This window comes from Phascolarctos cinereus, unplaced genomic scaffold, assembly GCF_003287225.1.
Source record: "Phascolarctos cinereus isolate Bilbo 61053 unplaced genomic scaffold, phaCin_HiC Scaffold_4;HRSCAF=312, whole genome shotgun sequence".
Taxonomy (NCBI): domain Eukaryota; kingdom Metazoa; phylum Chordata; class Mammalia; order Diprotodontia; family Phascolarctidae; genus Phascolarctos; species Phascolarctos cinereus.
The window spans coordinates 566,148,283-566,220,371 of NW_027555847.1; the positions used below are offsets into that span (position 1 = coordinate 566,148,283).

General features: G+C 36.0%; 1 long non-coding RNA gene across 1 annotated transcript; it reads right to left on the reverse strand.

The window, feature by feature from the left end:
• Nucleotides 1–8,775: 8,775 nt before the first annotated feature.
• Nucleotides 8,776–25,456, reverse strand: LOC110192015 (uncharacterized). The gene is made up of 4 exons (XR_002320054.2): nt 25,173–25,456; nt 13,845–13,960; nt 13,457–13,530; nt 8,776–12,946 (listed from the first exon to the last, which is right to left on the reverse strand). It is a non-coding gene; the product is annotated as an uncharacterized LOC110192015 (long non-coding RNA).
• Between the last annotated feature and the right edge of the window lie 46,633 nt (nt 25,457–72,089).

Sequence of the window (72,089 nt, forward strand, 5' to 3'; positions counted from 1 at the left end):
CAACCTAGATTCTTCTAGGATATTTCTAATGTATTATTAAAATAGTCATTTAGATTTACATAGTGCTTCTATCATTTTCTGATAAAATTGCTTTTTTCACCAAAAATTATCTAAGGTAGATGCAACAAGAAGAGTAATCTCCACATTATAGATGAGGAAATTGAAGGTCAGAGTAATAAAATGACCTAACTTGTGAAATACCACCACTGAATTATGAAGCCGACTGGTTGAAAGCTTCTTTAACTACATCACTAAAATAGAGTTCTAGTCTGTGAGGGTGTTTAGAAAGAGGGTATGGGTGTGTGTGTTTAGTATTAATAAAGAATCAACATAAGAAGCAAAAAGTATTTTTTTAGCTTGTAGGGGAATAAAAATCCTATTTACCAAAGAGATAAACATAAAATAATTCAATTAAATATAAATAAACAAATACTTAATAAATGCCTATTATAGGAGAAGTACTTCCAAGGCACTAGGGTCCAAAGATATAGATAGATAGGTAGACAGACAGACAGACAGATAGATAGATAGATAGATAGATAGATAGATAGATAGATAGATAGATAGACTGATTGATGGCGCAAACTTTGCTGATAACTTAAAATTTGTTGAATAGGAGGAAAAATATAAAAATAATTATATAGCCAGGAAGAATGAGGCAAATGCAAAGTTATGAAAAGTTTGAGGAGAGAAAGATCACATTCATCCATTGCAGACATGGAAAGCCACGTGAAGAAATCATACCTAAGTTGTGCCTTTAAGCAAGGTAAGGATTTCATGAACAGATGTGTGGGGTGTCTATTCCAGGCATGGAGGATTGTATGAGAAAAGGCTCAGAGACAGAAGTGATCTGGATGGGAACAGTAATCAAAGAATAGTTCAGTTCAGCTGGTGTATAAATGATAAGAAGAGAAGTAGTATAAGTTCAGATTAAACAATTAGAGTGGAGCTAGAGTAGGTGAATTATGAATCTGTTTTATTCAGTAGGCAATATGGCACCACTGATGGGTTTTGAGTAGAAGGATGACTTGATCATATTGGTAGTTTAATATTCTTTGCTCCAGCCAAACAGGATCTGTCTGCTTCTTTTCTGTTGAATTCCTTGAGTATGTCCTTTTTTTTGTTTTTGTTTTTGTTTTTGTTTTATTTTTAGGCAATTAGGGTTAAGTGATTTGCCCAGGGTCACACAGCTAGTAAGTGTCAAGTGTTTTGTCTGAGGCTGGATTTGAACTCAGGTCCCGCTGACTTCAGGGCCGGTGTTCTATCCACTGTGCCACCTAGCTGCCCAGAGTATGTCCTTTAAATGACAATTCAAATTTTACCTCTTCCAGGTGATGTCCCAATTAGTAGTAACCTTTTCTTCCCTTTACACTTCACATAGACATTTCTGCCTTATTTTATTGCTCATGTATTATTTTGTGTTATTTATTAATGATGTATTCTTACCAACAATGGGGAACCAATTTCTAAAGTATATATGACCAAAAACCTAGGAAAACATGACAATGCCATAATGTTTTATATAGGGGTCACATCACACTGTCTGACCAAGGCATGTATGGGGATGTATCAGAAAATCTCTTGAGACTTCTCAAAAATGAAAATATCCCTCACTTCTCATGATTCACATGGAGACGAATTTTGCCACCTGAAGAAATAAAGGTATCTTTAGGGTTGATGAAGTTCTTAGCAGGCAGGGCAAAATTTAATTTTGATTGCCACTATTTATTGAAGAAATAGGCTTAACAAGAGAAATGAAGATATGAGAAATAAACGTATGGTTGAGAAATTGTTGCCTTAGAAAAGGATTTGGATTTTTAGATAAGGGATTAAATTCCAGCAATGATAAGCTTTTGGCCACAGACAGAATGTAGCTAATAAGAGACTAGAAAAATGTAGTTTCCACGATATTTGTAGATTTTATCAAGAGGACTTTAAATTGGAAATTGAGGAAGAAGGAGAAAATGGTCTGTGTACATCTCTTGAAGACCAGATAGCAAAGTGAGTGGCCAGTATGACGTAGAAGAACATCAGTGAGGATGCCCAGGAGACAGTTTTGTGAAAAAGGGTAATACTCATAGATTCAGGTTTCTATTTATAATAAATAAATGAATGAATAAATGAGACGTGTGAGTCAAGCTTCAACACTCAATAGAATAGTGAGGTGACTCTGAATAAGACACTATTATTCTGAGCTTGTTTCTTCATTTGTAAAATTGAAATCACCTTTTTGCCAGTATGTAATTTATGTTACGTTTGTTGATAAAAGAATTATGTACAAAACATTATACTAAATGCTAGTGATACAAATAGAAAAAGCAAAATAGTTCCTGGTCTCAAGGAGCTAGCAGTCTACTGGAGGAAAGGAACACATATAGGAGGTTTCAGCGATAAGTCAGATGGCTTTTCATTAATTCTAGCAGCTTCTTGACTTATCCTTCATACCCATCACTAAAAACCATATCTGTTAAACCTTTTTATGGTATAAAGGACTTTGGTTATAAGAACTTTATTTTCCAGGTCTTCTACTGAGGGAGCAAAGGCTATATAGCAGCTACAGGGACAACTGCCAGGTGCATCCCAAACCCTGGACAGTTACTGAAGGGAGAATGGCTAGATGCAGCTAGGTGTTGCTACTGCTCCCAAAACTCTTGAGCTTACCTAATTACAGATGGCAGTAAGTCAGCAGTTAGTGTTAGTGGTTACTGGGAAGGTGGGTCCCTTTTCCACAAGAGTTGCTTCCCTGAATGGGTACTGTAGTGAAGGTTGTGTGAGTGGACAGATGGGAGTATATATGAGAGATGATATAACCCTAGAAATGATAAGATAGAGGAACATATTGGACATGTAGAGTGTATGTGAATGAGAAGTCACAGATGACACTGAGGTTGCAAGTTGAGTGACTAGGAGGTACTCTTGACTGTAATAAATAAATTCAGAAAAGGAGAAAGTTTGAGGGAAAATATAATGAGTTCTGTCTTAGATATGTTAGTTTGACATATGTCTAGGACATTCAGTTCAAGATGTCCAAAAGTCAGTTGGTAATATGAGACTACAGCTCAAAGAGAGGTTAGGAATGTGTGGAGCAAAAAAGAGTGAGGACTAGTCTAAGAAGCAGGAAGAAAAGTAAAACAGAACAATGTCATAAAGACCTAGAAAGAAGAGAATACCAGAAGAAAGGAGTGATTATGTCACAGACCACAAGTTGGTCAAGAAGGATGAGCGCTGAGAAAGGGTCACTAGACTTGGCAATTCAGAGATCATTGGTAATGTAGGGGAAGACAATTTCAATGGAATGATGAGGTCAGAAGCCAGATTTTAGAGGGTTAAAAATCAAATGCAAAGAGGAGAATTGGAAGTACTGATTGCTGGTGGTTTTCTCAAGGAATTTAGCCACAAAAGGAAAGAAAAATATTGGATGATCCCTAGTGAAGATGTTTGGATTAAATGAGGTTGTATTTTAGTTTTGTTTTGTTTTTAAGAAAGGGAGAGACATGACTACATTCATAGATAAAAGGGAAGTACCTAGTAGCTAGAGAGAGAATGAATATTAGTGCACAGTTGGGAGGATAATGGGAGCAATCTTCTGGGGAAGACGGGATAGGAGGGGATGGTATCAATGATACATGTAGAGGATTTTGCCTTGGCAAGAAGTAAGGCTAACTTTTCATGTGATATAGTGGTGAATCAGGAGACAGTGGAGGATTACAGCTCAGTGATATCATATGAGAAGGAAGGGAGAAGAGGAAGCTCAGTCATTTCCGTCATGTTCAATTCTTTGTGACTCCACTTGAGGTTTTCTTGGGAAAGATACTGGAGTGCTTTGGCATTTCCTTCTCCACTTATTTTATAGATAAGGAAACTGAGGTAAACAGGTTAAGTGACTTTCCTAGGGTCACACAGCTAGTTAGTGTCTGAGGCCAGATTTGAACTCAGGAGGATGAGTTTTTCTGACTTAAATCCTGGCACTCTATCCACTGTGCTACCTAGCTGCCCAGCTAGTCACTTAGCAAAGTATAAACAGATTGCCTAGCTTGGCAGGGGGAGCATCTGAAGTTATTTATCATAAATTTACAGCACAGTTTCATGATTTCCTCCATCTCCATTCAGCAGTCTTTGAATAATAGAAGCCAAGGTGGGAGTAATTTGAAGTTCAGGTGTGGCAAGTTATGATCAGTGAAAGGACAAGGAAGCCAGACATTTGAAAATCAGAGACAGTATAGATTTGAAGCAAACAGTTGAAATACAGAAGGGAGAAGAAGGTAGCTAGTTCTTAGGTGATGGTTTTAGAAAGAAAAGCAATAGCTAGCTTTTATATACCTCTTAAGAGTTTGCAAAAAACTTCACATATGGTAACTGACTTGATCCTTCTAACAACCCTATAAGAAAGGTGGTATTATTATCGCCATTTTACAGGAGAGGAAATTTAGGCATAGGAGGTTAAGTGACATAGTCAAATTCATTCAGCTAGAAGATGTTTGTAGCAGGATTTACACTTGGGTCATCTTGACTATAAGCCTCAGACTCTATTTACTGTGCTATCTAGCTATGTTAGGGAAGCTAGCTGCCTACTATAACTGAGGAGTAGAAGAACTGGAGGTCACTGTAAGGGCAAAGAATTGATTTAGGAGTCAGAAAGCAAGATGGAATGAAAAAAGATATTAATTTATCTTGTCCTTTGAAAATAAAACATATACCTAAAAGGAGACATTCTTCTAAGAAATACGTGAACTGATCTTGGTATGTGATCTCATCATTAAAATCATTTGGGTGATGATCAATTAAGGGAGAAAGAAGAGATATTGAGGTGGGAGCATATTAAGGATTACCCAATCAGAAGCAGTAATTAGATAATGAATTCCAGTTGTGGATGACAAAGCTAGCCTGAAGACATTTGTTAAGGGCTAGGATACTAGTGGAAATGAGGTGACTTGGGTTAACTGTCAGATTCCTATACTAACAGTGATATTGTGTACCAAGATGCTATGGAGAAGACCTGGAGAAGTTTGATCTAACTTTGCCTCCGGTGGATTAAGCTGGAACAAAACTGTTAACTCTTTGGGAATGGAGTACATAAAGACAACTTTAAGACTCTGAGACCCCAGGGAATTTCTTTGCAGACTACTTTTACCTCCTTGTGGACTGCTTTTCTCTGAGGGTTGCTAAAAATATTTTGATTAAACAAATAGCAAATCTTAACCCTGGATCCATTGTATATGATGTAGAACCATGACCAGTACAACATAATATAATAGTGATGGGAATTTTCATTATACAGGTATCTACTGAATATTTTTCTTTGCTAAAACTAGAGCAACTTGATTTACCTTAATAATACACCTTAGTCTCAAGATTCAATAGGGAGACATGATGTTTAAGATCTAGCCCTTACTACTAAGGAAGAACTAGTTGCTAACATCCAAATGACTAGAAACCTGAAAAAATGCAACAGTGTCATTTATTGATCTGTGATGCATAAAGAAGAGAATGTAAGTGAAAACACATAGTTGTCTTCACTGAATATGTAGACAGGCCCAAATGGAACACATACTAGGTAACTAAAAAAAATCGGTATTTTTTTCCTGCCAAGCTATGTATTCAGAAAATCATGGATAATGAGAGAGATGCAGTAGAATTAAAAATTGAAAGAGGCAGTGCTAATTTTCAAAAAAAAAATAATAAGAAAATGAATTGTTTAAACTATAGTTTGGTGAGCAAAAATAAAAAATAGCAATCACTAAAAGTCATCACGGATTCAAAAAGAGAGACTCATTCCAGACTAACCTCATTTCTTTTTTTGATAGGTAATTAGCCTGGAAAATTGAGGAATTGAAATGCACATAAATATTTGGGTTTCAGCAAAGAATCTGAGAAACTTTCTCTGTATCTCTCTGGACTATTTGTAGATTTGAAATGTGAATCATATTGCAGTAAGTTAGACTTGTAAGGATGAGATGAACAGATGCAACTAGAGGTAATTAAGAGAATGTTGTAAACTGACAGGGAAGTTAATTAAATGTCACAGAGCTCTGACCTTGGCACTATTTGGTTCAATATTTTATCACTGTTGTGGATATAGGTAGATGGCATAGTTTTCATAGGTGACAGGAAGCTGGGAAAGAGAGGTAAAATAATGAATGACAACCAAGATCTACCCCCCCCCAAAGTTCTCAACATATTAATAGGATGTAATTAATAGAAATAAATATGAAGTTCTAAATTTGCATTAAAAATTTAACTACACAAGTACAAGATAGTAAAATCTGGCTAGAACATAATTCTGTGCTTAATAGATGATTGTTGCTTACATGCTTCAAAAAGACATTTTAGATTTAGGATGTTATGGGTTCATTAAGAGTCAATTGTGTGACAAAGCAACCAAAAGAAGTTATCTATATAATAGTCCTTTTTGGAGTATAGCATGCAGAACAAGGGAGGTGATAGCTCTGTTGTCCTCTGTCCTTGTCAGAGTACCTCTGGAGTATTATATTCAATTATGGATGCCATATTTGAGGGAGGACACTGACAAGCTGAAAATTTTCTAGGGGAGAGCATCCAGCATGGCAAGTAAACTTCAAACTATACAACACAAGAACAGATTGATTGAATCAGGCATGTTTAGCCTGGGAAAAAGAAGACTTAGGGGAGGTATGATAACTGTCTTCAAAGATTTGAGGGATTGTCATGTGAAAGAAAGATTAGATTTATCCTGCTTGGCCCAAAGGGCAAAACTATGAAAAGTGAAATAAACTAGGGGCAATGGGTAGAAGATGTAAGGAGGCAGATTACAGCTTGATATCAAGAAACATTGGCTAACAATTAAAAGTGTACAAAAGTTGAATGGATTGCCTTGGTAAATAATAAGGTCCCTTCACAGAAAGTCTTCAAGTAAAGAATGTAGAAGGAGAGCACTTGATCAATTCAAGATATTAGGATGAGGTTTAAGTTTGGATATGAATGAACTAGCCAATTTGATTGATGAGTCATTATTATGTCATTGGCGATCTTTGAAAGATTATGGAGAAGTGAAGAGGCACTGAAGTATGAGATGATGAAGAAGAAGAACAAGAAGAAGAACATGAACAAGAAGAAGAAGAAGAAGAAAGGGGAGGAGGAGGAGGAAGAAGAGTAGTGGAGAAGGAGAAAAAGGGGAAGAAAAAGGAGAAGGAGGAAGGGGATAGGGCGAAGGAGAAGAAGGGGAGAAGAAAAAAGGAGAAAAAAAAAGGAGGAGGAGGATATAAATAGATTATTAGACATGAATGGCTCAAAGTTAAAAGGGAGAGTTACCAAAGCAGAAGAGAGGTCCAGGAAAAACAAACAAAAACAAAACCTTCATAGTTTAGAACATTGTGAAGAATCTAATAAGATGAAATTTAAAATAATAAATGTAAAATTTTACACTGGGTTCCAAAATAAATTTCAAATATATTGAATGGAGGAGATATTTTAAGTAGATATTGAATATTTTAGAGAACCAGAGCCCAAAGCTAATACAAGTTCTTTGTTATATTGTAGCCAAAAAAGCAAATACGATTTTAATCTGCTTTTAAAGGAAGGCCAGCATCCAGAATGTGGCAGCCCTACTCTACTGGTAAGAACCACATATGGAATATTTTGTTTCATTTGGGGCATCACAATTTAGGAAACACATGGATAATGTGGAGAAGATCCAGATTCAAGTAACCAGAATGATGAAGGATCTTGAGTCCAGTGTGTGTGAGAACTTGGAATGCTTGGCCTAAAGAAGAGAAAGTGTACAGCTGATGTGACATGCCAGCCATCTTCAATTATTTGGAAGGCTGTCACCTAAAAGATGGATTGGATTTGTTCTTCTTGGTCATAGAGGGAAGAACTAGGAGCAATGGATAGGAATTTAGGAAGTCAAAATTCAGCTTAATGTAAGGAAAAGCATCCTAGTCATTAGAGGAATCCTAAAATAGAATGGGCTACAGTTGTAGGTAATCATTAGAGGCCATTAAACAAAAGCAGGCTGACGACTTGTTGAATATGTTTTAAAGGAGATTTCTTGTTTAATTATGGTTAGACTAAATGACCTTGAGGATCCTTACAACTTTGAGAGTTTAGATTCTGGAAATAGTTTTGCATGTAGTTGTTGTTAGGTTTTTTTTTTTAAGATGTCAATGTACATTTTTTTAATTGAACAAGGCTATAAAGTTCTCAGAACTGTAAGCTAGTCAAATGATGGTGACTGGTGTTGTAAATGGTAAAGAGATGATTTATACTCAGATACTGAGTGGAAGAACTGACCTCTGAGGTCTTCCCCAACTCAATATTCCATTTCTTATAAAATTTATCAAGGAACTTTGTGAGAGAAAGGAAAGGTAAGAAGAATCAGAAATAATGTTATAAGAAGGAGATAAATAAGGATGGGGTAGGAGGATGGGGTGAGTTAAAAGCAATTTCTCAGAATTACTGAGAAATATTTCCTAACAAAGGAATTACAATTTGGAAAAGGGATTAGAATTTATTTTCCCCCATCGGCTAAGAGAGCACAACTGTAAGCAATATGTAGAACTTACAGGTAACAGAATTCAGCCTGACATAAAAGAAAATGAAATTGGAGGTGTCCCAAACAGAATATGCTACCTTAGAAGGTAGAGGTATCCAAGTAGGACCTGAATGACCACTTATCAAGGATGAGAAAAGGGCTGTCGTGCATGCTTCAGGTTAGAGATAGGTCTCTGAGATTGCTTCTTGCTGCAAGATTCTATAATACTGTAATAGGTTTGAGAACTCAAATGAATGATCCAAGACCATCAGAAAATGATTGTTTACTATGCTCAGAAGGTACATAAACACAGTATCCTTCAAAAATTGGGCCAATTAATATTGTCTTCCACCCCTAAAGGAGCAGGTCCACCTGAAGCCAGGATTTGGAGCTTATATATTATTCAATTCAATTTTCCCTTCTTCCCTTACACTATTTTATAGATGATGAACCTAAGGCCCCAACCCTTAAATTACTTGTCCCAACCCTCACAAGTAAGTTTGTGTCAGAGTTGAAATCAGAACCTACTACATCACACAATCTCCTCATGTAAACATATGAACAATGCTTCAGATGCCTTCCCATATTTTAACGATTAGAAATTGAAATTTTCTGTTCTTGAGCATATGACCAAAGTAATATTGGTAGGTCTTTTTAGAATGCTATTAACCCAGAAAGCCATATCAACCAGCAAGATCCTGATCCTCTGCCTTTATGGCAATTCCAGATTTAGGACAATGCATAGCAATGAGTTTCTTAGAATTATGATCTCCCTTCTAGTAAAGACTGTGCTGAAAACATCAAAGGTTTAGATTAGCCCTTCTCTGTTCAATGTACTTGAGGACAAGCATATTCTCTTTCCACAACCTCTTTAAAAAGGGAGATTAAAAAGTGGTGTCACTAGCTACAGATTTAAAATCCTGCCAAAGGTAAAAGCTGTCACAATCAGAAGTAGTTATACTATGAAGGAGCAAAACCAAGCCTAGATTCTTTCCTGCCTGCCCTATTTTGCATGACTTCTCAAGGATTCTGAATAGAAGCCATTACTGCATGAGCCATGGGGAATATTCTCTCAGCTCCAGGAAGCAGTCTTCCCATGAGTAGTCAAACTTATCAGTTCAGAATTGCAACCCAACCCCCTCTAGTCGCCCTCTTATATTTCTGGGGTCTGGGGCAGAGAGAACGATGGGGATCAGTCTGAGACCTGAAGATGAACAGGCTTCAGACCTCCACCAAATGGGTTTAAATGTGTGGTTCCCAGGCAGGAGCTGGCACTCCGTCAAGAGGGCAGAAGAGTACAGGGACGGCTGCTGAGTGGCGAGCAGCTTTTCCCCAGGCACAAAGCAAGGATGTACAGGATGATTGGCAGATTGCGTGGCTCTGAGTAAATGAGCAGCACACATATGTTCTCCAACTTCGGGCTGGGGAGTGGTGGGGAGGGGAAAGATTCGAGTGCCAGGGGGATGGGAGCAACCCGACTTCAGACAAAGCACTTGCAAAGCAGCACCTGTGGTTTGCGGAGGCTTTCAAGAACAGGAACCTGGCTGCAAGACAAAGGTCTGGCTGAAGGTTCTTTTCATTAATGCTTCCAAGTCAAAAAGCCATTTTTATTGGGCTAGTTTCATGCAAAGTGGGGCCGGATCTGAATTCTCCACTCTCACACTGCCATCTACTGGACAATGGGCCTTTTCCCTGTCCAGGGCTCTCCAATCGGGAAAAACGCAAGAGGCAGATTGCTTTAACAGACAGGATAGGACAGGACATTCAGAATGTCTCACAGGATTCAGACATGGAGTGCTGGGCTCATCCAGCCTTGTATTTGGCAGTGATGGAGACGGGCAGCTTTTAAGTTAGCTAGGGACATTTCTAAATAAGCTTCATGCAAAGTCATATGAAATTCATGAGGACCAGATCACAACATTTAAGTGGTAAAATAAAAATAAGTAAATGAACAATTTTATGGCTGTTGCTTTAAAAACAATAATAAAGAGTCAACAATGTGTCTGGGACACATAAAAAAGTTAACTATTAAAAGAGTTCGATAACAACCTAAGCTAGCATGCAAAAGAGGCCTCAAAGGCTAGCCATAGTTAGACCTTAGGTTAAGTGTTAGACTCCCTGGGAACCAGTGAACTCATTTTGGGCCATAGCATTGTTCCTCCACCATAACCATAACCAGGCCTGGCAGGAAGCAGTGGTCTCAGCAAATAAATGGTGCTGAATAGAACGTGTCCAAATCTCTGTCAAACAAAGGCTCAGGGTGTATTTATACTCAGGCCACAGCTGATGCATTGTTGGAACTCCTCATCCATTTTCTTTTATTCTTTACAACTAAGTCTTGGTTAGATCATTTACACATGGGTGCACTCTTTCACATTTTGACATTGTGGTTTTTGACCATGAACCAGCTTCATGGTTCCCTCCTTTACATGGAAAATGCCCAGGCCACACTACTGCTACCACCCACAAAAACCTCTTTGTTTACTGAAGCCCATGCCACTCATTTGGCAATTAACCATGGCCTGCTTTGGAGGTCTCTCTTGCATTGCTATCTTAGGTTATTATTGAAATCTTCTAATAGTTAACTTTTTATATGTCCCAGACACATTGTTGGCTCCTTGAGGACAGGGTCTCTGCCATTTATATTCCTTTGTCTCCACCACAATATCTGGCACAGTAGGATATTCTATTTTGTAGATTCCACAAGGAAGTCCAGATCTTCAGATAGAAACAGATGTATATTTGGATCTCCCTCTTCTCTGAAGCTACTTTTTTTTTCAGATGGTCAGGAATGAGGCCAGGGTCTGAACTTAGGATTTCACTTGTATAGGGAACTGTTAGGTACTTGCTTAGAAATTCAGAGTCTGACTGAGTATACCTGAAGTATTGAGAGGTTAAGTGGCTTATTCAGAGTCACACATCCAGTATGTGTAAAAGGCAGATCTTGGACCCAGGTCTTATTGATTCTGAGGCCTGTTGCCAGTCTATTGCACAATGCTGCCTCTATGGAGCACTGCCAGCATTAATTCATAATTTGAAAATTTTTATGTATTGTTTCCCATTTGAATGTAAGTTGCCTGAGGTCAGGGAATGTGTTTTGCCTTTCTTTGTATTCCTAGTACATAGCATATTTGTTGTCAGTCATTTCAGTCATGTTAACTCTTCATGATCCCATTTTGGGGGTTTTCTTGGCAGATACTGAAGTGGTTTGCCATTTCCTTTTCCAGCTCATTTTACACATGAGAAAACTCAGGCAAACAGGTTAAGTGACTTGCCCAGATTCACACAGCTATTAAGTGCCTTGGGCCATATTTGAACTGAAGTCTTCCTGACTGCAGCCCAGTACTCTATCTACTTCACCACCCAACTTCAATACATTCTCAGTGAAATAGTTAACTAGTATAACCTTTCTGGAAAGCAATCTGGACTTGTACAAATGAAGTAGCTGAAATATCCTTATCCTCTGAGATTCTAATAGTGGTCATTGACAAAACAATGTCTCCATATATATCAAAATATTTATAGCAGCATTTTTTGTAGTAGCCAAGAACTGGAAATAAAGTAGACACCACTGATTGGGGAAAGGCTAACAATATATGAATATGAAAGAATATTTTTATACTGAAGAAGGAACATGAGGAATACAGAGAAGCCATCCTCTTGCCTTTGACATGTCTGGGACATGTGATACCTCTTAACCCATCCGTACAGTAGACAAGTCTCTAAGTTTAAAAAAGTTGTCAATCTTCATTGGAAGGAATTTCCATGATTAAAGTTGCTGAAACTGATGAAATCTGGACCCAAAATAATAATGATTTACATTGCATTCTATCCCACTTTCCCTAGTAAAATGTAAATTACTTGAGACCAAAGATTGCTTTTTTTCCCCCTCCATATCCTCAGTGCCTAGTTCAGTGCATCTCAGAAAAATCAATGAATGTTTAAGGATTTAAAATAAATAATAACATGTTAAAGTCCATAGTGACACAAAAATACACATTGTTGCAAACAATCACATAAGAATAAATTCCTTTCATGAATTGTTTTCCCCATTAAACCACTGAGTGATATGTTCATTCATTCCACTAGTACAAAGAGTATTTGACTCATGGTTTCATGTTACACAGTGTTAAAGGGATCATTCTTCTAAACACTTGGGTTATAACCATGTCTTCTTCTAAACATCATTCTTCTAAATATGTGGGTTATAACCATGTCTTCAGGAAGGGGTCTTTGCTCATGTTATTCATAACTCTTCAGTTCCAACAAGCCAAGCAGGGCCATGTCACACCTCTGCTGACAGTTCTTTTCACAGCTCTGAAGGTTTTTTGTTTTGTTTGTTTGTTTTCCAAATGAATTCAGCAGGTCTGTTTGACCTATTCAAGCTTGACACATCTATGGCAGAAGTCACTGAAGAAGTCAAACCCTGGAACAGACCTAAATGTGACCAATGAATCAGATGAACTCAAGGGTGATCAAAATTTAGACAGAGATCACACAATTCAATTACAGTTAGCCCTTCCATATCCCAGCTTTCCCCATTATGGTTTGGATATATCACGGGTCAGCATAAAAAATTAAATGGCAATCTTTAGGGAGTTTTGTGGAAGCTGCAGATGTCATGCAAAGCCCAGCAGATGACAGAAAAAGTTTAGAAACTGAGAAATGCATAAAATATATGTATAGCATTATATAATATCAACATATTTTATTTTTAATACCATAATAATTCAGACTTCTTCTCTGGTATGAACACAGGGATGGAAAATTTTGTGGATTTTCTAAATTGTGGGGGTGCTGCACTCCTAAACCCAATGTAGAAGGGATAACTGTAAGTCCAACAATACCCAATGCATGCTAAGCCCTGTGATAGTGAAATGCAAGATGCAAAATTTAGAGAACAGGCCCAACCTTATTGAAATTACAGTCTAACAGGGGGACACTTACCTAGACAACTGTAAGATGAGAGGCAATGTGGGATGTAGTGGATCCTTGAAGTCAAGAAGAGACGGATTCAAGTCCTACACAAATGCATTAACTTTTTAGTGTGCTAGATAGTTCTCTAAGACTATAAATTTGAAAAGAACCTGCCTACCTGCATTGGTCAATGGAGGTTCCACTCTATACCCATGAAATCACAGATCAGACCAAACAACACCAAATACTACAATACATTATTAATTATTAAGTGTATTAGGGAGGTGAAAAATTGTAGTATGTGAAACCCAAGCCAAAAAGTAGAAGGAAGGGGAAGGGAGTAGTTAGGGAAGGCTTCAAGTGATATTAACTTTTTACATTTAAACATTTTTACATTTAAAACATGTAAGAAACTTACCTATTGTAGAAACATCTGATCTTATGGTACAAGCTGCGTCAGTCTCACCTCATGTGACTAGCCTAGGATGAGTAGAACCTTTCCTTACCAAGAGCCTCCAGCCCAAATAGTTTAGTCTAATAAAAAAGAAAGAAGTTGAACCAGAAGGATGGGATCAAAGTCTTTCCTCCCAGTACCCATTATCCAAACACTCTTCTTTCCCAAGGTCACTCTCCTATCCATTAATTTTCCAGGTGCTGAAAGCAATTCATTGGAAGGAAATCTTTTTTTTTTATTTCTCCCATTATATCCTATATCTGGTTGTTTACCTTCTGTAGGGGAGAGAGGGAGGAAGTGAGGGAGGGAAGGATAAGATTTGGAACTCAAAATGTTAAAAAAAAATGATAAAAAAGTTTTAGCATATAATTTTGTTAGAGTGTGTGTGGAAATAACTATATTAAAAATAAATAAACTACATTTCCCCTTTTACTTAATAAAACAACAAATAAAAACTAGACTAAAATTAAATATTGAAGAAAAGAGATAGCCTGTCAAAAATGATTAGGCATAAGAAAAATGGTGACCATACAATGCGTTATAATCTGATTTGATAAAGTAACATTTATCTTCTTAAGATCCACCGTACTGTGAATTCCTTCAAAAGCACTATTTGTATTTGTAGCAATATATAACTCCTGGTGAAAGTATTATCTAGAAATAATGTTGTGAACATTCTAATTCTATTTTTTAACTATGAGCTTAATGGTATGACTAATAAGATCATATAAAACATATTAAACCCCATTGCTTTCAAGAAACATCAGTTGAAAAAGACAAATTCTAAGGTAATAATATGATAATTCATCATACATTGCACTTTACTTAAAAATTTGCTGAACTAATACTGAGAGACAGTGTAATTTAGTGGGTAGGGAGGCGGTTAAGGAGTAATAAAGCCCCATTTCTGACACATACTAGCTATGTGTCCCTAGGAAGTCATTTGACCTCTCAGTTCCTGGTGTTGCTTTAAGAATATAACTCAGAGAGAAGATGCTCATCTGCTTTATATATTAAAAAAAAAAATTCCTCTCCAGGAAGAGGAACACTGATAAAATCGCAGAATTGGTCCAAAAAAGCTAGTATTACAACCAAAGACCTGTGATTCTGTCCATAAAGAAAAAAGAGTACTATCTACAAATTATTTAATAAATCTTAGGGAGTTGCCTGGGGACTAGAGAGCAGAAGTGATTTGTCCTTTCCTTCTCCCAGCCACCTCACCTGTGATCAAACTGCTGTTAAGTGTCAGAGGCAGGCTGTAAACCCAGGAATCCCTGGCACCAAGTCCAGTATTCCATCTCATATACCATGCTTCCCAAATTGAGAGTGACATTAAAATACTTCAAATGATTTGTGATTCCCTAGGCAACTCAATGTCCTATTGCCCTTTGACCAAAAATGATGAATAATCTAATCTTGATTAATTCAAAGTCAGTTTTTATAAACCTTGGTGCTTATAATTAACAAAGATAATTTCTCAGGCTAAATCCAAGCAATAGAATTTTGGATGATGTGCATGAAAGTCCTTTGAGAAGAAGAAAAATTTATAACATATTATAAGGTGTTATTTACTTTGATGATTATTTCTTCTCTAACAAATATCTTACACTTAATACCAAAAAAACTAGTAAGACAAGGCTTCTCTGTAGGTAGCACTATGGCAACTTATGATAGGTTCCAGTTTTCAATGATTAACATCATGTTTAGAGATGAGCAAAGTCAAAAGGACTAAATAAGTGCAACATGAGCAAATTGAAATGGTTATGGAATCCCTACCACCTTTATACTTTTCATTTTTTACATTTATATTTTCTTTTTGGTATTTACAGATTCCAAACATGTTAGAAAACATGGTCACTACATATAACAGTAATAATACTAAGGTGTTTAGAGAACATTTTTAAGTCTTAGGTTTTTAAGTTATTCAACAATCAAATCCATACCTTCCCATCTACTTTTGATTAATTTCAGCATCTTAAAACTGTTTCAAAGGATGAGTCTTCAGAGAAAGGATAAAACAGAATACCTATGTAGGTACTGAATAACATAGACAATGTACAGGTAGGAAAACAAAAGGTAGTGATTTGTTAAATATGCAGAGTAACCTCAAAAGGCTAAGAATGTTCTGTCAAATTCTGACTGCTGCTAGATTATGTAGACCAGGTGTCTCTGTTCCCTGAAGAAAAAAAAAAGTATATATATATATATATATATGTAAAACTTCTTTTTTTTTTACTAGAAACATATAAAGAAAAAGAGTTCTTTTTTTTTTATAAGACATATGCCTCTAAATCTGAATGACTGCACAGCACAAATACATACCTATCAACTAAGAACAAATTTTAAAATGTATTTCTTTAGAATTATATTAGTACCAGCCAATATAATACTTTCATACTACATTATAATGTGGCCTTTAAACACAAGTATTTAGGTTTAAAAAAAAACAAAGAAAAATAATGAATTAAGGTTCTATAATGCCTTAATTGAGGATATAATAGGAAATTCACACAAAAATAAAAAGTATAATGTTATCTTGAACTCTTAAATCCAGTGGTTTTCTTCTTCTTGGACCTACAGATCTATGAAATAATTTTATTTTTTAAAGATGATTTTGATAATTGTATTTCCATATAGTTGGTTTCCTTGATAATGTTACACATTTAATTTTATACGTCTTAGAAATATTCTCAAAAGGATCCATAGGTTCACCAAACTGCCAAAGAGGACCACAACACAAGAGTTTAACAATCCTTGCCTTAGACCGCACTGTCCAATTTACATATTAATGGTATATATGATATAGCACACAAAAAGTGTATTTCATGATTTTTTAAAAAATCACTCAATTTATCATAGTAGAGAGAGAGCTAGCCCTGAAGCAAAAAAGATCAAGGTTCAATCAGGAAAACCTAGATTCAAGTTCCACTTCTGACTTACTCTGGCTGTGTACCCCTAAGCAAGTCCCAACTTCTCAGTGCCCCCAGGTAACTGACAATCTAAGATTCCTAGTTGCCTAATAGCTGCAGATCTGCATTAGAAGAAGATGTTTCCTTAGTTACTACACGGTGAAATCACAGGTCTAGACAAAAACATATTGTCATTCAAAATTATTTATCACTTTCACTATTGCTCTCTTCTCCTTAATTGTTTTACCAGATGTCATTCAGAACAGTTGTCAGTAATAAGAACAAGATTACACGAAGATCTCAAATTTAATACAAACCACAGTTTGAACAAAACTGAGGGCCTATATTTGGAGCAATAAGACATATAGAATGAAAGAGGCTTGTTGATTTTGACTTCCTGCATGGAGAAAGAAGGCTGAGGACATCCTAGCACATTCATAAAAATACAAAACTATTCTCAACCAACAGTTCCAACCAACATTTATTAAGGGCCACTATGCTTATGGTGTGACTTAAGCACTGGCAATATGAATGGGGAAAAAAGATCAGTTCCTCCCCTAAAGACCTTTACATACATTTTTACTGAGAGCCCAAATTGGAGAGTAATATTACCAAATTATTTTTTTTGGAAATGTGAGTATAAACAACTATTCATTATTTTAATCATTGTTTTTCTTTTTTTATGAATATGAGTCAGAATATAATTTTTGGCTAATTACGTACATGTTCATATGTGTGATTAATTCGCAAACATATATTCATCCCGCAGAATGAAAAGAGGAAGAAGTCAAAGTTCATGCCTTCCAGGGACCCATTCTTGTCATCCACATACATTGTTTCCATTATTGAATGCCTTTCTTAGAATATTCAATTTCTAACATAGCTTTAGGTATTTGGTTTTGGGGGTTTTTTTGTGAGGGAATGGAGGTTAAGTGGCTTGCCCAGGGTCACACATCTAGCTTTGGGTATTTAAATGAAGTGAATGCTTTTAGAAAACCCCTTCTTAATGTCCATTAAAAGGGTAAGAGGAAAAATATGAATACAAATACTGAATGAAAAGAAAACACTTTTTGAGAGAACCCTTTTACATCATCATTGCCTTTATGAGGAAACATTTATAAAGTATCTATTTTCGTGAGGTCCCAGATATTGGGCATGGTATAAAAAAGAAGAGGATATTTCACCAGATTTTGAGACTAAGAGTGTGAAATAAAAACATTGCTGTGAATGTGTGTGTGTGTGTGTGTGTGTGTGTGTGTGTGTGTGTATGAGAGAGAGAGAGATGAGGGATGAGAGAAAAGGGGAGGATATAGAGACATCAGAATAAACCCAACATATAAATGAAATTACATATGAGCCACGGGTAAATTAATTTTACAGGAAGGAAGTAAAAGTAAGTATGTAATTAGAAGAGAGATTGGAGAAAGTAGCTGTGGGCTTATTTTGCCCAATTCATATAGATCCTTTTATCCCAGAATAGATATCCATGAATTTTTTCCCAGTGGTCATCAACACTACAATGACAGAGGGAAAGAAAGGGATAGATTAAGGTTAGAAGAAATATCAGTATAATAGGAAAATTGTTAACAAAAAGAGGATAGAATTAAATCCTCCATAGAACTAAAATGGTTTCTTCATGCCCAAATATGAGTTCTTCTGATCTTACAGTCAGTTTAAAATTGACTATAGATAAAAGAATAAAAAAAAAAAGATCAGACATCTGAAATGTTATGTAAAGAAAAAAGTAGTAGCTGTAGGGTACAGGGTAGTAACCATGGATCAGTTGAATAGAAGAAGGTGTAGTGACAAATACATTGAATTGGGATTCAGCAGACCAGGGTCCAGATTCTAGCTCTGGAACTTCCTTCCGGTGTAATTTTGGGCAAGTTACTTACTTATTCTTGGCCTCAGAATTTTCTTTTATGAAAAGACAAAAAAACCTAAACTACATGATCCTTAAGACCCATCCCAGTGATAAAACTAAAAAGTAAAAATTTAAATTACTGAAAAGATACTCCTGTAGTTAAATCTCTCTAAACTCCCATTTCTTTAAATAGAGGGGCTTGTACTGGATTATCTGTAAAGTGCTTTCCAGTTTTAAGATGCTGTGGTACTAAGGCCTATGCCTTATGCCCCAATTATAATATGTAAACTATCACTCTGTTTCTGATCCCTTTGCTTATGTGTTCTGGGTGTACAAACACATACACATATTTAAAATCCAATATTATCAAGATTCACCTTTGTTTCCTTTTAGAAACAATTAATTAAAATGTTCATACTAATCGGTGAACATCAGACTAGGATTCTGATAGCAGCTGCCATGAGAATGGCTAGTTAGTAGTTACTGAAAGCTTTCAAAAAAGCAAACACAACTAATATAAAAACACATACAAAATCCAAAATCAAATATAATCAAAATCTAAACTAAATGCATTTTGAGCACTATCTGCATACAAAATTGCCACCAATAGCTCAATATTATAGTATGCTATGAATAAATAATTTCTATCACACACACATATACACATATATATATATATATATATATATATATATATATATATATATATATACACACACATATATGTGTGTGTGTGTGTGTGTATAATAGTTATTCATAATTACTTCCTACGTCTTAGGGATATATTGAAGATATTTTGATACTATTGAAGATCCCTTCAGTACATCCCAAAGAAATAGGGATTATATATATTGAGTGGGATTGAGACCACTTACCCAAATAAAATTCAGAGGTTTCTCTCAGTAGAAAACAAGTTTTATTCTAGCAAGTCTCGAGCGAGAGTTGGGCATCACCTACCCGGGGCGGACTGGAGTAGTGAGGCAGATACAACAGCAAGCAACCAGTTATATACCCTTAGACAAACCACTCCAAGAAATCCCCTCCCCACTTGTTTACCCCAATCTCTTTATCCTCATTGATTGAGGAAAGAGACCTTACCATCTATATTTAGAACCCAAGAGACGCATTTTACCCAAACCAAGCTTGGAAGCTAGAAGATTGCCTTATTTGGTAAGGATAAGGCTGGGGTGATGGTTACAAAACAAGGGAGGGGGTGGGCAGCTGGTGTATGACCCTATTATATGATTTACAGGAAAGCGAAACTTAGGCCCAGCTAATGCTAAAGCCTTAACTAAATTTTGAGGGTATAGCTTCCATTTCATATGAGAAACTTTCACTTGTCCCACACAGTTCCCCCCTCTCATTTCATAGTTAAAAGTTTCTCACACCAAAACTGGTAAGTTTCTTCAGTTTCCCTATTTGCTATTTCATCAAGAGCGGGCCCTCCTTTCTCCTGATTGACTGTCATCCACCCTTGATTCCTTGATATCATTAGTCTTATAGACTCACTAACAGGCTCTCTTAATGTAATCATTCCAGAGAGGGTCCTTTGAACAGTAGTAGTAACTAATTGCACCATGCAAGGGACACACATTGGGACTAGTATAACTCCACTTATTGCTATTAACAAAAACCATAATACCTGCTTCCACCAAGTTCCCCCAAACCAGGACCACCCCTTTAAGTAAATAGGGGAAGGATTAATCTAAGCATTGAAAAACAAAGGGGCAGCCTCTTCAGAAATGTAGATTCAGAGACCCAAAAGAAAACAATAATGCAATTGTCCCTTTAAGATTCAAAAAGTCCCTTCTTATATAGCTGTCTGGCAGGGAACACCATCAATGAAGTCCTCTTGCCCTTGGTATTTTCTCCAGCCATCTCCAGCACAGCATCTCAGCATCTTCCTATTCTTCTTCTTCTTGTAGGAACCAGCTTTCCATCCATTCTCCTACAGAAGTGATCTTAGCACAATTTTAAATCACTATTTCTAGTCCTTATAACCCTGATCATTTTTACAAACTCAAAATTGGAATCATGGCCAATTGTCATGTTCAAGAAATTCACATCAGAACCCAGTGTCTTATACTTTACATTAATCCATTATTAATTTCCTCACCAGGGGGATGAGATTTCACTAAGGGATTAATCACAGGCTTCAGTACATACATATCAATTTTTAACATAGTACATATAAAATCTTAAAATTTTAGTCATGCCTTGTTTCTTTGATGGCATTTACAAAATAAATCACAAGCCATTCTTCTTTTGACATTATTAATCAATGATAACAAAACTTTAGACGAGTGTGATATTATCCAAATAACAAAATAACATTCTCATAAGCTCCTGATTGTCTCCATACCATTACCAAGAATTAAAAAGACCCTAACTCATACAGGAACACTAGTCCTAGTTCTATAATAACCCAAGATGTTCCGTAATCAATTATTTTAGTAAATTTGTTACTGTACTTACAAAACCTTCTGATCATAGTAACTAGCCACTAAGAGATTAGAGTAAGGGGACAACATTTCCCTCAACTTCCTGTCAACTCCAGACAGAGTGTTATGTCAAACTGCAAACTGCATTGAGCCAGACTTAAAGTCTGCCAGGTTTCAGTTAAGGACAAACTGGAGTTAGACTCAGAAACAGTCAGTCACTAGTCCCAGCAAGTTCCAACAATCAGTTTAAGATATGACCATAATCTAATCCTTTTCTCATGTCTCATGCTGACTACTTGCTCTGATCATAGAAACTTACTATAGAAGGAAAAAGGAGCAGGGACAGGTGACATATCAAATATGACAGGATAAAACATCCTTAGCTTTGTTTAAATTCAGATAGAGTCACAATTCTCCAATCATGCAGTATCTGTTTCTCCTCATAGCCAAACTCAGGAATAGTCAGGTGGGAAACATTCCTTTCCAAAGGAACTTAATGGGGAAACTGAGCCAGAAGGAGCCCATCCTAGATTGAGGCTAAGATTATCCCCTCAGCCTTTTTCCCAAATGAATCACGTTTCCTCTAAATCGACCTCCGCCTATTCTGGTGGCATTTCTCTCAGATACTGATTTAATGCAGACAACTATGCCCAAATTTAAACTCAAAACAAAATTCATTAGAGTCCCAAGAGCCTTTTACCTCAAACAGCAAGTCTCACTAATCACAGCTTAAAGCCAGATGCAGTTACATTCACTCTCATGGAGTTGCAATAAGCAGTATAGATTTACCAGGAGTCATACATAAGAAATCTCACTTAACATCTTTCCTTCTCAAATTTAAACTTGCCCTGGTGTAAAAGCCAATCATTAGAAATCATTTCTATCTACTGTACATAAACTTGCAACTTCTCAGCAAGTTAAGTTCATTGTCTAGGAACTGCATAATCCTAACAAGTTCTTTTCTCAGGGCAGATGACCTTTCCCACACAGATAGAGTAATCAATTAACCCTTTTTGGGTTTTAGCATTAAAGCAGTAATCCCAAACAATTTAGTTAAAAATCTCACAAATTTCATAGATGATAACAAGACAATCTCAACTGAAAATTCTCTTTAAATAAAACATTTGGAAATTTTATGCTTTCTACAATTACAATACTTAGAAGGAAATGTTAAAAAGCAGGATGATATAGAGTGCCCCAACAGCCAGATTCACTCCTTTTTCTCTTTTCTCTGAAGACACAATTAATTTAACATTACAGATTATAAAAGAAATTGCCCTTCCAGCAACATAACTAATACAATTGAAAACAGGCTCAATAAAAAAAAATCTTGCTTTCTTTCTAGACCCTTTTACCAGATTCAACAGTCTCCTGGGGCCACATAGTTGATAAAGTTCTTAATACCAAATAACAATTTATGCTCTTAAAATTATGCAAATATGCGAGTTGGGGCAGCTCCGCCAACCAGCAGCGAAGTCTGTGAAAGAGTTTTTGAAAGGGTTCTTGACCGGAGACTTCGAGGCAAATACGAAAGAGATGGGACTCCAAGCGTGATGGAAAACAGAGTCAACTTTATCAGAGCACAGCAGGCGGTTGTATATCTTTGACTCATGGGAACATACTCCAATGTAACAGCGGACAAAGCAACAAAGTTTACATGTCTTTACCAATAGGCAACATGCAAATACCAATCAAAGTATCAACAAGCACATCTCTCTGCATCATCATCCTCTCTGTGTCCTCCCGGGCTGTTTCCGTGAAAACACCATGGACTTCTTGTTCCCAGAATGTCCCAATACTTGATACAGGAACTAGTAATACTTGATACATATTTGTGCTAGAGCTAGCTGTTCTCAAGCTAGCAACATTGTGTATGACTGAGCTTGCCTACCCGCCCTTCTTTCTGGGGAGTGGAGAACCGATCCAGGCCAAGGAGCAAGCTCCTCGCCTGAGAAGGCTTATACAGCCGTCGGGGTAGAGTCCTACTTACCTGTGGTCCTCTACACAATACACATTTCTAAGTTCAATATCCTTGACCCTTTATAAAGGTATATTATCCACAAATTCATATATTTCTTCAATATTTCAGTTCCCCATTCACGTCCACATTTTCTTGTGAAAGTTTTACAAACAGTTTGGAATCACCTGTTGTAATCAGGTCAGTTTAAAATGTGCTTCCCCTCCAGGTAGGCACCTCTGGAGCTTAATAATTAATTGAACAGTAATAATCATAACTCACAACAACCAATATCTTTATCATAGCCAGTATCCATATTACATCTAATAGAACCCACCCACGGATCTAGCCTGAAAGGTGGGTGGACATAATTCCTTCCATCTCTCCATAACTTTATCTATTGGTTTTTAAATTAGGCAAAAAAAAAAAAGAATTTTATTTTTCCATCCTTCTACTTTAAAACATACCACTTCTTCACACCTTCTCAACTTAACTTAAACTATCTAAAGCTATTCAGAGGATATCCTCATCCAAGGGTGGGGAACTTAAGACCCCCCACCCAAATTACACTCAGCAAGACTACTACACAGCTTTCTTTTTGCATTTCTGAAGGGAGATAATTGAATAGGGCTCTCCCTCCCCCTCTCTCTTCCCAAACTGCTTTTACAGCTTTACTATGCTCTCTAAACAATTTACTCCTCTTACACTATTCTTCCACTGCTCTTTAGTTTCTTTCAATTTCCTTTAGTGCCAAACAGTATAATAAATTCTGACTTAAGCATTAAATTGAGAGCATCACATTTCATCTGATATATTACCAGAATGAGTTAAATTACCTTTGGTTGTGTTCCGGTACACAAAAACTTCTCTCTTCCATGAGAGGCAGAAAAGATTAAGTGCTACCTCTTTTTTCTGATCTGAGGGGAAAAGGTTCCCTTTTTCTCTCTTTGTCTCCACACTCACATTTGGCCAGAATTAGAATGCAGAGAGGGAGAGGAATTATTATTTTTCTTCTGAAAGTTTCAAAACCTTCTTGCTTTCAAAACCTCTGTTCACACTGTGCAAATAAATTATACCTACCTTAAGCTTTCTACACATACTCCTCTCTCCTACATGCTTAAACTTTCTTGCCTTTCTTTCTAATGGATTGTGATTAAAGTCCCTTTAAAATTGCACATATCTTATTTCTTTCTAATTCTGACCTGACACTTCAAAAATCCTTTTCAACTTGCTTTTTACCAGTCATATAACCTAAATAATAAAGTATTTTTCTCTTTCTCTCTCCCATCCACCCGCTCCTCTGAAGCTGCTGTTATCAGTGAGTGAGAGGGGAGAGAAAGAAAGCTGCACTCCAGAATCCAGCTGCAGCACTCGGAATGCTTTTCTTTTTTTCTTTCTTTTTTTTTTTGGCTAGGCAATGGGGTTAAGTGACTTGCCCAGGGTCACACAGCTAGTAAGTGTTATGTGTCTGAGGCCGCATTTGAACTCAGGTCCTCCTGAATCCAGGACTGGTGCTCTATCCGCTGCACCACCTAGCTGCCCCCATGGAATGCTTTTCTTGCCAAATCTTTTGCTATCAAACATTGTTAACACTCATTCACACCATGCACAGACACAAACACAAAAAAGAAAATAGACATACAACAACCCTCTGCCCTATAGAATCTTCAAAGCATCAAATCATATCCAATCATTTTCCTTTTATCCTTTCCTCTATATCTTAGCAGTTCATTCCAATTCTTCAATCGATTGCCTAAAAGACTGTCTATAGGTACCTCACATTTGCACTCTGCACAGATTTAGATTGTCCCTTTCCCATTCTTAGGGAACCCCTAGGACCTCACTAGGAATTTACAGGGGCCATCACCAAACTCCCCGATCTAAAGACAGACTCAGCCGAATCACTGAGGAGGGTCACCCACTCCTCACCAGTCACCCATGAAGCTTTCTCAGCTGTGTTCTTTCGATGAGGTATCTATTCAGCAATTTGACTAAGCCTGGACTCTGCTCAGACTAGAGTCCACCCTAAAAGGGCCCTCACCCTATGCCAATTACCTCCAGACCCCTGAGTGCTTATCTCTGGGTTGCACACGTACAACTTACGTGACTGCTCTCACTCACCGGCTGGCTGGAATTTCCTAGTTTCGTTTTAATTGTCAGAGCCCTAACAAGCCTTCTGTTTCTCTGAGTCACTCTCTTCAGGTTTATTTCAAAGACTGGGCAGCAACCTCCCTCCAGAGCTCAAGACTTCCGAGAAATCTTGGATGTGCTCTTGGTCTTGACCTTGGCAAAGAAGCCCCCTCCCTAATCAAAGAAAATCCCAGATGAGCCCACAACTGAGTGGGATTGAGACCACCTACCCAGGGTGGACTGGAGTAGTGAGGCAAGACACAACAGCGAGCAACCAGTTATATACCCTTAGACAAACCACTCCAAGAAACTCCCCTCCCCACTTGTTTACCTCAATCTCTTTATCCTCATTGGTTGAGGCAAGAGACCTTACCATCTATATTTAGAACCCAAGAGACGCATTTTACCCAAACCAAGCTTGGAAGCTAGAAGATTGCCTTATTTGGTAAGGATAAGGCTGGGGTGATGGTTACAAAACAAGGGAGGGGGTGGGCAGCTGGTGTATGACCCTATTATATGATTTACAGGAAAACGAAACTTAGGCCCAGCTAATGCTAAAGCCTTAACTAAATTTTGGAGGCATAGCTTTCATTTCATATGAGAAACTTTCACTTGTTCCCCACACACACACATACACATACACACACATATATATCACATACAAAGTGCTGTAAATTGATAAAGGAGGAAAATTATTTAAACTCAATAGTCTGAGGCTGGTTTCATTTATCTACAAGTTTCTCATTTGCTTCCTTTTAGATATCTCTCTTTCATTTATTTTTGACTCTTCCTAATTTTGTAGTTCTTTCAAGAGTCACCTTTGGGGTTCCACTACAAAGCAGCATGTTCTTTTTGGATCTTGTTTAAAGAGGCTTAAATACCAAACAGAATGGAAGGTGCTCATTGTAAGAGCTTTACTTACATTTTATTCATTTCCCAAATTTATGATGCTCCTCAATGATGCAAAAGGTTTCCCAGAGTAAATACTTACAAGGATGATATGAACCAAAGACACAGTAAATCTTGAGGCCCAAGTAGCAATACTTATCTATGAGAACCCTTAACTAGGAAACACTCAGCCATGGTTTCTAATTGAAATGCTATTCCTCTTTACCTTCAGCTTATCAATTCCATAGCACTCTTCATTGTCAGCTCAAGTGTTGACTCCTACGTGTTCCCCTTCCCCCCCAAGTCACTGGTGCTCTCCATGCCCTCAAATTACTTTATATTTACTTATACTTGTTTACATGTTATCTCACTTCCCTCTAGGAGAAAATAAACTCTCCAGTGAGCAAGTGAGCAGGGAGTGTTTTATCAATGAAGGCTTGCTTGATCCCCCAGCTCTATTGTACTTCCTCCTAAGATTTTTCTTTATCACACACACACACACACACACACACACACACACACGTAGATAGAGATATCCATTCATGTACAAAGGGCAGAGAGTCATCAGAGAAACAGGGACAGAGACAGAGACAGAGACAGAGAGATACCCATAAATGTACAAGGGGCAGGGAGGCATTTCTGTTTAGGGAGCGACTTTAGAGCCACGAAGAACTGGATTCAAGTTGAACATATACTGTGTGACCCTGGCTAGCCCTCTTTCGCTTTTAGTGACTGAGGCAACTCAAGATACTAAGTTGCAAAGAAGGCACCAGCCTGTATTTGTAACAAAGAAATAAAGAAGTTTCATTTCCCTATACTAATGAAATAATAGGTCTAGTCCTTATCACTATGTCTATTTTAATAATTAAATGTTGTCTCCTCCAATTGAATGTAAGGTCACTAAAGGAAGGGACTGCTTCATGATTGCCCTTGAATACCCAGTAGCTAGCACAATGCCGGTCACATAATCTCTTAATAGCTTGTTGATTGGTTTCTTGGTTACTTTGTTTTTTGTCTCTGACTCTCCATTGCCTAGTACATTGCCTGACATGCAGGAAGCATTTATTAAATGCTTATTAAAAGTTTAATTTTTAAATTGATGTGAACTCATACTTTCTGTTGCACAGACACTGCCTGAGCCCAGTTCCTATGCATTTCTCCATTGAGTTTCCTCTCTTCTTTAGTCTATTGAGATTTTATCTGTAAATGATGAAACATGTTTGGAGAAGAAACGACCACTCATCCAAGATCTATGTCTTCAGAGACCATGGTCAACACACGTTTTGATTTGTTTGCTTGTTTATTTGTTTTTTCCACTATGTCTTTGCAGCTATGAAAGCTAATGTATCTGGCAGCATTAAAATGGGCTGCATCAACTCATAGCGGTATTTCATGGTGATGCTATGTTTGAATTGGAAGCAATAAATAGAAATAACTTTTCAAACAAAGATTTCAGTCTATGCCTTTGAGGTGTATGAATGATGTAGTAAACTTCATGGTGCCATAGAGAATGAAGAGTGTAAAAGATCAAAATAACAATAACAATAACAGTAACTAGTATTTATATAGCACTTTGATGTTAGCAAGATGTTTTTACATGTGTTATCTCATTTAATTTTCATAATTTCAAGAAAATCATTCAAGTGATCATTTCAAAGAAATCCTGTGGGCTCTGCAGGTACACCAAGGTACTCTGTAGTCAGGCCCTAAGTATCATCATCATATTGACCACCACCAACAACAACCAGAAAAAACCCACATCCAGGTTGTTGACTGTTTAAATGTGTTAGGTACCATATGAGCAAAATTTTCCAAGCATAAACCTTGCCCTATCCTTTACATTTGGATTCCCAGGTCCAAAAGAATCTATACAATGCTCATCAAAGAACTGCTCCTGGCAAAGTGAACTATAAGGCGCAGAAGATAAATAACCCTGAAATCTCACAAATACCACTTGGATCCCATAAAATACAATTTGCTCCAGCCAGAGAATGTGTTTCATCACAAAAGTTCTGTATTGGATCTCACAACATATAATTCAAAGAAAGGCCTGTTCTCCCACCACCCCCTGCTGTTTCAATTACAATCTAATTCTAGCAGAATCGTGCTAGGCTTAGTCTATGTTTCTCTAACTAAAACTTATCCTAATATATCCTATGAAATTTATTAGAAATTATACATTTTTACAATTTGCTTTCTTATAACCTGAATAAAGTAGTACATAGCAAGTTGATATTTTAAATGTTGTAGAAGTTTTAGAATATTTTAGAACAATACTATTTTTAGTAGATTACTTAAATATTAACAAACAGAACAGTGTTAACAGTGTAGGGCAGTAAAGAGAGCACTGGATATGTGGTCAGAGGGTATACCATTTACTACCTGTGTGATCTTGGGCCTGCCAAACCCAGACTCTACATGACTGTGGAAAAGTCATTTTTCCAGTTTGGTCTTCAGTATTCTCATATGTAAAATAAAGAAACTGAAATAAATGTTCTCTAAAGTTATTTCCAGGTTTTAACTCTGTGATCCTATTACTGCTTATAAAATGGAGATAGGCTTTGATATTTTTTAGCCTTGACTAATCTCATCTCTTTTCTCCTCAGTTATCCAGCCATGATCCTTTAAATGTTTGGATACTCATTGAAGTTGAAAGATTTCTTTCCAAGTTAGATTTTGCCTGGCTCAAGACTGCTTTGGGATTCAAAATCTTTTGAAACTTTATCTCCATATGTTTTCTGTATCCAGGAAAAGGTGCTTTTCTAATTTACCTCCCCTCAAAGATGCCTTCGATTCACCCTAGGCTATCAAGAAAAGACCGTACCACCACTCCACTTGCCCAAACTGAAGTTGTCAATTGTGCTGGGCTCTGGGAAATGTTACCCTGTATCTTGACTCTCTGGGTCAGAAAGACATGTTTCTAGTTGTCTGCTAAAGATGTTCTCATGAGCACATCCTTATCTGATCTTTGAAGCCACGTGTCTTAACCTCAATGAAACTCTTAATAATTCCGGTTATCCTGCCCTTGACCTATTTCTTCCTCCCAGGTGGTTTGCCTAAAGTAGATGTCATTAGCTAGCTGTTAAAGCTGACCCTTTCAAATATGCCTTCTTTTCCACCTCTGTTTTAAAACAGCATCTAACTCCATAATCTCCTGGAAGGTATATAGCCAGTGAGTCTCAGCCTCAGTGGTTCTCATCACCATTTCCTGAAGATAATCTCTTCCATGGTTCCCCCTGCAAGAGGTACTAGACATCTTGTTTCCTATTTCAAAGTCTGTGTCAACTGGTTATTCCATTAAGCTCTATCTAAAGGACACCTCCACTTAATAGAAAATTTTCAGAAATGGCAGATGATTCTTGAACCCATTGAATAATTATTTCCTGATTGCTTCAGGTATTAACTCTATCCATTTCCCTAGGTGTCTTGGATGACACATTTTTCATATGTACACTTTCCCAAGGACATGATTTTTCCAGAACCATATCGCTAAAGTTTCAGAATATCAAAATGAATTTGATTTACACTAGTGAGAACTGACAACTCCCCCCTTTTCAAAATAGGAAGGAAAGTGTCCCCTTATGGCACTTGTATCCATGTGTTAGAGGATAATCAATAACATATACATATATATACATTTATATATATATATATATGTATGTATTAATCTCCTACTATGTATTAGACACTATGCTAGCTAGTGAGGATATGATCAGAGAGAATGAAGAAATCTCTACTGTTTATATTCAATTAGGGGAGACAATATGTACATATAAAAACACACACAGAATAAATAAATAAAATAGAGTTAAAAAGTAATTAGGGAATAAGGACATTGATAATTAGGGCAATCAGAAAAGGCTTTCTGTAGAATATGATATTTGAGCTGTGTCTTTAAGAGAGAGATTCTACGAGTGGAGATGAAGTGGTAGTGCATTTTTACCACATTTGGCGCTGCTGACCAGTCTCTCTTCTCTCGGTTTCCATGACACTACTCACTCTTGCTGCTCCTACTACTTATCTAATCATTCTTCTGCCTAAATCTGCCTGTCACCCACTTGTACTCAATGTTCCACCCCTGGGGTCAAGCAGAGAGAACAAAAGTGACATCATGGTTCAAGAAGTTTCACATAGAAAAAATACCCAGAAACACTTCCAAAAAATAATATCCACTGCCATTCTTTAGTTCTAATAAAACTCTTCATGATCTGAAAGACCACAATGGCATAAAGTTTAAAGATCCTGCAAAGCTAAGTGCCAATCACCTGAGCAGGTTAAATCAAGATTTAACCAGTGGCCCAGGGATTAAATCCAGTGTGCAGGGCATGGCTCTACATTTTCTATTGTAATACAGTGTGCAGTGCATGGCTGTACATCCTGTAATACAGGAAGGAACCCCAACCTCCTAATCTGGTTCAAAAGAAGGAGAAAACCCACCTGTTGACACCAAAGCAACACACCAACCAATGTAGATGGAGTAGGTGCTGCACAGATATACATTAGTTTGATGACCAATCAATACAGAACAGGCTGCGTGTGTATGTGTGTGTGCACAAGCATGAGATCATACATTTGTTTAAGGACAAAAAAGAGAAACCTTGCACCTCATTAAGAGAAGGCACTCTTTTAGAAATTGACTGTCTTCAAAATTCAATTACAGCTTGTGAAATCACATTTAAGTGATGTGTGTGTGTCTCTGTGTGTGTGTGTGTGTGTGTGTGTGTGTGTGTGTCTGTGTGTATGTGACAAAATCTGAATTAGGCATGACAGAAACATTCAGCCAGGCCTCTGAACCACAGACTAGTTCTAAAACCCTAAGAATAGTGGAACTCTATGCCCCCAGCTCCTGCCCTTTTCTTTCCCTCTCTTACCACTCCCCAAAAAAACCAACCAATCAAAAAAAAAGTAGCTCTGGCATGCTATCATCTTATGTTCCATAGTGCAAAACCAAGGCAACCAAACTTTGTTTGGCTGATCTATCCAAATCTGCTGCAATAGAAAGAAACTTTGCTACTGTTAGTTTATAATAAAGAATGAAAATTTAGGGCAATTTAAAAAGAATGGTTTGCCATTTTCTGTGAAGTTTATACACACACACACACACACACACATACACACACACATATGCTTTTTTCTGGACTTTTATTTCTAAGTTTTCATTATTATTTAGAAGTAATAATTTACACAAAAGAGGCAGAAAGTTATAGTGGATAAACCATTAAAGCATTAAATTTGGAATCAGGGAGGCCTGAATTGAAATCTTTTTTTTGTTTTGTTTTGTTTTGGTTTTTTGGTGAGGCAATCCGAGTTAAGTGACTTGCCCAGAGTCACACAACTTATGTGACAAGTGTCTGATTTGAACTCTGAGTTGATTGAACACAGAATGAACTGAACTCCTGACTCTAGAGCAGGTGCTCTATCCACTGCACCACTTGACTGCCCCTCTGAGTTCAAATTTTATCTCAGACACTTATAAAATATGTGACTTTAATCAAATCCCATAACCTACATGCCTTAGTTTTCTCATCTATAAAACAAGGATTATAATACCTGTCACATTTCCCTCATAGGGTTGTTATGAGGCAAAGATGAGACACTACATGCAAGTGTTTTCCAGATCTTAAAGCATTATATCAACATCAGTTGTTATCATTATATATTTTAATTTGGCTTAAATTTCTAACATGAAGTCTAGCATGGTCCCAAAGCACTTTGAGATAAAAGTTTGTTTTTCAGATTTTAGCTACCTTAGTTTCTTCATGTTTTCATTTCACTACTACTAAAAGGGCAAAATAGGTGTTGAGGCTCTGGTACTCTCTGACTTGAAAAGTGCAGCAACCTGACATTCCACTGTGAGATGTTGAAAACAGATGTATTTCACAAATTAAGAGAAACATGTTCACATCATGAACTACCCTTGCTGTAGCAACTTTTGAGTTCCAGGAACATTCATCACTCCCCACACTGGAAATTTCAGAGAGGAATTCACAATTCCAACCTAGAGACCCCAATGGTGGATGCATTTCGCTTCCAAAATGTCTACAAAACACTTCCAAATTTGCAAATGACAAAAATAACAAACACCTGATTGCTGAGTGCCATCTGAGCCCAGTTTGCTAGAAATCTGTCACTTGGAGCAGACCATAAATAAAATGATTTCCCCAGAGTAAGAACAGCACAGGCAATAAGATCTAAATCTTAATCAAATGTTTTTCAGTTCTCTCTCTCTGGCTGGGGGCTGATTCTGGAGGAACACTCAGAGGGTTTTGTTTTTTACAGTTTCAAATGTTGTTTCAAAGAACTCAGGATACAATTACACTCAATAATGTTTAATAATGTTTAACAAGAAATTTAAAAGTCAGCAACAAATATTTTTTGTCATCTTTCCAGAGAGTGAACAATATATTCATTCACTGGGAAAAAAGGATCATTTCTGGATGGAGTCTATGCCTTTAGGCTGTAGGGCAATGCCTTTTTAGTGGTCTGCTTGCAAACTTTGGTTGAAATTATGGTCCTAATTGGCAGGATTTTTTAATTAGAGCACCCAAAGGCCACTTTGCTCCATTGCATATAGTCATTTTCTTCCACTTTGAATTAATTTTCAATCAACATTGTAAAATATGAGCAAGAATAGGTACTGGCTACTAATACTCTAAAGCTATTCCAAATCCCCAAGCACAAAGATTAATTAAGAACCAATTAATATGGAGAGCATACGTCAAAAAAGATAAAGGAGACATGATGAGGTCAGTGTAAAAATCTTTTCATCTTTCAAAGAACAGATGAGCTCATAACTTGGAAGTAGGCAAAAGAAAAGAAAGTAAAATGATTACGCCTGTACTATCTATAATACATACAAATAAAATTACATTCCAAAGTACTGTTATGCTCCTGATAAACTCAGAAGAAAGAATATTGGAAATATTTTAAGGGAATGATTATAAGAATAAATGCTTTCTCATTTTAAAGTTTTAATTATGTTAACTGTTAGAGAATGTTGATTCAATTAAATAAGCATTATTAATCACCTGTTTCATTCACATTTTAGCAATGTAGTTTTATGTAATACAAGAATCATCTCATTAAGAGATGAAAACTATAAAAAATAGGTATAGGGAAAGGGTCTGGACCTTAGATTTCATTGGTATAGGGAATTCTTGGCGGGGAGTGGGGCGGGAATCTTCTGATACTTGTGGCTTTAGATAGGAAAGATGCAAACAATGGCACATTTACTCTAACAGTTCTGAATATAAGCAGAGCATTTCTACCACTATGCAGGCTGGCTTGAAGTCATGGACCAAGATGAAGTCAAATGAGCCTGGGGGTAACTTGACTATAATGAATTTGCTATAATATGGAAGGAGGAAACAAAACCTATAAAGAAAATAACATAGAAATGGTTTAGAAGAAGGAACTCAAAAGAGGTACTTTGGGAAGTTTAATCCCCTGATTACTTGAGGAACGCAGAGCCTAAAGAAGGAATAAATAAGTACAAGGAACATGAATCAAAGAATAAAATATTAGCATAGAACAGAAATCAAATAGAACTAATGAAGAGAATGTGGGAAAGAAATTTTTTAGAGAAAGGCACAGAAAATGAATTTTTAAAACCCTAACAAAAAATGTTGAAAGGGAGGAAGGAAAGAGGGATGTTACATAACTACTTAACACAAGGGGAAAAGAGTGTAGGGAATAATTAGGGAGAAATCAAAAGGAATTAACAAATAAAATTCTAAAACCAGAGATGTGGTTGACAACTAAAGGGCATGGCTTGATGGTGAGAGGAAGAGAGCAGGTAAGAAGCATTGTTTTTAGAAATATGTAAAAGAACAACAACAGCAAAATCCTAATTCAGAATTTCCCTAATATTGAAATCACCTGACCCCACTTATCCCTGATAGATTTCTTAGGTAAGAACACATCTTAACCATTTAGTTCTTACATATTTATCACATGAGAATACATGGTCATTGTTCACAAGGTGTGAACAAGGACTAGACAATTCCCTGTTCAGATTGGCTAAGGGATTTGGTAACACCTCAGGAATCTGTATAAAACCTGGAAGCAGTGGGTTTGGAGATTTGGAGCTAGTGACAGATGAGAAAAGAGCATTCTAGTTTAACTCCTGAAAAGGAACTACTACCTCTACCACCACCTCCCCTTAGTGAAAGGATGACTTTCTGGGCTTCAATCAGGGAATTATTTTCTTTTTTTTTTTTTAATCAGGCATCCTGTTAGTATCCCTAAGACAGTAGTCACTGGTGGTAGTGTCTACATGTGAAGCCATGTATAAGCCAGACAAGTATTCCAGGTACAAAGAGCCCAGCAGAAAATTTATACTAGACTTAAGGGGAACACCTTTAGTTCCCCTGCAAAAAGATGTCCAGGAGCTGTGAGCAACCCTTTTGCCACATTTGTTCTCTATCTTGATCATGCTTTCCATTGAACTCTGTGTATTAGAGACAGTATGTCTCAGCATTTGCCAGGATTTATACCAACCATATTGTCATAATAAATACCAACTAAATAAGTCTGACTAACTAATATCAACTGAAAAATCATGTAGAGAAGCATGCTGGTGAGGAGTTGTAAACTACATGGTATTAGAAAGACATACTCAATTGATCAGAGTTGACCTTAGAACCAGGAGGGGATAACGCAATCTTGCAATGAGGATTCATCAGTTCCATTGGAAATTGAGAGTTGAGTATTGAGCATTCAATTCTGTGCATGCTCAAAACTGCTTGTCTCTTTTTTCAAGATTAATGTATATGCATGTGCTTGCGGGCATTGGATTTCACTGTGTATGATAGCTATCTGGTCATAAGAAACTAATGAGTATCAAAGGAATAAAAAAAATCAGAGTTATCATTTATTCTTTACCAAGGTGTCAATATGCATGTCCAAACTTTATAAGAAGAGAGATATACTCAAATATAATGGAGGATGGGTTGGGTTGGAGGAAAGAGTTGAACAAATTCCCTTACATAATCAATAATAAATACATAAACAAAAAACTAAATTAAATAACCTAAATAATGAATGGATCAAATAAAAAATAAAATAATAAATAATTTACAAGATAAAATTATAGTGGTAGTCTTTCAAAATGTGTGGTGTGAAGCTAAAATTGACTCAAGAGAGAAAAAGTCATATTTTTGAAAACTAATATAAAGAGGATAAACCATGCAATAAAAACTACAAAATCCATAAAATATTATCAACAAATAATTCATAATTTGAATGTTTCAATTTTTAAGAAGCTATTGAATTTAAAAATAGCAAGTCCTTCTTTTAAAGATCAATAAACTGATTTATTTGCTTCTACTCAATTAGCAAGCTTTTATTAAGTGACTACTATATGCCAGGCATAGAAGTAATTGATGAGTATACAAAGTTTAAAAAAAAATGAAACCCTCTTACTCCCAAGGGCATTTATATCGAAAAGAGAGAGAGAGAGAGAGAGAGAAGAGAGAGAGAGAGAGAGAGAGAGAGAGAGAGAGAGAGAGAGAGGAATACAAAGTTACTAATATCAAAAATGAAAGTGAAGAATTAATTAATAATTGAAAATAAATAATATTATCAAAAACTAGTATAACCAATTAGGTGCCCCTCACTTGAAAAGTAAAACAAAAGGATGAATCTTCACAAAAATATGAAACATGTAAATTAAAGGAAATGGAAAATAAAGAATTTAAATATAAATATCAGAAAAAAATCAAGTAAGTCATAAATAAATTCCAAAAACAGGGAGAAGGAAAAGAGTCTTCTGGTCTAAATATATTCCCAAGTGAATTTTATCAAATACTTCGAAGAAAAAAAGATTGTAGTACCACAGAAACTATTCACAAAAATACATAAAGAAGTCTTTAACGAAACTTTGAGAAAAAAAATCATGTCCTTGTGCCCAAACCAGAGAGAGATAAAGCAGAGGAAGAAAATTATAGGCCAATTTTGCTATTGAAAACAGATTTTAAAATATTAAGCAAAAAATTCAGAAGTTTCACATTATATATATATATATGTATATATATTTAATTTCACATCTACCCAGTTGGATTTATATCAACAATGTGTGATGTTTCTCTATATGTAAACCTATAAATATAATAAATCATATTAGTTACATAATAAAATTGCTTGATTATATGAATAAATATAAAATGCCTTTGTTAAATAAAATACATATTTATAGTAAAACCACTAAATACATAGGAATCTAATAATTCTTCCTTAATATGATCAAAAGAATCTATCTATAACCCCAAATTAGCATCACTTGTAACAAAAAGAAAATATTGGAAACTCTCACAGTAAGATCACAGGTAAAACAAGAATGCCTATCACCTCCACTATTGTTTGACACTATACTAGAAAAATTTCTCATAATAAGGCAGGAAAAAGAAATTAAGAGAAATATAGCCAAGAGGAAGGCAAAAATATCTTTTTTCAGATGTGATAATGGCTTATTTAGATAATTCAAAAATTAATGAAAAAGTAATCAAGATAATTATGAGCTTCAGTAAAGTAATATGATATAAAATAAATCCATAAAATGACCAGCTTTTGTGAATATTGTTAACAGAAGCCAGGAAGGAGAGATAGGCAGACTAATTCCACTCAAGAATCTATGAAAATGTGTTAATTATCTAGGAGTTAAACCAATAAAAAAAATACTGGATTTATGTAAATACAACTGTAAAATAATTTTCTTAGAAATTAAGTATAAATAATTGGAGAGAGATGTGTTTTAATCTTAATAAAGCATAAGTAATGGTATTACCCAAATTACCCTAAAGATTTATTGCTATAATTTTTTTTTATGGAAGGATACTTTGTAGAATAAGATATAATAATCTGAGTACTCATTTGGAAGAATAAAATGTAAAAAAATCAAGTGATAAAATGGAAGAAAGTAGTAAGTAGCTTGGTACTCCCATATATCTAACTATATTACAAAGAAAAACTTTTCAAAACAATTTAACATGATTTTATATATACATATATGTACATATGTGTGTACACACATATATATGTAGGTATGTAAGTATGTATAGAGAGACAGATCAGTAGACAGATAGAGATGGGAAACATAGATCCAAAAACACACAACAGTATATCGTATGGTAACCCTAAAACACAAATTAGTGGGCAAGGTACTATTTATTTGGCAACAACTGCTGGGAAAAGTGGAAAGCAATCTGGTAAAAAAAAAATAGGTTTATTTAAGCCTCTCTCACCTTATGTCACAATATTTTTAAATGGATATACACTCTAAAAAAATGTTGCCTCATGAAAACAGAGGAGAATGAAAGATTATATTTTCAAATTACACAATATGGAAAATTTTATAACCAGATGCAGGATAGAAAAGAAAATGAAATATTAAATAATATTTTAATTAAACAATTAAAAAAAGTTCTGCACAATAAAAATCAAAGTAGCTGAGTCTGAAAAAAAGTGAATTGGGAAAATTTTCTTTGTATTATGCAAATGAAAATTTGTTTTCCATAAACATATAAGATTAAGATATATTTCCAAATTTACAAGTGATTAAAGTATACAGTGTTTTCAAAAGAAGAAATACAAGCTAAAATGATCAAAATCACTAATAATAAAGATTTCAAACTAAAACAACCATGAAGTTGATGATCAAAGATGATAAGAGGTAAGAAAAGTGATTTTTGAGGACCTGTGAGAACACATAGCCTGATGCTATTTCAGCCATTCTGTAAAACAGTTTATAAAATTGTTCATATCATATGACTCAGAGGTTATACTGACATTGCACCTAAAGAAGATTGTTGCTAGCCAGAGAAGGCCTGTTAATCAGAAAATGTCCCCACAGAAGCGTTGTTAATGTTAACAAAAAGGTAAAAACAAAATATCTGCCCAACAATTTGGAAATGCCTAGGAAATAATAACATATGAATATAATGCAATATAATTGTGCCATGAGGAATGATGAATACAAGGAATTCAGAGAAATATGGGAATATTTGTATGTCATGATGGCTAAAATTGTAAATAAATTCAACATACAGAGACAAGAACCTTGGTCAAATGCAATTAATGATTTGCCAAGATATCATAATTAAATGTGAGATAGAACTAATATTTATCATTTTTACCCAAAACATGGATCTGGGCCCGTAACTTCTCCTAGCAATAGGAATTAATTTTCCCTAAAAGAAGAAAAAAAATGATCTGAGACCCAATTGGCCCCTGTTCCTTGACACAACTTCCTGGTAATCCAAGGGCATAAAAAGACTAAGTACAGTCAGCTACATATGGACTTGAGTTGTTTCTGAAGCCCACATAAGGCAATTGCACCACCTTGCTCTGCTACTGACAAGATGCGTTTCAATATGGGGATGAAGAAGGCCACATCCAGAGAAGCTAAATGAAAATGTATCCCTGTTCCATCTTCTTACTTTATTAGAAAAATGTTTTGTTAACTACTTTAACTCCTTTTGTTAATTGTTCAATGACTTGCGAATGCCTCATTTTATCTCAACAGAGAATCTGAACTAAAAGAATGCTGGTGTTAGGTCTGTCTCTAACATTTGATATAGTTGGCAATTGTGATGAAATGAGGACCTGATGGCTCACATTGTGGTCAAATTGAGGGGTAAGGGCTGCAAATACAGAGAGTAGAATGGTGGGACAGCAGGATGCTGCATAGGTCTCACTTTCAAGAACCCTCTCAATCTTTAATAGGGCTTCATTCCTCTCTCCATGGGACAGGGAGTAGCCTCCTGCTCAGTCAATATAATTCATTCAGTAGGTGATGGAGGAGGCTGCCAGGGAATGCAAAAAAGCAATAAGTCCAGCATTCCATCTTTATTATTGACTGCTCTGCACAAGATGGACTGCCAGCATAATAAGACTGAAAATTAACTGGACAAATGGATTAAGCAACTAGAGATAAAGCTCTGGGTTTTGGGAAACTATGATGAAACCTGAGGGCCAGCTAATAGAGCTGATGACCACGCAAGTGAAGGGAACTCTCCTACTGGCGGCGGGGACTAACAGATTATGGCAAAGTAAAGTTCCTTTTGTGGAGTTTTCAATGACTTGTGAGTGCTTCATTTATCTCAATAGCAAACCTGAACTAAGAGATGGCTGGCATTAGGCCCAACTCTAACAACATGCCCCTTTCTTTTAACAATTGATAAATTATCTCTTTTAGGGGAAGCATACTTCAATGCACTTTGTAACTTCAATGCAACAGTGATGGTGAGAGAAGAAAATGAAAAATATGTTGAAAAATATGGTCAGAAGTAAGAAATGAGAGAGGCCAAAGGCACAAAGCTTAAATAGAAACTTCACAACTAGAATGATGCCCATGTTCTTTAAAACAAAAGTATGGAAAGACACTGGAATGTTGAGGCTTAATTAGCATAATAAATTGAAAATAATTATATTTTAAAAGCAAGAAAACAATTTATTGCTTATGTTGGAGTGATTCCGAAATCATTCGTCTGCTTATAGTCAAACTATTCATTTATTAGAGCAAAGATCAAGATTGATACAAAACCAGAAGACAAAAAATGAGAATAAATTTATGGCATACAATTAATACCACTCCAGCTTGACATATTTAAAAAGTTTTTAATTCTAAAAATGGATACTGATGGATTATAATTTCCTAAAGAAAGTTAATTGATGCAAACCAATTGCCAAAGAGGACAAATAAGATTATAAATGCCTCATCTGCCCAAATAGAGATCTGACAAGGAAGGAAAGCATCATATTATAATACAAACTCATTGGCAAAATATTACAGAAGAAGATGATATATACAGAAAACAAGTTTTAAAAAGAGCTGACAAGACCCAACAAAGCAAAATCTTTCCTAAGACATTTAAAAAATAAACTTGAAAGAAGGGTAAGTATCAGATGAAAAATTGAAAAGATTTGTCAAGATTAATATAACAAATTCTTTTCAGATAAAAGACAGTCAAATTACTGCATTTGGAAATTCTATAATAAGTTCCTGGACTTCCTGCAAGAATAAATTTAAATGGTACTAAAGAAAACAAAAATGGGAAGAACAGTTGGACTACACACACACACACACACAAAACATTCTACCAAGTTGAGGCTCACTATGTATTACTGTACTTCCACAGATTCATCTAAGCATGGGATTAGATTAAAATGAGAGGGGGAAAATAACAGCTGGCATTGAAATACATTTCTAAATCTTGTGCTCCTCATTGTGGTACGGTGTGGTGTAGATTAGTTAACATTTTTCAGTCTTTTTTTTAAAATAAAGTTCTGCAAAAGTGCTCATTGTTATTTTAAGTGTTACACAATCGAGTAACAAGAACAGAAAATGAGTCAGTAAAATAAGGATTAATTATTGTTTATCAGAACCATTTCTACTTTACATAATGGTTCTAATGCATTTTTTTCCATTCCATTTTCCCTTTTGTCTTTGAATGGAAAAGTTTTAATTAACCCTTTTCCTGTTATGAAAGGATTAGAAAAATTGTAATGAGTCAAAACAAGATCTAAATCTGGGTGTAGAGTTAGATCTAGATCTAAAAGAGGTATTAATAATAAAAACAACCACAATAATAATGATAACATTTATATAGTGCTTACTATGTATCAGGCACTGTGCACAAGCTCTGGAACAAGATTTCCCACTTACCCTCCACTGGTAATTGATTCAGATGTCTCAATACCCTTTAACATCAGTTCTTCATATGGCAAATACCAATTTATTCATTTGAACTTTCATTTCCCAATGTATAGCCTCACTTTCATCAACCCTAGCATTTGCTAATGTACAGCAGTGTACCAGCATCTTCAAGGAAACTTTTGGCCACCTCCAACTGCATTACAGTTTTCTTGTCTGCACCCAATATGGAATGGCATCCTAAGCTCACTGAGCAATAATTCTGTGGAACTCCAGGCGGCCTCTCCAAACTCCTACAATTCTGCAGCCTCTGACCTGGCACCACCCTGACTCTTTTGCTTTTCAGCTACTCACAGCTGTCAGATAACATGGGACAACTCCACCCCCAGGCTAAGCACATATGGACAATTATAACCTGCCTTAAAATAATTTCTCAATAATTAATGTCATTCCCAATCCATCCCAGTGACTCTGAACTTCTGATTGACATTGTTAAAACCCCATTCTTCATTCTCCACATACAATTACCTTATTCCCATGGCCTTTAACACAACCCCACCAATGTCCCACTCTATATGTCCCTTACACTGTATTTTCTTGAATGCCTACTCCATGGGTAACAAACTGTTTTAAACCTGTTCCTTTCCCCATCCCTCAGTCTTCCTAAGCTGATTGAGAATCCACTTCCTCCTGATAACACAGCCTCCCTAGTCACACTTTCCAAGACTCACTACAATTTCATTCATACAGCTAACTAAGTAATGGGGGAATTGGAATACTACTTGCTCCCCATTGTCACTTGCAGGCTTTCCGTCTACCACCATTAACCAGCAACCTTTCCTCCTTTGAGGTTCCTTCAATCTATATTTACCACCTAATCAAGATTCTTGTAGCTATTGTCTACCGACCTCCAAGACCTCTTCCTTCTGCAATGAATTCAGTGTGTGGCTTACAGTTTTTCTCTCCTCCCCAAATCCTTCCCTCATACAAGGGCATTTCAACATACATATTGATACTCCCTCAAATACTCTAATTAATTCCTCAATTTATGACTTTGCCATGACCTACTCGTATAACAACCTTAGCTATGCACAGCTATACAAATCACCCCCTTAATTTTGGTATCATCCACAAGTGTTCTACTTTCATGTTTGTGAACTCTACAATTCCTTTATCTAACCACAACCTGTTGCCAATCCACCTCTTCTTCTGCCTTGCCACCTCAAATTGTTTTTCATCATCACTATGACTTCCAATCTTTTGACCCTCTATTTCTTTCCCTAACCATCATCCTTGCACTGGATACACTCACCTCCTTTCCCCATTTTGGCTCATTGGTAATCTATTTCAATTCTATATCGCCTTCTTCTCTCAAGTTTGCTAACTCTCTATCCTAGCAAAGCTCTTATACTGCCAAGCCTCAACCTTAGATTATTCCTTCTACCTGCTGCCTTTATTCCTTTTCACATGCTACTGAATTAAGTTGGAGAAAAATCACAAAACTTGGTTAACTGGGTCCACTACAAATATATATTACATAATGTCAGTTAAGCAATCCTTTTATAATTTATAAATTAGTTCACTATCCCATTCAGCCCAGAACCTTCCCCCTTCATCTCTCCTTAAGTATGCAATGGTTGGCTTTCTAATCTGCCAACAAATTTATCTTCCTAAAGTACAGGCCTAACCATGTCAATTCCCTCCCCTACTCCACCTCCACACATATTTAATAAACTCCTGCAGCTCCCTTATACCTCCAGGATCAAATATGAAATCTTCTGTTTGGTTTTTTAATCCCTACATAACCTAGCCCTTTCCTAACTTTCCTGTCTGCCTACAATTAATAGCCCCTCTCCCTTTCCTACTTCCCCACATTCTCTGAGAGCCAATGACACTGTCCTGCTTTTTGCTCCATGTCCATAACAATCCATCTGGTGATTCCAAGCATTTTCACTGATATTTCTCCATGCCTGGAACTCTCTTCCTCCTAATCTCTATCTCCTGGCTTCACTGACTTCCTTCAAGACCCAGCTTAAATCCCACCTTCTGCAAAAAGCCTTTCCCTACCCTGCTTAACACTAGTGCCTTCCCTTTAAGATTATCTCTGATTTATCTTGTATGTACCATGTTTGTCCAGCACATAGTAGGCATTTAATAAAAATTTATTGACTTACTGCCAATAGATGTTTGCATGTTATCTTATCTAATAGACTATGATTTCCATAAGAGCAAGGACTATTTTCTGCCTTTCTTCATATCCCCAGTGCTTAACACATTTCTTGGCACATAGTAGTTGCTTAATAAATTCTTGTTGATTTGACTTTAAGAAAATCTAATGCATATTTTCTTTTTTACCCCAAGGACTAGGACGTGTTGTCTGGACCAAACAGTGAGATGCCACACCATGAGAATGGTAACATATCTATGAAGAATAAAAGAGAAGGGTGGAGTGTATGAATCAATCCATCAACAATTTGCTAAGTGTCTACAATTCTCAGGCACTGTGCTAAGCACTAAAGATTCAACAAGAATAAAAGGAGTGAAACACTTTCCACACCCAAAACATTCTAAAAGGGGAGACGATACAGACATTTGTAAGTTACATATGATAAATAAAGTGATAATAAATACTAATAAATATGAAGAAGTTAAATACAAAATAATTTGGGAAGGAGAGAACTACCAGTTTGGGAGAATCAAGAAAGACTTGATGTAGACTTAGGTGTCTGAACTGAATCTTAAAAGAATAGAGAAATTCTATAAGATGAGGTGAAGAAAAAGTAAGTACATTCCAGTCATGAGGGATGGCCCATGCAAGGTCACAGACATGAGATATGGAGTGCCTTGTGTGAAGAACAGAAAGAAGGGTAATCAGGCTGGACCACAGAGTGCAGAACAGGGAGTAGTATCAAATGAGACTGGGAAAAAATAGGTTTTGTAGGGCTTTAAAAGATAGACAAGGTTTTTATCTGATTCTAGAAATTACAGAGACTCAATGGAGTTTATTGAATAGGAAAGTGACATGATTACATCTACGCTTGAGGAAAATCACTCTGACAGCAAAGTAAAGGATGGATTGACTTAGGTACATATTTGAAGTAGAAGACCAATTAGAAGGTCGTTGCAATAGTCCATACTAGAAATGATAAGGGCTGAAATAAAGTGGTAGCTGTGTAAATAGAGATAAAGGGATTGGATGCAATAGATGTGGAAGCAGAAATGGCAAGATTTTGCAACTGATTGGATATGTGGGGTAAGGGAGAATAAAGAGTGCAGAATAACATGAAGGTATATACTTGGGAGATTGGTTTAGTTGAAAGAAATAGGAGATTGGAGGGGCAGGGTTGGGAAAGGTAGAACTGATGAGTTCTGTTTTGCACATGTTAAGTTAAAGATGTCTCCTGAACATCTCCTTTGAAATATCCAGTAGACATTATTGATTCAGGATTGAAACTTAGAGGAGAGATAGGTTAGACATGTAGATTTGGTAGTCATTGTCCATTAAATCTATGGAGTTGATGAGTCCATAAAGAAAGAGAATATAGAGAGTGAAGAGTTGGGAATGTGGGGGAGACTTTGGGAATATCCACAGTTAGTGAGTATGATCTGGATGATGAGTCAGCAAAGGAACCCAATAAGGAGTATTTACACAGTTAGGAGAATCAGAAGATAGTAGTGTTGTTAAAGCCCAGAGAGGAGAAAGTTTGCAGGAGGAGAAAGAAAGCTGCTTGTTTGTTCCTAAAAGTGAATGACTCATTGAATTTTATTGAGTCTCTACTCAATAAAATATTCTGATCATTGCTTAAGGAAAATAACTGTTTCAGCACTATGATAGAAGGATTGATCAATCGTGTTAAATGCAGCAGATTAATAGAGAAAGAGGAGCACCCCCTAAAAAAAGACCATCACAGTTGGTAATTAAGAGATCATTGGTAACTTAAGAGAGAGCAGTTTGAGTTGAGTAATGAGGTCTGAAGCTATATTGAAAAAGGTTAAAGAGTAAGTAAAAGGAGATGAAGGCAGGGAGTATAGATAACTTTTTTTCTTGAAGTTTGGTTGAGAAAAGAAGGCAAGATATAGAATTATAGATTGAGAAAATGATAAGGTCTAGTAAAGGGTTTTTTGTTTTGTTTTGTTTTGTTTTCCCCAAGTATGGGGGAGAGGTGGGTGGGTTTAAGGACAGCAAGGAAGGAACCAGCAGAAAAGAAGTTGAAGATTTAAGCAAGATGAAGGATGACTATAGTTAAAATCTTCCATATAAAAGATGGGAGAGTATGGAATCTAGGGTACTTAAGGAATGGAACAAGCATTTATTAAATGCCTACAACACGCCAGGCACTGTGAGTTTTTCAGATAGTATCTCATTTTATCCTCATAACAACCCTGTCATGTAGGTACTATTATCCCATTTTATAGTTGAGGAAACTGAAGCAAAGGTTAAGTGACTCAACACTCCCCCACCCCACCCCTTTGCAGAAATGAGAGGTCTGCAGATGTGATACATTGAACCTATTTTCAGATTTTTTCAATGTTTTGATCAGTTTTGGTGATTTTTCTTTTTTTTCTTTAACATATTATTTGTTATATAGGATGGCAGTCTGGGAGAAGAGAGAGAGAGATAATAGGGTAATTTTCTGATGTATAAAAACAAGGTGAATAAAACATTTAAAAAGCACTCTGTTGTATGGTATGGCTCTCTTGGAAGTAGAAGAGAAAAACTTTGGTAATACAAAAAAAATCAATAAATTTATTTTCCCTTTGCCTAACTCCTCATAAGCCTATCCTATGACCTCCAATCCATTCATCCTTTTTTTTGTCCCAATCCACTAATACTATTCTGACCTCACTTTTCCTCCTTCATGTTCTTAAGATTATTATTCATTAAGGAGATAGAGAACATTATGAAAAGCAAAATGGATAATTTTGATTACATTAAATTGAAAAGTTTTTGCACAAGAAAAGCCAATGCAACTAAGATTAGAAGGAAGGTAGAAAATTGGGAAAGAATTTTTACAACCACTCTCTCTGGAAAGGCCTCATTTCTAAAATATATAGAGAATTAAGACAAATTTATAAGAACACAAGCCATTCCCCAATTGATAAATGGTCAAAGGATATGAACAGACAGTTCTCAGATGAAAAAATTAAATATAGTCATATGAAAAAATGCTCTAAATCGCTATTGATTAGAGAAATGCAAATCAAAACAACTCTGAGGTACCACATCACACCTATCAGATTGGCTAACATGTCAAAAACAGGAAAATGATAAATGTTGGAGAGGATGTGGGAAAATTGGAACCCTAATACATTGTTGGTGGAGTTGTGAAATGATCCAACTATTTTGGAGAACAATTTGGAACTATGCCCAAAGGGTTACAAAAATGTGCATACCCTTTGATCCAGCACTTCTAAGGCTATATCCCAAAGACAGCAAAAAAATGGGAAAAGGACCCACATGTACAAAAATATTCATAGCAGCTCTTTCTGTGGTGGCAAAGAATTGGAAATTGAGAGGATGCCCATCAATTGGGGAATGGCTGAGCAAGTTGTGGTATATGAATGTAATGGAATACTATTGTGCTATAAGAAATGATAAACAGGTTGACTTCTGAAAAACCTGGAAAGACTTATATGGTGTGATGCTGAGTGAAGTGAGCAGAACCAAGAGGACTTTGTACACAATAACAGCCACGTTATGCAATGACTAAGATTGTTAAACTGAACCCTTCTCAGCATTACAAGGATCTAAGACATCTCCAGAGGCCTCGGGATGGAAAATGCTGTCCACATCCAAAGAAAGAACTATGGAAGTCAAATCACTATCACTTATTTTTACCTTCTGTTGAGTTTTGTTTCATCTTTCTGATGGTTCCTCCTATTGGTTTTAATTCTTACTTACAACTTCACTAATGTGAAAATATGTTTAATGGGTATGTAAATGTAAAACCTATATCAGATTGTGCGCCATCTTGGGGAGGGTGGGTGGGGAGGAAAAGGGAGAAAAATTTTCAACTCAAAAGCATATGGAAAAAAATAAATAAAAAATAAGGGAAAAAAAGATTATTATTCATTAATTCACCCGTCTTCCACTCGTAAGTTCCATGCCCCCTTGTCCTACCACCATTCACAATCTTACAGTTCCTAATTCTGGACCATTACCCTTTTCTTTTTCTCCCACTTCCAAAATGTTCAAACCCCAGTTCAGAAAGTGACACAATGGATCAAATTGAACCTGGTATGAATTCATGTTATAGACTGAACCCTAAGTGCTTTAAGGCAATTTTTATATTCTTCCTAAATTGACTAGCTATTATCATCTTTAGAGAGGCTGTTCCAGATCTTCTCTTTACTCAGTTCACCTATCCGGTCCCTCCTACTCTTCCTTCTCAGCAAATGATGTCACCTCCTATTTTACTGAGAAAACTAATGAAATTCATAACCCTTATATCTTTTACTCCATACCTGAGAACATCTTCACTGTGATGTTCTTTGCTCCAGCATTTGAAGATGAAATGATGTTTCTTATTGACAAAACCAAAATCCCTACATCTGCTTTTGATGCCAACCCCTCATATCTCTTTTAGGAACTTAACTAATCATAAATCATTCTGCTCGCTCTCGCTCTCTCTCTCTCTCTCTCTCTCTCTCTCTCTCTCTCTCTCTTCTCTCCTCTTTCTTAGCATCATTCTCTCCTTTTTACTGTCTTATTCCATGATGCTTACAAACATGCTTGTCTCCATAGTCCTTACTAAAAGAAAATTCTAAATTAACTCTTCCATACTTTAGGCTCTCAAAATGTATCTCTCCTTCTTTTCACTGCCAAGATCCTGGAGAGTAATTTCTCTGCTCTACTTTTTCATCTGTCTATTTCTTTTGTTTTTAAAAATAATTTAATGTTTACTTCTTTCAATTAATAAGTATTTATTTTCTCTTTCTCCAACACCCTCCCCAAAAGAAAACCAAAAATCTTATAACAAATATACATAATTGAACTAAACGAGTTCCTACATTGACTATATCCTGAAATGTGGATCTCCTTATGTATATTAAATTCATCACTTCTTTGTCAAGAGATGATTAACACTCTTGATTATTAGTGCTCTGGAATAGCGGTTGGTCATTGCATCGGTCAGAGTTATTGCCTTTCAAAATTGTTTGTTTCTTTTCCATGTGCTTACCTAGTTTATCATCAATTTTCCAACTTCTTGGGATAGGTATCTCCTTGGTTCCAAGGAAAATTTTTTCCTCAATTTTATTTTGAATTTGTGGAATAAAACAAACATTTGCATAACATACAAAATAAAAAAGATGATTGCATATGAAATTATAAATCAACTATGTACAACTTGCTATTCCTTTCATATGTATAAGAAAATTATCGTGTAAATTTATTTTTTCTTCCTTCATCCCACCCTAGAGATGGCTACCATTAGACACACATAAGTATAGATATATAAAATTGCTATATACATACTTCTTTTATCTGTTCTTTCCTGGATGCAGATAGCATCTTATAGATTGATTTATTGGGCTCTTTTTTCTTCTTTCTTTACTCTCCTTTGGTGACCTCACTTCAGGTTCATTGATCACATATTTGCGAAGGATTCCTACCACCATAATCTCTCTCCTGAACATCCAGTGCAATGACAACTATATGCTGGACATCTACTGCTAGGTTCCACTAAGACATCTCAAAATCAAAATGCTTAAAAGAGAACTCATCAAGTTCCATCCATTAAACTATCTCTTCTCCAATTTTTTTTTCTGTTGAGGTAATTACCACCTTCCCAGACAACTAAGTTCTTAACCTCAGAATCATTCTTGACCATTTTCCTCCCCATTATCCCTCATATCTAATTAGTTAACAGACCTTGCTGGTTCTACCTCCACATTTCTTACATCTCTCTCCATATTCCCATTCTCACAACCACCATCCTACTACCTCATTACCTCTTTACCTCATTCCAAGACCCCAATACCTCTTATCTCACTGGTTACAAAATTGACTTAACTTTTTCCCCTGTTTCCACTCTTACCTTTCTCAACCCCTATTAGTCTATCATTTAGAGATTCATCAAAATCATATTCCTGAACTACAGGTCTCCATGGCATTCCAATTGTTAGAGTCTTTCAGTAGTTCCTTCTTGCCAAAAAGATAAAATACAAAATAATTTTACTGTGCTATTGTTTCATTTTTGGTCCTAACTGTTGCTTCTTAGCCTGTATAAAGGTTCCTCAGGAAACAATTAAGATGATCAAATGCTCCCATCTCTTTGAGGACTTGCCACTTTTTGTTGTGATCCACACAATTAAAGGCTTTAGTGTAGTCAATGAAGCAAAAGTAGATGTTTTTTCTAGAACTCCCTTGATTTCTCTACGATCCAGCAAATGTTGGCAATTTGTTCTCTTGTTCCTCTGCTCCTCAAAAACTAGTCTATTTGCCTGATAATTCTCAGTTCACATATTGCTAAATCCTAGCTTTCAGAGTCTTAAGCATAACTTTGATGGCATGTGAAATGAGTGCAATTGTTCAGTAATTTGAACATTCCTTGGCATTGCCCTTCTTTAGGATTGGAACATAAGCTTTTTTTTTTCCAATCCAGTGGCCTCTGTAGTGTTTTCCAATTTTGCTGGAATGTTGAGTGTAGTTAGTACTTTAACAACATCGTCTTTTAGGATTTTAAATAACTTAGCTGGAATTCAATCACCTCTACTAGACTTATTGTTAGCAATGCTTCCTAAGGCCCATTTGACTTCATTTTCCTGGATGTTTGGCTCTAGATCACTAACCACTCCATCATGGTTATCAGTAATGTTAAGATCTTTCTTGTATAGTCATTTGTATATTCTTTCTATCTCTTCTTAATCTCTTCTGCATCTATTAAGTCCCCTACAATTCTTGTCTCTAATCATGTTCATTTTTTTGCATGAAACTTTCAACTTTCTGTTGATAGCTCTATTTTTAAAAATCTCTTGCCTTTCTCATTTATTGTTTTCTTCTATTTCTTGGCATTCCTTCTTTAAGAAATCCTTCTTGTCTCTCCTTGTTATTCTCTGGAATTCTGTATTCAGTTGCATATATCTTTCCCTTTCTCACTTCTTTACTCTTTCTTTCTTTCCTCAGATATTTATAAAGTCTCGTCGGATAGCCATTTTGCTTTCTTGCTCTTCTTTTTCTTTGGAATTTTTTTATTGCTGCCTCCTGTACAATATTGTGAACCTCTTTCAACAATTCTTCAGGTGCTTTATCTACCAGATCTGATCCCTTAAATCTATTTATCACCTCCATTTCATATTCATAAGGGATATTATGTAGCTCATACCTATATGGTCTGATGGTTTTCCCAGCTCTCTCCAATTTAAGTCTGAAGTTTTCAATAAGAAGCTCATGATATGAGCCACAGTTAGCTCCACATCTTATTTTAGTTGACTGTATATAGCTTCCCCACCTTTGCTGCAAAGTATATAACCAATCTGATTTCTATATTGGCTATCTGATGATGTTCATGTGTAAGAGTTGCCTTTTGGGTTGTTGAGAAGGGTGTTTGCTACTACCAGTGAGTTATCCTGGCAAAACTTTATTAGTCTCTGCGCTGTTTCATTTTGTATTCCAAGGCCAAATTTGCCTATTGTTCCAATTATCTTTTGATTTCCTACTTTAGAATTCCAATCCTCTATAATGAATATGACATCTTTTTGGTGTTATTTCTAGATGTCATACATTTTCATAGAACTCATCAAATTTGTCCTTTTTGGCATTACTTAAGATGATATGATTGGAAAACTTCTGACCTCAGGGGCTAATCTTCGGGTGTTGTCTCTTTTATCACTTTAGTATTATCCATGGGTTTGTTTGTTTTTTTTTTCAAAGATACTGGAGCAGTTTGTTATTTCATACAAAATATTGTCATTTCTGCTTCCACATAAATTGTTATTTCCTCCTCCAATGAGTCACCTTTTGTCAGAACTCTCCAATATGGCCTGTCTGACTTGAATAACTCTGCATGGCATAGCTCATAGTTTCAGGGAGCTAGGTGAGCCCCTCTGCCACAAGGCAGTGATGGGTGGGACTGGAGGAGAACTACTTAGGTATAGAGTTATTTACTGTAGATTTTATGGGAGATACTTGTAACCAGATCATTGTGAGAAACTTTGTCAATGCCAACCTCTCCTCTATCATTTCAACACAGTCACACAAAAGCCAATCCACAAAATGGAAAAAATGAAGGAATAATAACAGAAAGAGGATAAGAAAAGAAATCCATATGAAAAAAATGAAAGGAAGCATGCAAAATATGTTCTAACGATAAATGTATTAGGCAAAATAATGAGGAAAATTTTTCAGAAGAGTAAAAGAATAATTCTTCAATTACTAAAATTTTAACCATAGCAAACAGTATGAAACAGCAACAAGAAAGCCTGAAATAATTGAATATCATAATAAAATAAGTGAAAGAAGAAATTAAGGGTGAAAAAAATTCTGAATCGTATCTCAGTTTTTGAGGACTTAAAGGTACTGGAAACAGTAAAACAAAAAAAAAAGTACATAAAGATAGAATTCCTAGTACACTCACAGAGAGGAACCTTCGTTGTAGTCACTAAGTTTCAAAGCTTCCAGGACAAGGAAATACTATTTGCAGCCAGGAAGAGATAGCCAAGGCACCAAGGCACACTAATTTGAACTATCTGGGAATACTTTTCAACAATGGGAGGCAACAAAATTAAGACAAATGTAAGGGCCCATTTTAGTATCATACTATCCAAGTTGTAGGATGAATACCTCCTTTCTGTTGTCAGTCCATAAACTACAAGAGTAGAATGTGAAATTTACAAATCATAAGTCTCATTAGTTGCAGGTTTACTATTCAGCAGTTTACTTAACTATATTCAAGGAACATATTTTGATCAGGGGCTTATTGGGAAGTATCTATTGGGCCATGATAACATTAATTATTAATTCTAAATAAATAAATAAGAATAATATTTATGTAAAGTATAGGGAAAAACATTTTTGGCTTTCATTTGGGTGGGAACAACTACAGAAGAGCTAGACAATGAAAGACAAAGGATATTCATTTTGAATAGATGGCAATCAGAGTACCATTCTGCCTAAGATTTTTCTTCTATAATCCGGAACCCATCATCACCAAGTATGCATTACATCCAATGTACTTCATTTGTAATAGTGGTTACAAACTTCAGACCAGTTGTTAATGTTGATTGAACTTTACATCTCTCATGTTCTTCCTTTTGAAGGTGTGGCATTTACGTTTTCAAGCCAATCATTCAATAAAATAATATATTAGATTTTCTGATCTCTCCCTCCCAAAATGAACATTTTTACTCATTAATTTTATATTAAGTAGTATAGCTTTTAAAAAATTATAACTAGATGTCTTATAAACGTAGGCATCAACATGCATTCAGAAATCTGAGCTTGTATGCTTACTATATTCCTTTCTCAGCTGAAAACTTGTTCACGTGTATGTTTGGAGTATATTGATTTCTGAATAAGCAGCTATGTTAAGGTGTGATCAGTTATATGGACAGGCTCACTGCACTTTCTTATATCCAAAAGATCCCTGGGGGCTCTTCCCATTTCTCAATGTCACAGATGCTAATCTTTATGGATCTTAAGTGTGAAATTACTGAGCATAGAGCATCTTGATTAGCTAAAACATAATATTCTTATTATAGGATCCATAACTCAATCTATACAGCACATATAGATACTATTTTATATTAAAACACATATTCAACCACTACCTTTCTCTAAGGTGACCCAGGTTTTATTTTTTAAATTACCTAAGTAATGGTCACATTATTGTATCACTTCAAAAGTCATTGTTTTGAATTTTCGAAATAATCTATTTCCTATTTTTTTTAGCAAGTCACTTTCTATAATGACATAAAATGAAACCTTCTCAATCTTATTAGAGGGTCTTCATGAGTTGTCATTGCCAATTGGCTAACAAACCTTCTGGCAACTAGCCACTCTGAAGTTATCAGGAGAGCGATCTTAAATTCCTCATCTCCATGCCTTTGCATTAATTCTCCTTCATGCATGAAATATATACTCTCCTCACCTCTACCTCTTAGAATCCCTTGTTTCTTTAAAGGCACAGCTCAGGTACTACCTTCTACATGAAGCTTTTCCTGATTCTATTCATTTCCTAGTGTTTTACCTTGAATCTATTGTGTGTATGCCTATGTATGCATATGTTGCTTCTATTAATTAGAATCTAAGTTCCTTGAAAGCAAGAACCATATCACTTTTGTCATATCCTTAGCACCTAGTGCCTGGCGCCTGGTAGATCCTTAATAAATTCTTATTTACTGGCAAATCCTTAGGTGACAGCAATACAATCCATCACTAGTTGCATACTTACAGCATTTCATAGCCATAGAATATAATAATTACCCACATAGGTGGTGGTGGTGGCTGAGGCAGGATTTAAATGCAAGTCTTGCTAACTCCAAGTCCAGCTCTCTAGCCACTATATCCTAATGTGGTTACACCGAAAATGACAACAACATAATAACTTCACCACCTCCAATAATAATAACTGTTATATACTTTAAAGTTTGAGAAGCAGAACCTTTTCCCATGCCTGCAATACTTTACCTTATTGGACTTCCTTCTATTTTATTTCAGTTCAGACAACTCACAGGTCCCATAAATGGCCCATATATAAATATGTTTCATATAGCATTTATTCTTTTCATTCTTTTGTTGTTGTTGTTGGCTAATCAATGTGAAGGTCATGCTCAGCAAATTTTAAGCAAATGGACTCAAGATTTATAGATATAGCTTGATTTTCATACATATTTTCAAGACTGGCTACTGTGGCCTATAAATATTTTACACTTCATGCTGTTGCACAGAGTCTATAAATTCCAAATACCACCACATTTGGAAAGTAAATTAATGTAGCCTTGCCCAAATGCTACAAAAGAACTCAGCCCATTTGATGGGTACAGCATAAAGTCCAACCCACAGAAACTTTCAAGCATGTCCACAAAAACAAAAGATTCAAAGTATTGGAGGGATTACACTGATTTGGGTGGCTTTTTTCTCTAAATAACATGGGTTCTAGTCTGGGAGCCTGAAGACTCCAAAGAAACAAACTAATCATCACATTTCATCCAACCCCCTTCTTCTCCTAAAGCATAAAAACATGAAGTATGTTATTGTTGGCTACTGGGTTACTATTTTTTTCATTTTAAAATTTTTGAATATTTTATTTTCCCCAATTACATGTAAAAACAATTTTTAATGTTAATTTTTTTTTAATTTTGAGTTCCAAATTCTCTGCCTCCCTTTCTCCCTCCCCTCCCCCATTATTGAGTATTTCTATTAGACAGTAGCCTAACCTCAGAATTTTCATAAGTTTTCATGACCTTAATTAGGTTTTTCATGTCCATCTCAAATTCAGCACTGAAGTTTTAGTTATGAGATTACATCCATTGGAACAATCACTTTATCAACTATTTAACAAATTTACCCTGTGCTACTTATCCTTTCACATCATTTTGTTTGTTTGTTATTGCATTCCTTCAGTTCCTCTGTTGAGTTAGGATGTGAAGTTTTTCTATAGGGATTTCCCTTCCTTTTTTTTTTTTTTTGGAGGAGAGGAGAGAGTTGTTAATTTACTAAAACTGACTAGTAATAATAAATCATTGTGACAGAGCCAGGAAGATAGAGTAAAAGCAGGGATTCACCTGAAGTCTTCCCAAAACCTCTCCAAATACCTTTTAAAATGACCCTAAACAAATCCTAGAGCAGTAGAACCCACAAGAAGACAGAGGGAAACAAATTTTCAACCCAAGACAACTTGGAAGTTCAGCATAAAAGGTCTGGTGCACCAGGATGAGAGGAACACAGTCCAGTGTAGGCCACATCATTGCAGACTAGACTCCAGCCAACCCAGAGCAGGATTTGGGACAACTGAATCATTGGCAGCAGTGGTGGTTTCCAGACCTCTCAGCCCACAGATGCCAAAGGCAACTTAGAAGGTCAGCAGGAAAGGTCTGTCACAGCTGGGTGAGAGTGGAGGGCAGTCCAGTGCAGGCTGTGTCAGAGTAGACCAACCCTAGCAAACCAGGAGCAGGCCTTGGGAGTGACTGAATTGTGCAGTGGCAGTGGCTGCTTCCAGAGCTCTCAACCCACAAAAAGTAAGGCGGTTGAACAACTGGTCAGAAGGAGATTACAGAGGTCTTTTTGCTAGCACTGGGGCAGGACTCTGATGCTTTGCTCATATTTCATCCAGGTCACAGTCCTGGGTGGCAGTCCTAGGGTAAGGAAGAACACTAACACAGCAGAACTTGTGGCCACAGTGGAGGCAGGACACTTCTCACTGTTCCAGGGCAGAAAAGAGTGTTTGTGGTTGCTCACAGACTAGAGAACAGGCCAGGAGAATAATAAACCTCTCTTTAGGTCATACCACCTTGGAAGAACTGAAAACTTACAGGGCCCTAGAAGTATCTCTGAAAACAGCTGCACAAAACCCTTGAAGCTTGGGACAGTGAGCCCTCCACTCTGGAAGCAGAGCCCTATTTTAACAAAGTTAAAAGTCAAGTAATAGGCTGGGAAAAAACTCTGACTGCAGAAAGTTACTATGGTGACAAAGAAGACCAAAACACATACTCAGAAGATAATAAAGTCAAAGCTCTATATCCAAAGGCTGCAAGAAAACATGAATTGGTCTCAGGCTATGGAAGAGCTCAAAAAGGATTTTAAAAATCAAGTAAGAAAGGAGAGGAGGAATTGGGAAGAGAAATGAGAGTGATGCAAGAAAATCATGAAAAATGAGTCAACAACTTGGTAAAGAAGACACACAAAAAAGTACTGAAGAAAAAACACCTTAAAAAACAAGACTAGGCCAAATGGTAAAACAGGCCCAAAAAGCCAATGAGGAAAAGAATGCCTTAAAAATGCAGAATTGGCCAAATGGAAAAGGAGGTCCAAAAGCTCACTGAAGAAAATCCTTAAAAATCAGAATGGAACAAAAAGAAGCTAATGACTTTATGAGAAACGAAGAAACACTAAAACAAAATCAAAAGAATGGAAAAATACAAAACAATGTGAAATATCTCATTAGAAAAACAACTGATATGGAAAATAGATACAGGAGAGATAATTTTAAAAATATTGGACTACCTGAAAGTTATGATAAAAAAAAAAGACCCTAGACATCATCTTTCAAGAAATTATCAAGGAAAACTGCCTGGATATTCTAGAATCATAGGGTAAAATAGAAGTTGAAAAAATTCACCTATCACCTCCTGAAAGAGATCCCAAAATGAAAACTGCCAGGGATATTATAGCCAAATTCTGGAGTTCCCAGATCAAAGAGAAAATATTGCAAGCAGCCAGAAACAAGCAATTTAAGTGTGATGGTACCACAGTCAGGATAATACATGATTTAGCAGCTTCTACATTAAAGGATCAGAGAGCTTGGAATATGATATTCTGGAAGGCAACCAAGAATCACCTATCCAGCACAGCTGAGTATAATCCTTGAGGGGAAACAATGGATATTCAATGAGATAAAAGAACTTCAAATATTCTTGAGAAAAGATCAGAGCTGAAGAGAAATTTTGACTTTCAAATACAAGACTCAAAAGAAGCATTAAAAAGATAGACAGGAAAGGGAAATCATAAGGGACTTATTAAATTTACATTCCTACATGGGAAGATGATATTTGCAACTCATAAGACCTTTCTCAGTATTAGGGTAGTTAGAAGGAGTATATATAGACAGAGGGCACAGGTGAAGGGATATTTTAAAAAATAAAATGTAGGGGTGAGAGAGGAATGTACTGGGAGAAAGAGAAAGGTAGAGATACAATAGGGTAAATTTTTCACATAAAATAGGCAAGAAAAGCTTTTACAGTGGGTAGGGAAAGGGAGAAAGTAAGGGAGAGTGAGCAAGCCTTACTCTCATCAGAGCTGGCTCAAAGACAGAATAACATACACACTCAATTGGGCATAGAAATTTATCTTACCCTTTAAGAAAATAGGAGGGGAAGGGGTTGATAGAAGGTAGGGCAGATTGGGGGAGGAGGTAGTCAGAATTAAAACATTTTTGAGGAGGGACAGGGTGAAAGGAGAAAGAGAATAGAATAAATGAGGGGGAAAGATTGGAGGGAAATATAGGTAGCAATAGTAAATGTGAAGGAAAAAAATTTTGAAGCAAATTTCTCTGATAAAGACCTCATTTCTCAAATGTATAGAGAACTTATTCAAATTTATAAACATAAGAGCCATGCCACAATTGATAAATGATCAAAAGATATAATCAGTTTTCAGATGAAGTAGTTAAAGCTAGCTATAGCCAAATGGAAAAAAATGCTCTAACTCACCATTGATTGGAGAAATGCAAATTAAAATGATTGTGAGGTACTACATCATACCTATTAGATTGGCTAATAGGATGGCAAAGGTAAAAGACAAATGTCGGAGGGGATGTGGGAAAAATGAGACATTAAAGCATTGTTGATGGAGTCATGAACTGATTCGATTCTGTAAAGCAACTTGGAACTATGTACAAAGGGCTATAAAACTATGCATATGCTTTGACCTAGCAATACCCACTACTCGGTCTGTATCCCAAAAGAGATTTAAAAAAGGAAAAGTACCTATAAGTACAAAATATTTAGAGCAGCTCTTTTCTGGGGACAAAGAATTAGAAATTGAGGGGATGCCCACCAATTGGGGAATGGCTGAACAAATTGTGGTATATGATTATGATGGAATACTATTGTACTAAAGGAAATGATGAGCAGGATGGTCTCAGAGAAACCTGGAAAGACTTTCATGAGCTGATGCAAAGTGAAATGTACTATGTACAAAGTAACAGCAATGTTGTAAGGGGATCAGCTGTGAATGACGTAACTATTCTCAGCAATACAATGATCCAAGACAACTCCGAAGGACTGATGATGAAAAATGCTATTAATCTCCAGAGAAAGAACTGTCTGAATTAAGATTGAAACATACTTTTTTTTTTTACTTTATTTTTCTTGAGGGTTTTTTTTTGTCTATGTTTTCTTTCACAACACTATTATGGAAAGGTTTTGCATGACTGCACATGCAAGCCTATATCAAATTGCTTGCCTTCTTAATGGGGTGGGGGGAAGGGAGGAAGAGAGAGAACATGGAACTCAAGTTTTTTTAAAAATGAATGTTAAAATTGTTTTAAATGTAACTCAGGAAAATAGAATATTAAATAAAACAAATAAATAAAAATTAAATTAAATTAAAAATAATAATAAATCATTAATTCAGTTTTTCAGGGAAAATAAGCACCCTTTTGACTTGGATATCACTTCACTATAAACCCTCCTATCCAAACTCCTCCTCTCCCACCTTGTAGTGTACTCCCTTCTCACCTCCTCCTAAGAGTTTATAGCTTTCCTCAAAGCTCAGTTCAAATACTAGCTTCTAAATGAGTCCTTTCCTAATACCTTTAGCTGATAATGACCCCCCAAGAAAATAACTTTGTGTAGTGTACCCTCTGGGTTTATCTTCCTAACATGCACATGGCCTAGATGTTATTCAAGGTCAATGATCATTTTATTCCTTCTGGGTTCTAAGTATAACTCTTCATGAGGGACCAGGAGTTTTCTAGTATTGTCAGTCAAAAGTCTCCATTTGGGCGTACTCCACTATCAACTAGACATTTATTCATGTGGCATATAGTAATAATCATTGGTATTTCATACTCCCCCCAAAAACTTGGAGTATATTTTCTCAAAACTATATGCTGATTCATGAGATGATTAGGCTTAAACTTAGAGTACAATGGTAAAGAGGGATATGTATAGGATACACTTGTGACAAAAGAATAACATAACTGCTGTCTACTCCCTTCTTGAAGTACTCATGAAGTTCTCCTTTGTTACAGTTAATAGACTCTGAGCAGCTGTGCTCTTCAAGAGTCCTGAAGCTGGCCTTTCCTTGGTGTGTTTTCTTTGTCCTTGATGCATCTCTAAGTTCCAGATGCAGACACTGTTAATAGTCCCCCCAAAAAAACTCCACAGATGGTTGATGGGAAGTCCAAATCTTCCCACTTCTAGTCATTGGGGACTGACAGAAGCAGAAAAAATTCAATCACACACCACCACCCTTCCTCCAAGGGCAAACTCCTTGACTATTTTAAACTAGTTTGCTCCTAGAATGCTTCTGCTGGAATGATCAATTGAGAACTACAAAATATATGTGAAGAAGTTTGTCACAAATTTTTAACATATCTCAATAAATTTTGGATTTTATATTTCATTGGATTTCATTCAATGTTCAAAGTATTTCATTCCTTTCAAATTGATTGACTTGTTCTCAACTAGTTTACTTTTAGTTAATTGATTTAATACACATGCTTGGGACTTGTCATATATAATTTACATTTTTGATTAATAGAATGATTGATTCGATGAAGATGCCTAAGCCTTTTGTAATTACATTACAATATGTGCCTGCACTTCCTCTTCACTCTCTTCTTAGCTCTCTACAGTCTGGTTTCTGACTTCATCATTCCACTGAAGGGGCACACTCCAAAGGTACCAATCAGCTCTTGATGGACAAATCTATTGGTCTCTTCTTAATCCTCAGCCTTCTTGACCTCTCTAAAGACTTTGGTGATAACACTCTTCTACTTGATGCTCTCTTTAGGTTTTTGGGACACCATTCTTTCCTGATTCTCTTCTACCTATCTGACCATTCGTTTTTCAGGCTCCTTTGAAAGATCTTCATCCAGTTTCTGCCTGCAAATGGTGGGTGACACATTGGGCCCTATCCTGAGTCCTCTTTTTTTCTTCCTCTGTATTATTTCACTTGATGATCTCATCTGTTCCAATGGATTCAATTGTCATCTTCATACTATTTTCAAATCTATTTATCCATCCCTGACTACTCTTTCGACCTCCAGTCTTACCTTCCCAACTGCCTACTTGTTATCTGGAATTGGATGTCCTACAGACTTTTTAAACTCCACATGTACAAAACTGAATTGATCTTTCTCCCACAAGACCCTCCATTTTCTTGACTTCCCTCTTACAATTGAGGGTGCCAATATCCTCCCAATCATCTAGGCTTGCAACCTAGATTAATCCTTAATTCTTTGTTCTCTCTCTAATACCCTATATCCAGCCTGTTGCCTAGTCCTGTCTATTTCAGCTTTACAATAACTCTCATATATACAAGTTTCTTTCTACTCTAACAGTGTCATACTTGGAATATCATCATAGACTCCATGCCACAAATCTCTCCCCACTTATGTGTAATCTTCCTAAGGTACAGATCTGAACATGTCAGCCCCTGCTCAATAAACTCCAGTAGTTCTCTATCATCTCTTTGGTTTTCAAAGCCCGGTTGCCTAATGGATAAGACATTGGCATCCTAAGCCAGGGACTGTGGGTTCGAATCTCTCACCCACATATACTTTTTCAGTCTTATTTATCTGTTGTTGTTGTTGTTGTTGTTGTTGTTGTTGTTGAGTAATGTCTGACTCTCCATGAACCCATTTGGGGGTTTTTGGTAAAAATACTGGAATGATTTGCCATTTCCTCTTTCAGCTCATTTTGCAGATGAGGAAACTGAGGCAAATGGGGTTAAGTCACTCAGCCAGGGTCACATAGCTAATAAGTGTCTAGGCGGGATTTGAACTCAGGTCCTCCTGACTACAGGCCAAGCACTTTATCCATTGTGCCACATTTACCCCTCTTTTTTACCTTACTTACTCCCATATATTATGTGATCCAGTGACACTGGCCTCCTAGCTGCTCCTTGAACAAGATATTCCACCTCCTGATTCTGGGCATTTTCACTGGTCATTGTTCATGGCTATGACTCTTCTTCCTCATCTGTCTTTTATTCCACAATCACTTTCAAGTCCAAGCTAAAATCCCTAGTTCTACAGGAAGCCTTCCACAATCCCCCTTAATTCTAGTACCTTCCTTCTTTTAATAACATCTAACTTATCCTGTATATATTTTATTTGTACATAGTTGTTTGCATGTTGTCTCTCCCATTAGATCATGAGCTCTTTTGCCTTTCTTCACATCCCTAATACTTAGCCCTTGCACATGGTAGGTGTTTAAAAATATTTATTGAACGAATGATTAAGTATATAGTAGATGTTCAATTACTTACTTATTGAATTTAATTCAATGACAGGATTAGAGTAGCTTCTGAACATCAGTATGTTGAAGTAGACCCTAATTGATACTGAAGGCAACGTGTTACTAGGAGAACTAGGATCTCCTATTTGTATAAATAATTCATGTCCAACTTTGTATTCATTTTCCATGCACTCCTCCCACAACATCCCATTTTCTGTACCTCAACTAAAGTGGAGTAATGAAAACTATCACTGGATAGTTTACACTCTACCATGCTATTATGTTAACTGCAACTGATGGTACTATTTGGGTATGAACATTAATCTTACTGTTACCAGTTCCCTGGGAATGTCCTTAAAAGAAGTTAACAGCTCTCATCATCTCTCTTCCCTTACTGCTGTTTATTTTCAGCATCAATATTACCTTTCTCTTCATAATAACTAGTCAATAAATACTTGTTAAGAGCCTACCAAGTCTCAGGCACTGTGTTAAACACTAAGGACATGAAAGAAGGCAGGAGATATTCCCCACTCTCAAGGAGCTCAGGGTCTAATGGGGGAGATAGCATGAATGTGATCACGTACAAACAAAAGTTATACAGGATAAGTTGGAGACAATCAACAGAGGGAAAGTACTAGCATTAATGGACATCAGAAAAGACTTCATGCAAAAGGTGCAGTTTTTCTGAGGCTTAAAGAAAGCCAGGGAAGCTAAGCTGTGAAGATGAGGAGTCAGAGAATTACAGACATGGGAGACAGCCAGGAAAAATGCTGAAACAGAGATGGAGTGTCTGGTATAAGGAAGAGAAAGGAAACTGATGTCACTGGATCACAGAAGACTGAGTAAGATATAAAAAATAAAGACTTGAAAGATGGGAGTGGTCCAGGTTAGGAAAGGCTTTGAATGCTAAACACAGGATTTTTAGTTTCGATCTTGGAGGCAAAGGGGACCCACTGGAGGTTATTGAAAGGTAAGAGGGGTAACATGGTCAGACTCGTACTTTAGGAAAATCAGTTTGACAACTGAATGAAATATAGACTAGAATTGGGAAATACTTGAGGCAGGAAGATCAGCTGACAGATTGTTGCAATATTCCAAGCAAGAGGTGATGAGGGCTTGTACCGAGATGGTAGCAGTTTTAGAAGAGAAAAAGGGTCATGTATAAGAAAAAAGTATAATCAGCAGGACTTGGCAACAGATTGGACACGCATGTTGTGAGAAAGAGTAAGAAGTGAAGGACAATACCTAGATTGTGAACCTAAGTGACAAGGAGAACAATTGCACTGTCAACAGGGTTTGGGAGGAGATAGAAAGATGATAGAAAGATAGTTAGAGTGATAGATATTGTGAGTGTGTGTGCATGTGTGTACATATACATATATATGTACATGTATACATATATACACATACATATATGTGTAAATATAGGAAATGTGTTTATAAACATAACTCCTCCCTTTCCAAAAAACACCCCCACGCTGCACAGAAGTATGCAAGTTGTCATGATTTTTAATTATGCTTCTTAAAAGTTTTTTCCAGTCATTTTTCAATTGTGTACAACTCTTCATGACCCCATTTGGGGTTTTCTTGGCAAAGATACTGGAGTGGTTTGCCATTTCTTTCTCCAAGTCATTTTTATAGATGAGGAAACTGAGGCAAACAGGGTTAAGTGACTTGTCCAGGGTCACCTAGCTAAAGTGTCTGAGGCCAGATTTGAACTCAGGAATATGAGTCTTCCTGATTCCAGGCCCAGCATTCTATCCACTGCACTACCTAACTGTCCCAGAACTCCTTTAGCCTCTCCCAAAAATGTTCATAGAGAGGAAGCATAAGGTAAGGCAAAAGCAATTCATTAGGAGACTTAACTTTTGAGTCCTGGCCATGATATTTTCTAGGTATGTGACCTGGGCAAGTCACATAATTTCTCTGTGCTTCTGTTTACTCATCTAGAAAAAAAATTACTTAACAATGTAATGAGGCAACTAACATTTGGCTTTGACCATGCTCTTCAAAATCTCTAATCTAAGTATCAATGTAAGCATTATAATCTTCATTTCTCGGAAGTGATAAGGCTAGAAATGTTGAACTCACTTACCCAAAGTCAATCAGGGTTTGGATCCATGGCCAGACCTTCTGACACCAAATTCAACATGATTTTGAGAATGAATATTGCCCATTCTAGGGACAGTAAGAAACAAACATCCTCAAGCAATGGCCCATGGTGGAAAATGATAAAGAAAAAATAGTTTAACAGATAACAAGAACCATATTCTACTTAACTTTAAATGTTAAAACAAAGAGACATCAGGTCATAGATACTAGAGCAGGAGAAGTCCTCAAGAGACAGTGAGCATATGCTCAACTCATTATCTTGAAGCAGATAATCATACTTTTTTAAAAAAAATCATAAGTTGAATTTCACTTAGAAAAAACAGGGAGTGGAGACTAAAAGTAGATCATGAAACTGAAACCAAGGAAGATTATATTTCAGTTGCAATTTAAGGTTTATAGAGTACTTTCCTCATAACAACACATATGAAGTGAGTAGCACAAGTGTTATTATCCTGATTTTCCAAAAACTTATATTTCAAATAATGTCATTCTTTTTTAAATTTAATGTATTTATTGTTATATTTTAAGTTCCAAAGTGTTTCCCTCCCTCCCCCACACTAGACAATGCCACCATTTCACACACACACACACACACACACACACACACACACACACACACACCTATCTCTATCTATCTATCTAATCTTCCTTCACAGATCCTCTATAGCTGATTTGAGTATTTACAATATTCAGAATAACTTAGTCATTCAGAGTTGTTCTTCAAACAGTATTGTTTTTGCTGTATACAATGTTCTCTTGGTTGAAGAATTTAGAGATAGTCATTCTTCTATTCAAGAAACTATTGTGGTTTCATCAATTCTTGTTCTATCCAGTGCTAATAGGAAGCAGTCTAATGTTTTAGGAAAAAGCAATGGCTTGAAAAGCAGAATATTTGGTAGCTTTGAGGAAAAACAGATTGGAGGGAGAAGAAACTAAGTTCTAGGTTATTCATGGCTAAGTTACAGAAACATAAGGGAAACAAAGGAGAATCAAAGATACTGCCTTACAGTCTAAGACTCTGGAACCAAAGTGCTAGCAGTTCATCTAAACGAAAGAAAGGAAAACGTCTAGGAACCAGAAGTCATGGATTGAGCTCCCAGAATTCCTGACCCTCCTCATCTTCTCTTATTTCACACTCCTTGTCCTCAATATTTATAACTTCCCAAACCAACGATAAGTTTTGGAACAGAGGAAAACTTACAGGGAAATCCTGTATAAAACATGGACACATTTTATTATTGCATTACTATGGAAGAGATGATCTTTTCGGCACCTTGCAAATCTTTAGTGTTAATATATATGATTCTATTGCAGAATTCAGCCACTTCTGTGTGGCATCAACACTATCTTTAAAACAAATTCTAAGACTGCTTTGCTGTGGGAACTTCCAAGCATGGGGGCAGAGGTGGGATGGGCAGAGAAGTGAAGTGATAAGGCAGTACTATACAGTCTGAATTTTAAAATGTTACACCATTGAAACAGTACCCCTCTCTTCACTGTTTTATGAATGAAACACGAGTGACTCCCTTTAAACAAAACTCTTTATGAAAAAAAGGAAAGTTTTGTTGAAGTAGGTCATCCATAAAATCACAAACTCACTGTAGTATAAGTTAATATTTTCTGTGTATATAATGCTTGGAGTTTTTCAAATTATCTTTGTATATATTATCAAGGGGTAGTATATACAGGAATGAATATTGGATTTGTCTTTAGAATATATTGGTTCAAGTTCTGACTAAAACATTGACTAGCTGTTATTATCTGTGTGGTATTTATTTGTTATATACCTGTTACATGTAAGGCACTTTTCTCAAGAACTAACAAGTTTCAGGAAAAGAATGTGACTGACTCCTCACGAATGCAAACATATGCATTGCTATTGGATTCAATAGAAGGAAAAGGTTAATCAAGGGTACATTCAGAATGATGCAAATAATGTGATATGGGAACCAGATGATGTAGCTTCTAGTTCAAATCAAATTGTATAAAAATTTAGGATTTGATGCCTCATTACTATATAATTTGGTTTTTGTCCTAGCAGAGCATTGAATAACTGCTGCTTGTGACAAAGTTGCTATGCACAACCTGCTGCTCATGGAATAATAAAAGCTGAAAATTATCATCAATCATGCAATATTTTGGTGTTTGTTAAGCACTATATATGTATATATGTATATATGTGCATGTGATATTTATGCATATATATAAATATATAAACATACATACATACATACATACAAAATCTCGTTTTTGTTTCATAAAAACCTTGTGAGGCACGCACAATAGGCATTAGTATTCTCATTTTACAGATAAGGAAACTGAAGCCTAGTGAAGGTAGATGACTTTACCACATCCAAACAGTTAGTATTTGTCAGAGTTGGAATTCAAACCCAGACATTCCTGACTTCAGGTACAGCATCTCCATGTTTTAGCTGCCTCAAGGACCAAAGAGTTAAGGCTGTTGATATAATGTCTTAGTCCCTGAATACAAAACAACAATGAGGAACTTGAAGACTTCTAAAATTCTTGGCTGATGGAAAATGATGGACAGCTGAGATAAGGTAGCTTCATCCAGTTGAATCAGTTCAAAAGGCAGATCAATGAATATCCTTGTTGAATACCTTCCAATTATGGCTAAGTAAATTCCTTTTTTAAACTGTTGTTGACCTTAAGAATACCTTATTTCATTCCAATATCAGCATAAACTATCAGGGTACTAGAAGGAGTCAAGCCCAGCCAAAGACATCAATTACATATGAAGAGGTACAAAAACTAAGTTTCCTGAGCAATGCAGCTAGGTCTAAGACATGGCATGGGGTGAGTCTTACGAACAAAATTCTGAAAATAGTAATAGTCTCTAAAATCTATGGATATAACTCTTATCTCAAATCACAAAGAAGGAATCTCACAGAGGTAGTGCAATATGGTGGACAGTGCCTTCACTGGTCTAGCAATTAGGAATCATATAAGATAATAGCTAAAGGTGATGATTCATCTCACTCATTTCACAGACAAGGAAGCTGAAGAACTTGCCTCAGTGTGAAGCACTCAGGGCTTGAACCTGGCTCCTTTGATTCTAAGGATAATGCATTACATCACAGTTTCTTCTCAAGCCCAATATTCTAGCCCTGATTTTGACCAAAACAGTCTTGTGAATAGAAAAGCTGAAGTTCACAGGGGAATGGCAGTTTGCATTCACTTCTTTAAACAAATTAGACAGCACTGTGAAACATGTCAGTAATGTCATTGTGATTAAGTACCTTACAACTGGCAAAGTTAAATCATACCCCTCCTAATTCACAAATATGCTACAAAACACATTTTTGTCTGAACTATATAAAATCATAATCAGAAAGAAAACATTCATATCATGTTCACACATGTGCAGCATGCACACACACTACATACACGCATACAGAGTGTATGTCTCTGTGTTTGTGTGTGTGTGTGTGTGTGTGTGTGTGTGTGTGTGTGTGTGTGTGTGTGTAATATGTGTCTGTATTTTAACCACATTCACATATTTATTCCTGAAACCCATCTAGAAAACAATTGGGCAGAGTGTCCCGGGAAAAAAAGGATCATTTGCCACTAGATTTCAATGTGTGATTATTTGTCAATTTTCAATTACTTGTAATTGAAAGCATGACTGTTCCAATGTATTGCCAGGTTTCTATTGCCAAGAGATTCTATCATTAATGATACAAGGCATTTAAAATCTTTTCTGGGGGAAATTCATATCTCTTATAACAATAAGCTTTATTTAATGTTCACATTCATTTTTCACTTTCAAATACTTTGCAACTTGTGGAAGTTCTGTGTCATATTAGCATGAATAATCATGAAATAAGAAACCAGTTAATAATACTTACTGATGTTTAAATAGCATTTCATTGGTTACAGAGCTCTATGCATGTATTTTGCAGTTTGATCATTCCTGTGCCTAGAATACATTCCATCCTCATCTCTATGTGTAAAAGTTCTGCTCTCCTTCAAGGTCAAGCTCAGGTACCCCTATAAAATCATTCTGATCCCCACAGATGAAAATTATTTTTCTCTGTTCAAATAATTTTAGCTTAGTCTGAATCTCCCTGTTGCCCTGTCATATCCCACATAACAGAATATTTATCCGTGAATATGTCATGCTCCCTCTCCTAATAGATTGAAGATCATTGTGGGCCAAGGACTGCATTCTTTTTGACACCTCCATCAAACCTTCCTATCTGTCAGGAGTACCAACCATCCTTCAGTCTCCCAAGTTTACAATGTTGATGTCATCTTTGACTCTTCTCTCTCCCTCACAACCCAAATCCAATCATTTTTCAAGTCTTGTCAATACTATTTCTGCAACATGTCTCCAATCAATATTCCCTTGCAAGGGCACCACTTTCAGCTTTCATCACCTCTCATCTGGATGCTATAATAGCTCCCTAACTGAACTTCTTTGTTGGTCTCCCTGCCTCCACTGTTTCTCTTCTCCAATGTGTCATTCAAACAGCTGCCAAATGAATATCTTACAACTCTGATATGCTTATATCATTCTTCTGGCTGATAGTTTTTAGTGGCTTTGTAGGATAAAATATAAACTACTGTATTTGGCATGTAAAACGCTTCACAGTCTTATCCCAACCTATCTTTCCAGATTGGTTTTATACTACTCCCTTTTGCTCATTCTGCACTCTAATGAAAAAATCATCAATTATCAATCTCCCACCTCCATGCCATCACATGGGATATCCCCCTAGGCCAAGAATTTTCTCTTTTCTTTCCTTCCTTTGGGAATGTGTCACTTCATTCATGGCTCAGTTTAAGTACCACCTCAAAGGCCTTCCTGATTTCCCCAGTTAGTGCTGTCCTCAAAAACAGAAATTGCCTTGCATTTAATTTGCTTATGTGTTGTGTTTTTCTTTAAATGTTACCCTACCTATGCCCAACCCCAGTAGAAGGTGAGCTCTTTCAGAACAAGAACTATTTACATTGTGATCATTGTAATCCCAGTACCAAGTACCATACATGTAGTAGGTGCTTAATAAATGCTCGTTGCCTTGAATTGAATCTCTGAATGAAAACAGAAAGCCAAGTGCTTTCCACACACTAGGTACTTAATAAGTGTTCATTGGATTGGATTTCAATTTCAATTTTACAAGAACCCTTTCAGATAGTAATGGCAATTATTATTATCCTCCTATGAGAGATGAGGAAATTGAGGATTAGGGAGTTTGAATATTTTGTTTAAAGTAAGGGTCTAGTAAGGGCCAGGAACTCATACATGCATCTTTAGGCAGTTAGGTGGCATGGTGATAAAGTTCCAGACTTAAATGTCAGAAGATCTAAGTTTGAAATCTCGCTCTGTCACCCTGAGAAAGCCACTTAACCTTAGTTCCATCACCTGTAAAATGAAGATAACAATAGCACTTACCTCACAGGATTTTTGAGAAGGTCAAACGAGATAATGAGAGAGAGAGAGAGAGAGAGAGAGAGAGAGAGAGAGAGAGAGAGAGAGAGAGAGAGAGAGAGAGAATGAGCTCTGCATTATTAAAGTACCATATTTTTAGCTATTACTTTGGTTACAAATTTAGTCTTTTCCTACTACACCCTGTTGCCTCTTACATCAACAAGAGAGAAGTGTCTTTAACCAATAATGCTGCTTTAGAGCAAAACACAGATTTGCCAACATCAATATTACTTGGACTTTACTATTGTTTATCTTCAAAAATCTATAATGAGAAGAACATTAAGGTGATACAAAAAAAGGAATGAAAAGATAACATTCAAAACTCATGTATCCATTGAAGAAATGTTCCTTAGCTGACATGAATCATGTGAAGTCAATCCCAAAGAAATCCAGTCTCTGTTTTGGTCTGTGATTTATGTCTTGCAACTCACATGCTTTGTTCACATACAAATCTTTCAGAATCTTCCATTCACTTGGTGAACATAGTCCATTATTTTAAAACTGCTTTCTTTTTGGATGAATTTACATAATATCAAGAATAGAACTGAAATAGCAAATGATCCAAATAAAGTAGCTGGGCTATATCATAGTTACTTCAAATTTGAATGGAATCTATTATTTACATTAATAAAGGGATATGATATGCCTATATCTCTGAATTTTCAATGTAGAAAAGTATGGCAATCCCATTAAAAGTCCTTAAGCCTATTCTGTTCATGACAGTTGAAGTACCAGAGCCTTCTGGGCTTTGTGACATAATAGGCCCCTTTATCACATTGAATGGTTTATTAGAAACAGCTTGTACAGACAACTTAGCTTTACTTCCGTGAGAGTACAACTCCAGGACTTCTGTCCTGATTTGGGGACTCCTGTCATTTTTTTAATATTTAGAGGTTGTTTTTTTTAAATGAGCCTTTGATTGATTTCAATGTCATTTACATTATTATTTTGAGGCAGTTTGAAGACTTCAGGTGGGGCTTGGCATACTCCCCTTCTGAATCCCTATGAAATCAAGAGTGTACCAATGCAGTTAAGAACAACCCCATCCTTGGAGCCCATCAAAAACAAATTTTTGCTCACATGTACAGTGACTGCTGCAGTCAATTACAGAAACAAATGTGACAAAAACAGCTGCAGGGAAAGATTGGACTACTTAAATGATAGCAACCTAATTCACCTCCTTCAAAGAGCTGATTTCTGATTTATGTTTGCAACTTTAGCTACACTATCATAATTTTTAAAAATTATTGGTATTCTGTGTTAAATGATATGGAGATGGCAAGCATGTTGCTTCATCCATGAAGTTATTTGGAAAGCTTTCATTATTTACCATTTTAAAGAAATGTTGTCTCTTGGTTTTAGACTAATACTGTTGATCATACTAAGAAAAGTCCCTTCCTTCTTATGATTTTAAGTATTTTCATGATAAAAGAATTCTGTGTTTTGTTGAAGATTTTTTTCTGCACTCATTGATAAAGTCTTGTATTTTTTTGTTGTTTTCATTATTGATACGAACAATGAATTTTGGTATGAATAGAATGAAATTCATATGAAATAAATGAATATTTGAAATTATGTGGATCTAGACATTTTATTAATTTTGATTAATGTTTTGTACCATTCTTTATTGATGATGGTACTCCATTATTATTTTTCTCTCTGTTTACTTGTGAGGAACATATTATTTTAAAGAAGGGGTTTACTATGGTGTGTCCTTTCTCTGTTTGAGAGTAGTTTGTATGGCATAGAGAAAGTTTGTTTAAATGTTTGATAGGATTCAACTGTAAACCCATAAGGAAAAGATTTTTTCTCCTTGGGTGTTCTAATTTATGATTTGTTTAATTGATATTCCTGAGATTTCACCATTTAGATACTCTATTTCTAGTTTATTAATTTGGATATTTTATAACTTTGTAGCTATCCACTTTCTTCATTTGTTTTCAGTTTAATTGACAGGCATTTGTTTACAGCATATTTTATTGTTTTAAATGTTCAGCTTATCATAAATTGTGCCTTTTGATTCTTTCATTGTTTTCTTAATAAAATTAATAAAAATTTATATTTTATAATCTCCCTTTTCATGCAAAAATCCATTACTATATTTTTTAAAGAATTATTGATTTATATTCTTTAGTTTTTAGTGTGTGATCCATTAATCTATTTTCTATTTTTATTTTACCTAAAATCACCATAATTTGCTTCATTTATTCAACTGAAGGATAATAAATATTTTTCTTCCTCCCTTTGGTTGTATAAAACATATTTCTAGATAGATAGATGGATAGATATGTTTTAAACATGTTTCACATACATAGAAAATTACTGGATTCTCCCCCCAAAAAAATTGTTCTTCTATTATTTTCCATTTTGTGAATCAATTGGGTTTATAAAATTTGAGGAGAAATTAATAAAACTTTCTCCATATCAGGATGAGAATAAGAGAGCATTATTATGAAGTTGAAGAAAGTCACAGAATTGCTATCATGAATTATAGGAAATCTCCTGTATAAGGCACTGTATTTTGATTCATACATATAGATTTATGTAAGAACTTTTTAAAACAACAGCTGATCATAAAATTGAGGTTTCTTAAAGTAGGGATTTTCTTGGCCTCCATACAAATTTCTCACTCATAGATGTAAATAGATTTTCTTCGTCCTATGATCCTATTTGTTCTATTGGATTATCTGCTAGTATAATATTTGTTAATATTTATATTTTCTTCATTTCCAAAGTTTCTGCTGAATGTAAGCAATTGGTGAATTAAGACAAAAGAACCTATTTCCTTCATTTCTGTGCTTTATATTTTTCTTTTTTGTTTCCTACCTGTAATGTCATTATGGTAGGGAACTCACAGGATGGAAATTCCCTTTTCTAATGTAGATTAGCCTGTCATTTCTAATATGATAATAATTATATACAGCAAATTAAAAATCAATTTTGTTTATATCTTTTGCTTCACATTGCAAAAGTTATTCACAGTATCATTTCCTTACCCTCCCAGAGAATCATTCTATATAACAATGAATAGTTTTTAAAGAAAAGAAAAAGATGAAAAAAAATCCACATAACCAATCTTTACATCAAAAAAGTCTGAAAATATATGCAATGAGCCACATTTGTAGACCTCTAATCTTTACAAAGGAGTAGGACAGATGTATCTTCTCACATCTCTTCTTTGGGTCTATGTTTGTTCTTTGTAATTTAAAAGATAGAATTTCCATAGCTCTTTAAGACTTGTGAAACACCATATATGTGTTATCTATTTTGATACTCATAACAACTCTGTGAAGTAGGGATAATAAAAATTTTCTTCATTTTATAGATGAGGAAGCTTAGGGTAAATGAGCTTAAATGACTCTCCCAAGGCCACATAGCTATTTCTATTATCAGAGAGTTTCCCAGGATGCTGAGAGGTTAAGTAACTCACTCATAGTCATATAGAGTGGGTTATCTTCCTGATTACAACCTAACCTCTCTAACCACTTTGCTGCTATCTCCCTAGATCTGCTTATAGCCAAGATATGGATCATATACTTGTAAGTGGGTGGTGTTTACTGATGAATATCTTAGGCATAGTACAAAAATAGAAAGGTTTATGGAATTGATGCAACAATCAGTACATGAACTTCAGTTCTTAGAACCAAATAAGAATGTGGGAGAGGCAGCAGGAATTCTAAGA